General features: G+C 44.0%; 2 protein-coding genes and 1 long non-coding RNA gene across 16 annotated transcripts in view; 2 read left to right on the top strand and 1 right to left on the bottom strand.

Moving 5' to 3' along the window:
- LOC128702322 (AT-rich interactive domain-containing protein 3C) overlaps positions 1-8,504 on the top strand; it is a 385,866-nt gene extending 377,362 nt beyond the window's left edge. For 2 of the 6 annotated variants that reach the window (XM_070102108.1, XM_070102104.1), the window contains 4 exons: positions 2,138-2,352; positions 3,408-3,720; positions 5,533-7,939; positions 7,995-8,504. In XM_070102108.1, the coding sequence (XP_069958209.1) occupies positions 2,138-2,352; positions 3,408-3,720; positions 5,533-5,639 (635 nt within the window). In that variant the 3' untranslated portion in view covers positions 5,640-7,939; positions 7,995-8,504. The remainder of the gene's footprint in view (positions 1-2,137; positions 2,353-3,407; positions 3,721-5,532; positions 7,940-7,994) is intronic. The other 4 variants (XM_070102106.1, XM_070102105.1, XM_070102109.1 and 1 more) reach the window with 4 other exon arrangements.
- Positions 8,505-17,917: 9,413 nt separating this feature from the next.
- On the bottom strand, positions 17,918-64,992 carry LOC128702321 (uncharacterized). Of its 9 annotated transcripts, XR_011394222.1 has the most exons (6): positions 64,762-64,992; positions 64,048-64,226; positions 38,014-38,158; positions 29,127-29,221; positions 19,974-20,184; positions 17,918-18,709 (listed from the first exon to the last, which is right to left on the bottom strand). XR_011394222.1 is itself a non-coding variant. In XM_070102059.1 (3 exons), the coding sequence occupies exons 1-3, from the start codon at positions 46,793-46,795 to the stop codon at positions 20,128-20,130; spliced, it is 360 nt and encodes a 119-aa protein (XP_069958160.1). In that variant the 5' UTR covers positions 46,796-46,895; the 3' UTR covers positions 19,581-20,127. The 9 variants fall into 9 exon arrangements, 2 of the variants coding, with proteins under 2 accessions (XP_069958160.1, XP_069958161.1); XR_011394220.1 differs by lacking the exons at positions 64,048-64,226; positions 64,762-64,992 and adding an exon at positions 46,638-46,895; XR_011394219.1 differs by lacking the exons at positions 29,127-29,221; positions 64,048-64,226; positions 64,762-64,992 and adding an exon at positions 46,638-46,895.
- LOC138855072 (uncharacterized) lies at positions 52,177-52,548 on the top strand. The gene is made up of 2 exons (XR_011394226.1): positions 52,177-52,288; positions 52,469-52,548. It is a non-coding gene; the product is annotated as an uncharacterized lncRNA (long non-coding RNA).
- Positions 64,993-72,089: the final 7,097 nt, after the last annotated feature.

Genomic DNA, 72,089 nt, shown 5'->3' with positions numbered 1-72,089 from the left:
AGCTCTTGCACAGGCCACCGTTGGTTGTGGGGGAAAGATACTGTATTTTCTGTGTTGCGGGATGGCATAAGGATGCCACATTAGAAATGGCACCCGAGAAATACCTCTCGAGAAATACCTCTCTTCTCCGGCAAGTGCCGGAGAAGAGTTGTTACAGCGTCAGACTGAAGGATGTCAAAGTATTAGACTAAAGGCTGCTACACTTTCACAAGAAGTTGCCATAGTGCCATATGTCGCAGTTTATAGTCAAAAGCGACCCGTTTCAAGAGCTTTCCTACACCCGTAGCCTGGCTTTAAGCCAAGCATGTCTGGTTCTTCCTTGCTTTCTTGCCTAGGAGAAAAATAGCCTCTCTAAAATCTGTTCCTTTCTTGCTTCCTGCGAGTTTTTAAAACTTGTACCGTTACTTGGGAACATTACGTTGCACTAGATATAAATACAAACATTATTCAGCATGCGCAACGAGCGTGTGGAGTGGGCGTCGCCGCGCACTGTGCTGGAGATGCAAGTTTTATGGGGTTCGGGTTAATGTGATGAGTGAGGAATACTTCCCCGGGAGTGGGACACAAGGATTCTCAGACGGAGCTTGTACTGTGCCTGATTCATGACCTCCCCAAGCCACCTGTGTGTGTGTGCATCATTAATTCAGAATGTAGTAATTAAATGTTGGTGGTGGTAGTGGGCGTGTGTGGGCGGGGATGGGCGGAGGAGTGCGTCATGACCTCCCTCATGTTTCTCGCTACCCCTACCAACCCACTCCGCCCATTCCCCAATGCCGCTGCTCACCCATCTGTTTGTTGACTCCTGCTAGAGTTTGTGTGCACATGCTAAGGGGTTGTTTGTACAAGTTAGAGAGGTGTTATTAGTGTTTGTTTATGTAGATTGGAATCATATGCAGTGTGTTCTCGCCAGTTCAGCTGTGTGAGTACATGTTAGTGATGTAACCGAGGACTGTTTACATTACTGGACGCTCGCTCGCCGCTGTTTATATCCGTTGATGCCTGTATTGATAACGCAAGAAGCGTCATAATACACCACGCCCATACGAGACAATGTTTTATTCGAAATATGTTAGTTTCTTTAGACTGTTGAGAATATTGATAGTTTTGTTCCTAAGCATCTGCTAGGGGAATACTGCTGTATGCTAGCGGGAGAAGTTGCAGAACTAGGAAAGTGGAGAGATTTTTCTCTCCTCGCATAAACTCAGATACCTCAACTATTAAACCATACCATGGGCGGGGTTAGAACCCGCGATCAGTCATAAAACTCCAGACCCACTCTGATCACGGGTTCTAACCTCGCCCGTGGTATGGTATTACCTGGAGAGGGTTCCGAGGGTCAACGCCCCCGCGGCCCGGTCTGTGACCAGGCCTCCTGGTGGATCAGAGCCTGATCAACCAGGCTGTTACTGCTGGCTGCACGCAAACCAACGTACGAGCCACAGCCCGGCTAGTCAGGTACCGACTTTAGGTGCTTGTCCAGTGCCAGCTTGAAGACTGCCAGGGGTCTATTGGTTTGCAATCGTATCATTACGATTTCGTGAGTCGTCTCGCCTACTGGAAACGTTCAAGTTCCTCAAGCTGTATTCTTTGGAACGTAAGCAGGACACCATAATTTACATCTAGAAATTGCTGGAGAGACTGGTTCTAAATCTGCATACATAAATCGCTCCATATGAAAGCAAAAAGCTGGGTAGATATGAAGAGCATTTGTGAAGTGTAAGGGGACCAATATTTCAGTACATTCCCTTTGTGCATTAGGGAAATTGCAAACCCCTAGATGGGCTATGAAGCATACGATTGATCGTGTGCGGTCGGCACCAATAACCTTGTCGATCAGGACAACTTGGTCTGGTTTGGGACCGGACCTCGGAGTAGTGACGCCTAAATGAGCGCCAGGTAGGGAATGCTAGTTTCTCGATTTCTACCGACAAAGTAATGCTGAAGGTATTGTTTTTTCTGCGATAATATATATCCAAATGTACTTCCGTTTTAACCTTTTTAGGGCCAAGCTTTTGTGACTTTTGTGTATCCAATATGCTATTGCGCTACCGTCCACAAGATGGATACGAGGTGCACAACCTAACAGTTAAGACGGCAAACTTCAATCTTTGCTGACTAATTCTGTTTCGTCCCTCAGGTCGTGGTGGGTCTCCGCCAGGGTCACAAGAGGCACTGCTGGAAGCCACGAGACTCACCATGTGGAAGCTCTACAACCAGGGTCTTGGAGGTGGAGGCTTCCCCCACGAGGACGAGGGTCCCAAGCTGCCGCCTCCTCCTCCACATCACCCTATGGGCGGCGGCGTGCCGTTCCCTCCACAGAAAGAAGCACTCAATCTGGACGTTAAAGAAGATGTGAGTACTAGTGTGGTGGAAATGACTTAGAAAACCGACAAGTTGAGGAATGAGGCACTTGTGCAACATTTAGGAATCTTTATTAAGGAAATGTTTCGCCAGCCAGTGGCTTCTTCAGTTCAATACAGAGAAGACAATATAATGAGGAGTCTGAGGTGATCAGTCCCTCAGCCTGGAGTCGATGAGGGACTGATTACCTCAAACTACTAATCATCTTCCTTCTCTGTACTGGACTGAAGAAGACACTGGCTGGCGAACGTTTCCTCAATAAGGATTCCCAAACGTCCCATGAGTACTAGTGTGGTTGAACCAAGCTTCCAGGCTGGTGCCGCTGACCTGTGTGCTGTTACCTTCCAAAGTATCTGAAATACAGAGAAAATTCACCCTCATACTTTTCACTAAGACACTTCAGAGCCTCTATTATTATGTCTTGTGCTAATAGCTATTTTTTTTACACTTTTGTGTTCTAAATGAATTAAGAGTGACGTCAGTTCCCCTGTTTTCTAATATGTTATATTTCCACTATAATTTACCTTGTTCATAATTATTTTCTTAAGTTATAGTATAATTTAAGAAAATAATTATGAACAAGGTAGATTATAGTGGAAATATAAACATGGTATTAAGAGACGGGGAAACTCAGGTGCGTCTTAAAGTACACGAGTTGTTACGTCAGCCAAGATATTGAACCCCATGAAATTAAGTGAAAGAAGGGACAGCATACAGCAGTAGATTCCTTACCACAGAAACTAACCATATGACAAAAAATGACAATCTTGAAAGTCATGATACTCCAGTAACTTCACTTCACCATTTTTAGTTTGGTCAATAACAAAGATAAAAATTTCACGAAAGAATTTGTTGTATATTGCTTATTGTTGCAGTCAGAGCTATGTATATTGCTTAGAATACATTATGTAGTGAGGAGAGTTGAATGGTAATAAGGTGCTAGTATCCTCCCTGAGCTTGTCTGAGGACTGTCATGAGTATGTAGTGAGGAGCAGTGCGTGGTGTTAGTGTTTGTATCCTGCCTAAGCTTGTGTCTTATCACGTAGGAAGCGCCGCTGTTTCTTGATAACCGGGGCTATCAAGCATTCTGCTTGCAGCGGCCGGGGCGAGTAAAGGAGAGTGCAGATCTTCGCAATGATATGCGTAATGACCTGCGCAACGACCTACGCAACGACCTACGTAACGACATGCGCAACGATTTGCGTAATGACATACGCAGCCGCCTGGAGGAGAGTCCGGTACCACCCGCGGCTAAGCGACCAGCCCAGCATGAGGATGCCCACGACCCACACCTGCCCCCGCCCACCACGCCCGCGCCCCCAGGACAACCCGGTGCCAATATAAAGATCACATCAAGGGGTGAGTACAAACTTTAACACTGTCGTCTATCCCAGTAATTTAAAATATAATTAATAATAAAGTGATTGAAATAAATGCATTTAAGACTCTTCTACTAAAAATATTTCAGTTATTTGACCTTAATCACTTTAGATACTGGCAGTAGTAGGTGAAAGATTCCGTTAGTGGAGAAGAGTTTATCTTAAAGCTGTCCCCTGGAAATGTATTGTAATATATGGGCTAATTTTGTGGAAACAATCGGTTTATTGAACGATAATGCTGGAGGTGATGAGCGAAACTGGAGGACATGTTTATTGTCTTAAATCTGGTGTCCAATAGATCTGTTTAGCATCTTGCCATTGCACGAGATGTTCCTCCTGGTGTTTGTATGACAGGCGGTGCTGTCACCCTAGCTGCTGGAGATGTTCCTCCTGGTGTTTGTATGACAGGCAGTGCTGTCACCCTAGCTGCTGGAGATGTTCCTCCTGGTGTTTGTATGACAGGCGGTGCTGTCATCCTAGCTGCTGGAGATGTTCCTCTTGGTGTTTGTATGACAGGCAGTGCTGTCACCCTAGCAGCTGGAGATGTTCCTCTTGGTGTTTGTATGACAGGCAGTGCTGTCACCCTAGCTGCTGGAGATGTTCCTCCTGGTGTTTGTATGACAGGCGGTGCTGTCACCCTAGCTGCTGGAGATGTTCCTCTTGGTGTTTGTATGACAGGCAGTGCTGTCACCCTAGCTGCTGGAGATGTTCCTCTTGGTGTTTGTATGACAGGCGGTGCTGTCACCCTAGCTGCTGGAGATGTTCCTGATGCCACCCTAGTTACTGGCGGTATGTTCACAAATCATAATGGACAAGTCTCTCCAGACAGGGAATAATGTATTTAAGATTATTATGGGGAATGCTAAACCCGTGTATTTCCTTAGAGGAAACATAAAATGGAACTATTGCGTTCTTGAAAATAAGAATGTGCATAAATTTATGCACAATCTACCGTCAAAGATAACCCCCAAAAAAATTAGTGTTACGTTGTAGTGATGTAGCAAGACAAACTCTTGCCAGAAGTAACCTCCAAGTGCCCATTTAATGTTCCCGCTAAGGAGATGTGAGTATACACTTAACTATTGGCAGTGTGACAGGTTTTATGTGGTGGAACCGGGAGAAATTTATTCATGAGAATTTATAAACATAAACACCTGCAACAGGGATGACACCAGCAATGCCAAGATGGATGCTAAACTGATCTATTGGGAATGAATGTTAGAGACGACGATGTCTTGAAGCTTCACTTATGGCTGTCTCCAGCACCTTCGTTCAAAAAAGCCAACAGTTATATTTCCACCATACTAGCCATATATTACATCATACTTCTAGGAGGCTGCCAAGTGATTATCATGAGATATACTCCTCTCCACTTCCGGCGTCTTTCGCTTACTACTATCAGTTACTATTAATAATACCATCACTATTACAATTACTCTCTCCTGCATCTGTGTATATACAGTCTGTCTCCTCTCATACTCGTGTGTTTGAGGTGATCAAGGTTCAAGGACTGAAATGTTTTTATTAAAGGTGTCCAAAGTAATTTCATTCGTGTTACTTTCCCTCTGGTGCAAAATTGGTGCTTTTTATCAGTTACTACGCAACTTATGAAGATGGACATAACAGGTTTTTAACCTTGCTTCTGAACATTGTCAAGAGAACAAAGTTGCCTTCTGGTAGAGAAAGGGAAGTCAGAAGTGGCCGTGTCACAGCAGGTTCCGTTTTGATCTCGGGCATTTTCTTCCTTTTCTTATTTTGTGTATGTTGCTAACCTGCTGCCTTTGTGTTGCAGGAGATGGACGGAGCCAGGACCAGAGTCTGGTGGTTAGTATGGAGATCAATGGCATCTTGTATCAAGGAGTGTTGTTCGCCCAGGCACCCAGAGCACGCTTCAGCTAAGGTGCTGCTACTGCTGCCTTCTCGTTTCCCCTCACCCCGCCATCTTGGAGGAGTCAGCTTCACTCTAAGGGGCTGTGAGTGGTACAGGGCCGTCCCCTGTCCCTCTGAGGAGCTACTCACCCCCTAGGAGGCTGCGGGCGGTGAAGGAGCATCACGGAACGAGTGTTCGACTGTGGAAGCTCCTGCTCTTTCTCTCTCCACCTTTAGCCAAGCTCTGTTGGCCAAGTGCCCTGACATTTGGCTCTCAGCTGTTACCTTGTAATAAAGTCAATGTAGTGCTTGAAGATGCTGAACCCTGAATCAGGGTTATTTGTATTTATTTGTGTAATTATCTTGTTGTGTGTGATAGGTGTACAGTCATGTTCCGTGTGAGAGCAAGTGGCATATTCTTGTTTCTAAGTTGTCCGGTCAGTGTAGCCTAAGGCAACAAAGTGGTGATCTCATGAATGTAATACTCAAGCAGTGCAGTCGCGGTGGGCACACACATGTGGCCATGGTAGGCCATCATGTGGCCATGGCAAGCTGCTGCTGGTGCGGTCTGAGCTACGCCTCCAACACTTCGTGGCGTCCTTTACACGAAGAAACTGGAGGACTCTTGCTCCGCCCATCACTGTGGCCTCTTCCTCGGCGGACAAAATGGGACCGCCTCTCCACGACTTGAGCAGACGATACCCACCCGCCCATCCAGCCACTCAACCACCCACCTTTCCGCCATGACCGCCCACTCGGTGCAGACAATCAGCCGCCCACGAGGCAGCGACCTCTGCTGTTCCTCTTGTTAAGTTGTTGATTGTTTTTGTTTGTTGTTTTTAGGTTGACCGCTGTTGACTAGTGAGATTACAAGTGTTGGGACTAAGTAAAAGGTTCAAGGTTCCTAGTGTCCTGCCATATTGACTGAACCACATCAGCAGATATCCTGCCGAGGGACTTGCCGCATGTGGCAGGCTATATCTACCGGTCTGCCATACACTTATTTATGCATTAAACGTTTTGTTAATGAAAAAGTGTAACTAGTTCGTGAAGTGTGCAATATCACATTGATATTAAAGATCTCAAAATTCTATAATGTTCAGCGAATGTTCTTTGTACCTGAATTGTTTGACAAACAAAATTCCAGGTTTGTTGAGTTTAATGTTACTTAGTGTGGCTACAAAGAACCTGACTTCATATGCTATTTTGTTCACCTCCCAATTATTATTATAATCAAAAAGAAGCGCTAAACCACAAGGGCTATACAGCATTCACCTCCCAAACACCATAGATTTCATGTCATTATGGAATGTAATATTTTCACTAAGTGTTTATGGTCAGTTGTGTGATGCGCGGCTGGTCACAGTGACAAGTGATCATGACAGGTGTGCCAAACAGTGAGTCGCCGGCCTGGCTGCGGGCCGCTGATGCAGGTGTAGCATGTGTGCGCGTTCTACTCAGGGATCCTCATCTGTGCTCGTGGCCCGCGGCTGCCGCGACACTGCGAGGCGGACGCCGCTGCATCCGTGTGACAGACCACCCTCGCCGCAGCCGCTATCGATGTTCCCGCGGCTGCGGCTGTGTTATTAGGGCGGGCAGGCTGGCAGCTCCCTGGCCGGTCCTGAGAGAAGCCGGGGGCGTCCTCCCCCAACCCTCGTTAATCCACACCTCTAAAATCTCACTGTCACGCTCGGGCAGCCGCGGTGTCACGTTCGGGCAGCCGCGGTGTCACGCTCGGGCAGAGACTCTTGATATTTTGTCATTAACTATAATTTCACTAGAGTTAAGGTTATGTAAATTACTCGATGTACAGTGTACAGCTCTACATGACGTACATGTGTACAGATCCATGTTCTCTCCTTCCCCTGACGTATCCCCCAACACATACTGCCAGCTGACACAGGTGGCGTCCACCCACACAGCCACCTGACACAGGTGGCGTCCCCCCCACAGCCACCTGACACAGGTGGCGTCCACCCACCTGACACATGTTGCATCCCCCACACACCCACCTGACACAGGTGGCGTCCACCTACCTGACACAGGTGGTGTCCACCTACCTGACACAGGTGGTGTCCACCTACCTGACACAGGTGGCGTCCACCTACCTGACACAGGTTGCATCCCCCACACAGCCACCTGACACAGGTTGCATCCCCCACACACCCACCTGACACAGGTTGCATCCCCCACACACCCACCTGACACAGGTGGCGTCCACCTACCTGACACAGGTGGCGTCCACCTACCTGACACAGGTGGCGTCCACCTACCTGACACAGGTGGCGTCCACCTACCTGACACAGGTGGCGTCCACCTACCTGACACAGGTGGCGTCCACCTACCTGACACAGGTGGCGTCCCCCACACAGCCACCTGACACAGGTTGCATCCCCCACACACCCACCTGACACAGGTTGCATCCCCCACACACCCACCTGACACAGGTTGCATCCCCCACACACCCACCTGACACAGGTTGCATCCCCCACACACCCACCTGACACAGGTTGCATCCCCCACACACCCACCTGACACAGGTGGCGTCCACCTACCTGACACAGGTGGCGTCCACCTACCTGACACAGGTGGCGTCCACCTACCTGACACAGGTGGCGTCCACCTACCTGACACAGGTGGCGTCCACCTACCTGACACAGGTTGCATCCCCCACACAGCCACCTGACACAGGTTGCATCCCCCACACAGCCACCTGACACAGGTTGCATCCCCCACACAGCCACCTGACACAGGCAGTGTCACCCACACAGCCACCTGACACAGGTGGTGTCACCCACCTCGCCTCAGCATGGTTAACTGATAAGTTTTATGTAAGTAGTGCGGCAGAGTTACTTAAAAAAAAGTGGAACAAATGTAATAAAGTATTAAAACAAATATGTGGTGTAATTTCTCTTTACCTTAAGTGGAAGTGCTGCTGCGGGTGATCCTGGTAACTGGAAATGGTATAAAATACCGACACAGTGGAAATATAAACACAAATACAGTATAATGTGATCCTTTATTGACAACGTTTCACCCACACAGTGGGCTTTCTCAAGTCACACACGGATCTACCTGGGGTTGGAAGGTACGAGAGTATTTATAGTCAGGTTCAGAATGTTGAGGTCAGGTGGAGAATGCTGCATCTGATGATCTACCGGGTGGGGTTATACAGTCTTGGGTAGCTTGGCAGGGGTATTGGACAAGACAACAGAACACCCTGTGAGGCAGCTTCTGAAGGAACCTGGAGTTACTCTTCCCTTCTAAGAACTGTATAACCTCTATGGGTTTAGCTCTTACAACCCCCCCCCTCCCTCCGTGAAGGTAATCGATATTTCAATTTGCATATATCATCCACCACGCAATACAATATTAAACTTCGCATTCAATACGTATTTATTTTATTATTTGGAGATGATACATCGTTGTATAAAAGAAATAGTGGTTGAGTGTATATGCCAAAATCTCCTTGTATGTATTATTATTATTATAATCAAAGGTCCCCTCAAGGAAGGTTCCTTGATGTTGGTGAGGGGCTCTTGATTTAGGGAATTGGATCTGTGCTCCAGTTACACGAATTAAGCCTGAATGCCTTCCTCATCCCCCCCCAGGCGCTGTATAATCCTCCGGGTTTAGCGCTTCTCCCTTGATTATAATAATAATAATAATATAATCAAAGGGGAAGCGCTAAACCCGGAGGATTATACAGCGCCGGGGGGGGGGATGTGGAAGGCATTCAGGCTTAATTCGGGGAACTGGAGCACAGATCCAATTCCCTAAATCAAGAGCCCCTCACCAACATCAAGGACCCTTGTATGCTGATTATTATGGGCAGGATTAAAATTAATTCCCCTCATGGAAGGTTCCTTGATGTTGGTGAGGGGCTCTTGATTTAGGGAATTGGATCTGTGCTCCAGTTCCCCGAATTAAGCCTGAATGCCTTCCACATTCCCCCCACCCAGGCGCTGTATAATCCTCCGGGTTTAGCGCTTCCCCTTGATTATAATTAAAATTAATTAAGCAATGATATAATCAGTGGTAAAAATTATTGTAAATGAATTACAACAGGAAGTACAAATGAGTATTTCAGGTAAGAGGCTACATAGTTGTAATAGGTTTGGTGAGTTACTCGGCAATCAAGAGAATGGAGCATTCTATTAGGTAATGTAATTACAAAAAAAAGTTTGGAACAATGCTGGAACAAGTGTTGAAGCCTTCAAGAGGAAACTAGACATGTATCTTCACCAGGTGCCAGATCAACCAGGCTGTGATGGATATGTGGGGCAGCAGCAACAGCCTGGTTGACCAGGCAAGCACGGCCAGGCTCAGAGTAGATATACTCTCGAAATTCTTCAAAGGTAAAGGCAAGAGTCACAGGTTATACATTTGAGATACAGTTAATCAGTATTTATTTAGTTGTGGGTAAGAAGTCTTGAATTGATAAACAGTGTTTCCTTTATATTCACAAGTAATGAATTCCAGATTTTTGGGCATTGCATTTTTACATAGCGTAAGATGGACATGAGGAACATCAAAGAGTGATCCGTGTCTTGTGTTGTGGTTATTTATTCTGTTGAGGTTGATAAGGAGAAGGTTTATATCTGAGTTAAGTGTTCTATGTATGTAGTAGGTACAATAATAAGTACGGATATTTTGTACAGTAAGTTTAGAATATTGGTGGAGTATGCTGCCTGTAGTGGGAATTTACCATTTTGACTGCAGGCTTTTGTTGGGTAATTAATGGTCTGAGATGGTTTATTGTTGAGCCCCATGCACAAATTCCACAGGTGAGATGGGAGTAAATGAGTGAGTGATATAGGGCCAGGAGGGCTGACTGTGGCACATAGTACCGCTTCTTCGATAGTATGCCAACGGTCTTGGAAATGTGTTTGAAATTTGAGTCTATTATCAGGGTGGATTCCTAAAAATTTTCCCTCTGTGATAGGTGATCCGTTTATAGTTATTTTAAGAGGGACATCTGTGGTTGTTTCCAAACTGTATGAAGTAGGTTTTGTCAATATTGAGAGTAAGTTTGTTAATCATCATCCAGGTAGATATTTTCTGTAATTCGGTATTTACAGTATTGGCTAGCATGACTGGGCTTGGGTGAGAGAAAATGTATGTAGTGTCATCTGCAAATAGTGTGGGTTTGAGTAGTTGCAATGCATTTGGTAGGTCGTTTATGTAAATGAGAAAGAGAAGAGGGCCAAAGACACTTCCCTGTTTGACACCAACTGTAATTGGTAGTGTGGAAGAGTTTGCTTCATTTGTGTGCATATATTGGCTTCTGTTGCTAAGGTATGAATTTAGGTAGTGCCCTCTTATACCAGTGAGACAATTTTGTGCAACAAATCATGGTCAACTGTATCAAAAGCTTTACGGAAATCAATGAAGATCCCCAATGGGACTTTTTTTTCTAAAGTGCAGTGTATAATAGCATCATTCGTATTTTTATTAGGCCTGAATTCAAACTGACGGGGTGAGTATGTTGTGGGAGATAAGGTAGGAATAGATTTGCTTAAGAATTAATTTTTCAAAGATTTTAGAGAGGGTGTAAGTTTGATATTGGCCTAACCCTTGCTATTTTGAGAACTGTGGAGGACTCAAAGGATTTGTTAGTGTTGCAATGATTGGTGACAGCACTTGCGAAGCTTTTTTTTTTTGTATATAAAGGGTGGTAAGGTATTTAAATCTCCTGTCTTGTTTATTAGTGTGTTGATAATAAGGGAGACTTCTGTTGGGTTAGTCGGAGCTAGAAAGCGTTCGGGTAGTTGCCAGTGAGGTGGTCATTGGGTAGGGTATTTGAGTTTGGGATTTTATCGGCAAGGTTTTTTCCTATGGTGAAGAAAACATTGAGTCTGCTGTTTGTTGGGATTTATCTGGTTTTGTTAGTTTGATTGCTCTGTTTCCTGATATCTTTTGTTCCTAGAATTTCAGATAGGGTTTTCCACGTCTTTTTTTTATATCACCTTTTAAATTGGATAATCTGTTCTCATAATACAATTTTTTTTGCCCTTCTTATCAGGCTGGTTAGGAGTGATGAGTAACATTTTGTTTGGTCCCTGGTTATGTGACCCATTCTATACTTTTTTTGTATAGGTTCTTTATATTTATAGATGCTAGGACTGTTTAGTCAATTAGCTGTGATCTCTCTGGGTTTTTTTAGGGCAGTGCTTGTTATAGAGGTATTGGGTCTTTTTTAAAAAATTAATACATTCGTCAGTATCTGTATAGGTTTCTAGCTCAGCCAGTCGATGTTTGTTACTGCTGTTGTGAAGTTATTAATGGCTGCCTCATTATGAAGTGTGAAGGTTAATTTAATATTGTCTTGGGGTAATTTACCTAGATTGGTTATGAGAAAGGTAGGGTAGTGGTCTGTGAGAAACACTTCAAGCTAATTAATGTTGAGCTTGGAAAAAGTGATCACAAATTGACTTTAATATATCATATAATTACCCAAATAACTGTAATTAAGTCTGTCCCTGACTTCCACTTGGCCGATTTCATAGGACTGAGAAATTACTTGGGTGGGTTGAACTGGCTATGGGTTAGGTAGTTGGCGAGTGCCGATATGGCGTTTTTCAGAGCATAGTTCTAGCTGCACAAAAAACTTATGTTCAAATAGATAAAACCTAAAAAAATCCCCAGGCCTTGATACTGTTTGCAAGGTGGAACTTGGGAAACCTTAGTCTAGTCTTTTCAACGTATCACTACAAACTGGCATAATGGTAGATAAATGGAAAAATGAGTAATGCGATACCTATCTACAAAGCAAGTGACAGGCCCTTAACTTTGAACTATACACCAATAAACCTAACCTCTACAGTGGGGAAAATTTTATGGAATCTATAATTAGAGGCAGTTCATAGCCACCTTTAAAGGCATAAAATGATTAATGAGTCTCAGCATGGTTTTACAAAGGGGCATTCCTGCTTAACGAATTTACTGACTTTTTGCACTAAGGTATATCATAGTAATGTGTATGGACTTCAGTAAGGCTTTTGATAGTCCTACATCAGAGACTATTGAGGCACATGGAAGAGAATTTTTTTTCCTGGATTGGCAGAAAGGCAACAGTGTTTGCATAAATATGGGGAAATCACAAGCGGTGTTCCACAGGGGCCTCTTGTTCACAATTTACATAACATAGATGAGGGAATAAATACTGACATAAGCAAGTTTGCCGATGACAACAAAACAGGCTGTCGAATTTACTCTGAAGAGAACACTCCAGGAAGATGTGATGCAGTTTAATATAGACAAAGGCAAAGTTCTAAGCAGTGGAAAGGGCAATTCAAATTCAAAGTTTATTCTCTATAAGGATTACAATGTTGAATTTACAGAATTTGGTTATTGTGTGGTTTACATGTAGTTAAATAATGATTACAGAGTGTACCACTAGAACGCCTAGCATGGCTAGGCATTTCGGGCAGACTTAGTTTAATTCTTTATTTTAAAATATTACAAATTATGAGGTAAGTTGGTATTATGGCTAAGTGTCTAAATACTAGTTTGTGAGTTTAGCAATGTGAATGCTTTTGTTTTGGCACAGTACATAGTTTCAATATTGGAGTATCATAGGATTCATTATTTTAAGATTGAGATTAATATTTCTGTTTATGGTCAAATGGGTGAGTGAGTGTGTGAACCACCAGGTGGTATTCGTGTAATTAGTTGATGGGGTGTATCAGGGAGATAAGATGTTTTCTAATGATAGTTTTAAAAGGTGATGAATGTGTCTGCAGTTCTAGAGTTCTCAGGTAGGGTGTTGCAAATTTTAGGGCCTTTGACATAAATTGAATTTTTGTAAAGGTTTAGTCGGACACGGGGAATGTCGTAGAGATGTTTGTGTCTGGTGTTATGCCTGTGGGTTCTGTCACAACTATCAAGAAAGCATTTTAGGTCAAGGTTGATATTGGAGTTTAAGGTCCTGTAGATGTAGATTGCACAGTAGTAAGTGTGGATGTACTGAACAGGGAGTAAGTTTAGATCTATGAAAAGTCGGGGGGGGGGTTGCCAGGGATGGGATTTAGTTATTATTCTTACTGCAGCTTTTTGTGTGTTGCTGCAGTTGATCTCCAACCACAAATAGCATAGGTGAGGTATGGATAAATGAGTGGTATAGTGTGAGAAGGGCATGTAGTATCATATCTTGGAGAGGATCCCAACCGTTTTGGATACTTTTTTGGTTATGTGTGCTGAAATTCAGGTTATCAAGGTATAGGCCTAGGAATTTGCCCTCATTATGTCTGGTAATTAGAGTGTTGTCGATCTTAATGTTAATTTGTGCATCTACTGCCAAACATAATATAGTAGGTTTTGTCTGTGTTAAGCTCAAGTTTATTGGCTGTCATCCAAGTCGATATTTTGATCAGCTCCTCGTTAACAATGGTGTTGAGGGTGGCAAGATTAGGGTGAGAGATGACATAAGTCGTGTCGTCAGCAGAGAGAATGGGTTTCAGGTGTTGGGATACGTTTGGAAGATCATTGATGTATATGAGGAAGAGCAGGGGACCAAGTACACTTCCCTGCAGAACTCCAGTATCAAGTGGCTGTGTTGTTGATGCTGTGTCTTTAATGGTGACATACTGATACCTATTAGTAAGTTAAGATTTGAAATAAGCAAGCGCATGGCCTCTTATACCGTAATGGTCACGTTTGTGGAGTAGGATGTCGTGGTCTACCGTGTCAAAAGCTTTTCTTAGGTCAATAAAAATTCCTAGTGGATATTCCTTATTTTCCAATGCTGTGTAAAGCAGTTCTAGCATTTTTATGATTGCATCATTAGTGCTTTTATTTTTCCTGAATCCAAATTGGCAGGGGTTGAGTATGTTTTGTGCTGTTATAAATGAATATAGTCTCCTGTGCACGAGTTTCTCAAAGATTTTGGATAGCAATGGTAAGTTTGATATTGGCCTATAGTTGTTTAAGTCTGTAGGGTCACCACCTTTATGTATTGGTGTAACCCTTGCCATCTTGAGTAGTTTCGGGAAGGTGCTAGTTTCTAGTGACTTGTTAAAAAGTAATGAAATAGCATGCAAAAGGATATGGGCCACTCGCTTGTACAGTAATGGTGGGACATGAGACAGATTCCCTGAGTTATTTTTAAGTGACTTTATAATCTCGGTGACTTCCGAGGGCTCAGTTGGTGCAAGATAGAAGGAATTTGGGAAATTCCCATCTAGGTAGTCCCCAGTATGGGCATTGGTATGTGGGATTTTATTGGCGAGATTAGATCCTATGGTTGAGAAGAAGTCGTTTATCTTGTTAGCTGTGTCAGTGGGATGTAGTGGTGTTTCATTAGGACAATATTCTTGATTTTTTTCAGTTTGTGGGTCCCTAGAATCTGAGAGTGTTTTACAAGTCTTTTTCATATCTCCTCTAGTGTCTGTGAATCTACTGGAGTATTATAGTTGTTTGGCTTTCATTATTACTTTGTGTATATTGTTGTTTCTTGTCAATGGATTTCAGAATGGTGCTGGTTAGCCATGGGCAACCAAGCCATTTGTTTGTGATCTGTTTCGTTTTTATAGGACAATGTTTGTTTTATAGTCTAAGTAATTTGTTAAGAAAAATGTCTGTCCAGTCATCAATACCATTGGCCTTGGAGAATTCTGTAGGCCAGTCAACAATCTCTAGGTCAGCTGTGAACTTCCTTATTGAGGCCTCGTCATGGAGTCTAAATGAGACTTTATTGTATTCAAGTGGTGGTTTACTAATGTTTGTCAGGAGGAAGGTAGGGTAGGGGTATCTGTGATTTAAGGGGGGCTAGTATATTGGTCCATATGTGGTCTATTATGGTTGCACTTGTTTCAGTGAGCCTGGTTGGTATGAGAAATGTGTTGTTCATATTGTTGATGAAATCAGTTACAGGCTGATCATCTAGTAAGCCAAGGTTGATGTTGAAGTCTCCAGCTAAGAGAAGGTGGTGTTTATTCATTTGTCTGTTTGATATTAATGACTTTAATTTCTCAATGAAATTTGGGATGTTTGTGTGAGGTATCCGGTAAATGGCACCGATTGTTATAGGTGTCTTAAAGTTTTTTTATAGTAAAATTGGCAAAAATGTATTCCCCACTAAAGCAAGTGGTGCTAATACAAGATAATTGGTTAGAGTAATAGATTGCAATACCACCCCCAACTTGGTTTGGTCTGCAGTGTATCCTGGTAGATATCTATTGTGTCCTGCTTAAGCCATGCCACATATAAACTAATCTTAATATTACTGATTACAAAAAAGATTTAGGAGTTCTGGTTAGCAGTAATCAAAAACCAAGACAATACATAAGTTTTCACAATAAAGTGAATAGTATTCTTAGTTTCATATCAAGAAGTATAAATAACAGGAGTGCAAGTGAACAGGTAATCAAATATGGCCTCAGGCTGGATTGTATTATTATTATTATTATTACAATCAAGGGGGAAGCGCTAAACCCGGAGGATTATACAGCGCCTGGAGGGGGATGTGGAAGGCATTCAGGCTTAATTTGGGGAACTGGAGCACAGATCCAATTTCCTAAATCAAGAGCCCCTCACCAACATCAAGGAACCTTCCTTGAGGGGAGGCTGGATTGTAAAAATAGAAAACCTTTTGAAACAGGTAGCAGGTATATATGTAACGAGTAAAATTTTCAATTCAATTATTAGGAAAGTATATACTGGCTTAGCGCTTCTTTTTGATTATAATAATAATAATAGGAAAGTATATGCTATAAAGATTTATCGCACTCAAGCATGGACCAGTAGGCTTACTTCAGTTCTCCCCTCAAGGAAGGTTCCTTGATGTTGGTAAAGGGCTCTTGATTTAGGGAATTGAATCTGTGCTCCAGTTCCCCGAATGCCTTCCACATTCCCCCAGGCACTGTATAATCCTCCGGGTTTAGCGCTTCCCCTTGATTAACATATAATTACTTCAGTTCTCATCCCTTTATACTCTCCCCAAAACAGTTATAGAGAGAGGCATGTCAGGTAAATTTAGCTTCAAATTATGAATGAATCTAGTTTATAAAGTCCTGGACTTGTGTTCAGAGTGAAATCAATACATTTTTTATGTAACAAAATTATATTTCTTTAAAGCATTGATTTTCACATAACACACTCAGCCACTCGTGGTGATTAAAATATCCTAGGTAAGGTTCATCAGGAAAGAGGATAAGTGTTTCCAGATGCTGGTCTTATGATGACCTGCTGTTGGCCATCTGAGAACATTACCTAGTCAAAAAAATTTTCATTATAATCAAGGCTCAAATTGAAGTCATAGGAAACTTGAGAGAGCGTTTTTGCCTATTGAACAGGCTCTCTGAGAAAGGATATTATTTATTCAAGAGAGGTCAGGTGAAATTAATTTATTTTGACTAAGCCTCGATGAGCAACTGACATGTATAAGAATTCTCATACATTTTTCTAAATTAAATTTATCTGAAGACTCATTTACACACATTAATCACTGACAGTTAAATTCACATTGGAAAGAAACTATTTTTTTATATTCTCTCTACTATGAATTATTCTTTTCTTTATTAAACTAAATTTTTGTAAACACATTGATCATAAAATTACTGTCATGTGTTCTACTAAACAAAATTTGTGGGGAAAGATTTTAGATTCTGAACACTGAATTCTCATGAAATTCAATTATTTTCAGAAAAATATTTTAAACACTAATCACTAAAATGATTTCTCTTCAGAATGAGTTCATGCACAATTTGTTAAGGAATTCTTTTAAGATATTTTGAACACTAATATGGTTTCTCTCCAATATTAATTTTCATGAGCAATTCAAAGAAAGATTTTTGGAAAAATTCTTTCACCTTTATGAATTCTCATCAGAGGCACATTGAGATTCTTCTTTACAATTTTCTCAGTCACTGATTATTACAATTTCAGGTAATCAAGCATTGTTAACCTGGCCATAATGGGAGCAAAATGAACATTGAAATATTCTTTTAATTTTATTTTCCTTTACCAAATATTAGATATTTACAGCTATGTTGTGTATGCTTCTAAACTGCTTTATTCTGAGCACCTCTGCAAAAACAGTGATAATGTGTGAGTGAGGTGAAAGTGTTGAATGATGAAAATATTTTCTTTTTGGGTCACCCTGCCTCGGTGGGAGACGGCCGACTTGTTGAAAAAAAAATGTACACTATATACGAGAGATTGAAATATAAGTGTAAAACATAAGTCAAGAGCCTAAAGACAGTGAGGACAGCCATGATCAACCAGCAGCTGGATGAATCGGGCAAGAGTGAATCATGAGTATGTACACTCGAAAACCTCCATCAGCTTTCTTAACAAGGATGCACGGAGAAGCCCCACGGACTAGATGATTCCTCCACTAACCCATGCTCTAACAGATATTCTACTTCCTGTTGAAGCAGCCTCTTGTTTTTCCGAGTTAGATCTGTAGAGAGAGAGAGTTTAATATGTTTAGAGTTTCCAACATCTACATCATATCCTAGCGTACATTTTGTCGGCACATCCGAAAAGATATCAAGGTAAGATTGTAGGAGCACAGTTAAACTTGTTACTGGATTTTCAGACAGCCCCACCATTAAAGGGCTAGGGTCCTTGAGGACGACAGAATTGGGAAGCTTTACTTGAATGTCGGGTATAGGGTGCAAAGAGTCAGAGGACAGCCTCATTACTGGGACTTTATCTGAAGTATTAAATGCTTTAATCTGATTAATGTACTATGTTTTACTCTTGGAGGTCTTGTCAAGGGAAGCTACCAGATAATTTACTTATAATCTGCATGGGTCCTGTAAATCTAGCTTTTAAGGTATGGCCAGGTATAAGTTCCTGTACCAACACCTTGTCTTCTGGATGGAAGGAGCAAAACTGAGTTTCTGTCATACCTCTGTTTTATCATATTTTGAGCTGCTTTAAGTTAGCCTTGGCTAACTGATGTGCCACCTGTAACCTAGAAAAAGGGTTGTGGAGTGTGAAGCAGGCATCCTCTCCCATCCATCCTTCCTTGAGCACCCGAAGAGGACCTCGTACATTGTTCCCAAAGATCAGCTTAAACTGACTGTACCCTCTGGACTCCTGCACAGTTTCTCTCATTGCAAACAGCAACAGGGAAAGTGATTCATCTCAGTCTGTAGGAAAATGCATGCAAAACGTTCTCATCATGGTTTTTAATGTCTGATGGAATCTTGGGACTGAGGATAGGCAGTTGATAAGTTGTGAATTATTCCTAACCTAGTTAATGCTTCCCTAAAAGCTTTGGTCACTCTGAATAGACTTAGGAATGCCGAAGCAGGAAATAAACCTAGTTAAGGCCTTAAGGACTGCTTTAGTATTGATACTGCACACTGGGATTGCCTCTGGATATCTAATTACTTTATCCATAATAGTAAATAAATAATGGTTTCCAGACTTTTGTTGACATTCTCTTCAACAGTGGATATGATTCTTCACATCCTGCCTTAACTTTGGCCAAATGAATTCTTTTAGTATTCTACACATAGTTTTAGTAATTCCTAAATATAGCTCGTAACGAAGAGTTACGAGCTATATTTAGTATTTGTGATCTAATTTTTTTTATGAACTACAAATCTGTCTTTTGCCTTCCCTCTACCTCCTTAGCAGTCTCAGTGAAGATTAAGAAGTCCTTTTTAATTTCATATTTGACTGGGTGATCTGAGGAGGATTTACCCATTCCTGCCTGAAAAGCAAAGTTTAATGAAGGGTCTTTTTGCTGTTCTTCCTGAAAGAATAGTCCCTCAGGCAACCCTGGAATACGAAGGCTTGATCTGGGTCTGTTCACTAAATTTACAAAGCCCTGGCCAGTTTTCCTCGTAAAACAAATTGGCTACTCCAAGATCAGTCACGCAAGGATGGGTTAGCACTCTCATCAGATACCTCCTGGGATTTTGCCCAAGTTATGGCCAATATTGGAGAAAAATTAGTCATTATAGGTTATGTACACTAGTGGAATTAATGTTATTACCAAGTAATAACATGGCATCTTTCATAGGAAATCCGTCAGAAACACCTACCATCAAATATCCAGTGTAATATTTACTCTGCACACATATTTTATGTAAAGGGACAGAGAATACTGCTCCTCCAAATGCTTTTAAAAGAACTGAGGAGGATAATGAAGTTTGTTCTGAGAGGAGAAGTACTCCCTCTCGTATTATAGAGCAATATGCCCCAGTATCTCTAAATGTTCATACTTCAGTTTTCTTTGATTTCTCCTGAAGGGAGATTTGACAAGTGCTGTAATATGGGGCCATCCTGCACTAACTCTTTCTGGGTCATTTCTATAGGAATATTAGTAATTCTCCCTACTGGTTGGGGTTTAAGTGGAAAATTTGGTCTCAAATGGCTGGCTTTATGGCAAAGAAAACATGTTACCTTGGTTCCCTGCTGATGATGTGGCTTATGCCACTCTGGATATTGATGTCGGGGCTCACCATATTGAGTGGTATAATGATGCTCACCAGGTTGAGCATAAGTTGAGTAACTTGGCACACCAGGTGACTTAGTTGGCTGACATCGTCATTCACCTTCATCCTGGCACTGCCTTCCAATCAGGAACTCTTTGATGATCTCTGCTCATGTCAGGCTGTTGAGGAGAAAGATAAGACTGCTCAGACAAGGAGGGGTTAGTTACAAAAGTGTCAACGAATCTTGAAGGAAGTTGCAGACCTCTGGTTCAACAGATTCCAGCAGTTTATCCACCAAGATTAATTGTACCAGATCCCCAAAGTTAGTGACACGACTGGCCTTATACCACTTGGTATAAGGCTGTCTTACAAAGTCGACATGAGACTGACCCAACTGTCGTCTGCCTAGTTTGAACTCCTCCCTGTACTTGGCAGGAATACACTGATAAGCCCCAAGAACTGTAATTTTTACCACTCAAAACTCCCGTCTCTTACCAATGCTGTATGCACCAATGCACTTCAGGCCACCTTAAAGCTCGAGCCTGGTTCTCAAATGCCTTGAAAAACTTTTCAGATTCGGTTTCAACACAACGAGGGACTAGCTGTACTGCCTTTTGCAAACTAAAGTCACTTACAGCTTGTGTAAATTGCCTCCTCTCCATCTAACAAACTCCTCCTTAGCATATGCTCACTGTTCAAGATTGATTTTTACTAACTCAAGCGCCAATGAAGCGGATCCACCTTTGGACAACCCTGAGACACCTGTTGTTTCACGAGACTTCTGGTTTGAGTACTCAGGTGTTGCGTCTCTCCCATTATTCTGCAAGACTCTAAGCGGAGCTCTATGACTAACCACTCCTGTAGAGGGAGAAACATCAATCCTGTGTGCCATGGCTGCCTCAGCTTTCAACTTTGTATGAATGTCACGAAGCTGCACAGCAGTGTGTTTTGATAGTCAATACCAACAGAATGAGCAATTCGCCAATAACGCTGTAGAGAAAGTTTGGGCAGGTTTAGTAAAGTGAACTCAGACGCCAATTGTTTGACTCATATAGGTGGCATTAGCCCCAACATAACACACTGTTCGCAATACAGCTCAAGCAGCTATGCACAGTACAACTGCAGAATCCTCACACACAATAGCAAGGCTGACACCTAATAGCAAAGCCGACTGCAGAATACTCACACACAATAGCAAAGCGAATGCAAAGTTAACACGCAATAATCGGAAGTGTTGGCAAAGCTGATGCAATGCCAGATAGCAGGCTATCTAAATGATACAAAGATTAGCTCCTGCTTCAGTTTTGGCAATAAGCTCCAGCTCCTGGACAGGCTTCCCATATTGTGGTTTCAGGTAATCAAGGCCTGTTAACCTGGCCGTAATGGGAGCTAGGAGTGAAATAAACACTGCAGTAGTCTTTTAATATTTTCCTTCGCGATGTATGACTAGATATTTACAGCTATGTACACTATATACAAGAGACTGAAATATAAGTGTACAACATGGTAAAGAGGCAAGGCAACAGCCTAAAGACAGAGGGGATAACCATGTTCAACCAGCAGCTGGATGAATCTGGCAAGAGTAAATCGTAAGTGCTACCACATCACCTTCACAATTGTCAGACCCACAATATGATTGGCCAAATCAAGGTACTAATTTAACGATGGGACACCCCCTGAATTGTTAAACCCTTAGTACCTGGGTCGCTGGTTGTGAGACAGCCTATATGAGTGTGTGTACATATGCTGAATACATGTAATGTACTCTTTGCATACCACATTGATATACTTTAAACACTTGATTTAGCAGACCTAAGTTTAATGGAGTTTGGAAATATAAGGTAAAATCTGCTGGGTCAGTCGATTCAGAAACAGAGTTTGCTGGCTACAGAATTGTTCATTATTGTTCCAATGGCAGCACAACAATCTCATCTCTCCACCACAATCACCATTTGCTCCTTCCTATTAATCCAAAAGTTTATTATTTGTCTTTTGAGTGAATTCTAATTTGCATTGCTTGAACATATTCTTTTCCAAGCCTTGATGTCCTTACTGTATTCATCCAAGTATCACTGGAACAGTCCATACATACACTCATGAAAATCATTGGCATCTTTGAGTTATTCTTATAGCACCGGAATTTCATTTAATTGATTTGTGTAAACGCTTCAACCAGGTGCCAGATCATCCAGTTTATGATGGATATGTGGGGCAGTGTGCCTCCAGCAGCAACAGCCTGATTGACCAGGCCAGCACCAGATGAGCCTGGCCCATGGCCAGATTCATGGAGTAGAAAAACTCTCGAAACTCATCAAAGGTAACAGTAGTCTGCATATGAAGGTATTTGCCACAAACATATAACATGGTCATGGGCTGTGCTAACCAATGTCTTCGTGGAAATACATAGCAATGGAATGCATTAACATTATTCTCAATGTTATTTTGATGACATATTGATCATAACTTCCCTTCAACTTCATTAGCTACAACTTCAAGATAGTTTAAACAACTTTCAAGCACCAATCTAGTTCAGGTTAGAAAATGAGGTGGATTATAAGATCCCATTTCTTGATTTCCTCATACACAGATCTACAAATTCTTTTTCTTTTTAAGTAGCAGTTGATCCTTGACTAACTAAACAATTATGTTCCTGAAAATGGCATGTTACAAGAAATTGTGTTAAGTGAACTGAAGAACATATAAGAAAAATAGGGTTATGTTATTAATATTTTTTTTATAAGCTACAAAAGTTTCTCTTTTAATTCTTTTGATTATAAAACAAAATAATTGTAGTTGGATGCCTTGAGGTGCACATTATTAAAATACATGTAGCTAAAAAAGTTATATAAATTAATTTTTCTTGCCTAAATTCTGACTGTTGGTGCATTTTGATCTTGAAAAGTGTTGAGAAAGAGTTGATGTGGCACTACTTGGCTGAGGATGATCATGGTAGATCTTGGACTGAGGTGGATTGCTATGGTTGTTGGGTTGATGTTCATGCAGACCTGTCATTCAATGATGGTTGTACTGGAGTGCTCAGGCATTCTGTAATGAGTTTCTGGTCTGTTTTACTCTGCAGTACATTATATAGCTGACAAAGAGGAAGCATCACATGCTTCTAGATATGTCAGGATCCTTTTTTAGGGAAAATTTTTTGCAAATTTGCTAACAGCACAGATTTTTTTTTTCTTTAATTAACACATCGGCCAATTCCCATCAAGGCAGGGTGGCCCAAAAAAGAAAAACTTTCATCATTCACTCCATCACTATCTTGCCAGAGGGGTGCTTTACACTAGTTATAAAACTGCAACATTAACACCCCTCCTTCAGAGTGCAGGCACTGTACTTCCCATCTCCAGGACTCAAGTCTGGCCTGCCAGTTTCTCTGAATCCTTTCATAAATGTTACTTTGCTCACACTCTAAGAGCACGTCAAGTATTAAAACCACTTGTCTCCATTCACTCCTATCAAATACGCCCAGGCATGCTTGCTGGAAGTCCAAGCCCCTCGCACACAAAATCTCCTTTACCCCTTCCCTCCAACCCTTCCTAGGCCAACCCCTACCCCGCCTTCCCTCCATTACAGATTTATACACTCTTGAAGTCATTCTGTTTTGTTTCATTCTCTCTACATATCCGAACCACCTTAACAACCGCTCCTCAGCCCTCTGGATAACAGTTTTGGTAATCCCACACCTTCTAATTTCCAAACTATGAATTCTCTGCACTACATTCACACCACACATTGCCCTCAGACATGACATCTCCACTGCCTCCAGAACAGAATTGTTCACATAACTATTGAACAATAGTGTTAACCAGTTATCCTCAGACCCTTCTATCTCATTGTTTGTCATCTGCCTCCCTTCTACCTCATCTTCATCACATCATAAATATTAAGTGTTCTTCATAATATTCTTGAAAGCTCTGCATATTTATAGCCCAGGATTCATAAATGAGGAAATACTAAAGGTGCCTGAAATGTCCTATTATCAAAACTAACCAAAATGCCTTATTGACAAATTTTTAAACATTATTAGAAACACATTATTCAATCCTCAGAAAACAAGGAACCAAACTGAACCAAGAAATTTCTCCTTTATTAAAAAAACTTTACATCAATGTTGTACTTAAAAATCTTGATATCATAAACAAACATGTGATTAAAAATTTTCCAATGCTGATGATTGTGTCTATAGGAGTCCACGTGCAAAACGTGAAATATTTGGTTTAGGGAAACCTGGAAACTCTTGAATTAAGATTCAAAACCACAAATAAAGCATTAGAAATGGGCAAGAATCTAATACAGGCAGCCCCGATTGCATGGTTCCTAGATTCATAACCCTGTACGGTTAGCAAAAATCGTCAGCGGGTGGAAAAGGACAGTTTTTTCCTCATCAAATGCATCTAAAATGCCTGATAACATGTTTACACTATTGTATATTAAGTGCTCAGTACAGCTAGGCATTAAAAAAAAGATAATGTAAATATATACACATTACATACAATACCTTTCTTAAAATACAGTGGACCCCCGCATAACGATCACCTCCGAATGCGACCAATTATGTAAGTGTATTTATGTAAGTGCGTTTGTACGTGTATGTTTGGGGGTCTGAAATGGACTAATCTACTTCACAATATTCCTTATGGGAACAAATTCGGTCAGTACTGGCACCTGAACATACTTCTGGAGTGAAAAAATATCGTTAACCGGGGGTCCACTGTACAGCATCTCCTCACTTAACGACGGAGTTCCGTTCCTAATACCACGTTGGTAAACAAATTCGCCGCTAAACAAGCAGCATACTATAATGGTAGTGGGTTTATGTTAACCAATTTGATATTGTTTTAATGTCACCCTTGCACCATTTATAACATTTTTAGTATATTTTTAAATGTTTTAAATAGAGGAAATCAGCTCTAATATACATTATTTAGGTATGCATACTGGTCAGAGAGCCCGACGTAAGTCCGAGTTGTCAGTAAACGAGTACATCGCTAAGCGAGATGCTGTATTGTGCCAGTCGCCCTTCTCTTACACATCTGTTATATGAAAATGGCAGAGAAGTGGTAAAAGCACCAAACATAATGAACAATGATGCAACTGAAAGCCATTGAAAATGTTGAACAGCAAAAAAAAAAAAAAAAGTGTGCTGTTTATGTGGGGCCTTCCCATACTGTTTATTCATGTAAGAGATTGCAAATCAGTGGTTAAATGTATATCTAGATTTTTATAAAGTAGATTCTTTCATAAATAAAATTTGTGAAAATTTGAAGCTAAATTAACAAATCAGTTCACCATTACCTGACACAGTACTGGGTTGAGAATGAAAGGAATGAGCACTGCAGTAGGCCTACTGGTCCATGCTCCATGAGAGAGAGGTGCTATCCCTCCGAGCATGTGTGAAGAACAGTTGAATTTGGTGCAAATCTACTATATAAGACTTTCTATACTTCATTGTTTTTATTATTCTTTGTGAATGTGGCCCAGTGATCCTGAGTGCTTGGAATTCTACTATTATTCACAATGGTTGAAATGTGCATGTATGCATGCACTCATGCACACTTGAAAAAATGCATATACTCACACAAGAAATGAGTGGAACTCTAAAAGACCAATTTTTTTTTTTTTTTCAACAAGTCGGTCGTCTCCCACCGAGGCAGGGTGACCCAAAAAAAGAAAGAAAATCCCCAAAAAGAAAATACTTTCATCATCATTCAACACTTTCACCACACTCACACATTATCACTGCTTTTGCAGAGGTGCTCAGAATATAACAGTTTAGAAGCATATACTTATAGAGATACACAACATATCCCTCCAAACTGCCAATATCCCAAACCCCTCCTTTAAAGTGCAGGCATTGTACTTCCCATTTCCAGGACTCAAGTCCGACTATATGAAAATAACCGGTTTCCCTGAATCCCTTCACTAAATATTACCCTGCTCACACTCCAACAGATCGTCAGGTCCCAAGTACCATTCGTCTCCATTCACTCCTATCTAACACGCTCATGCACGCTTGCTGGAAGTCCAAGCCCCTCACCCACAAAACCTCCTTTACCTCCTCTTTCCAACCCTTTCGAGGACGACCCCTACCCCTCTTTCCTTCCCCTATAGATTTATATATAATGAATCAATATTCAGGAACCCACTAAATAAAAGCAGGGAGGAGGATGCAATTTTTTTTTCAGTCCACATGAAGGTCATGCAGACCAACTAACTGACATCAGTAATAGTCCCACAGAATATAAAAAAGAAATAGGAAACATGCCTGCTCACTCGGCACTTGGACCAGATTCATGGAATTGCTTATTTATAAAAAAAAAAAAGTACAAAGTAGTGGTAGCATACCTCCTCAATATTCTTTGGAAAAAGATCCTAGATCTAGGTGAAATACCAGAGACTCTGAACAGTGCAGACATAGTTACTTTGAATAAGGGAGGTAGTAGAGTGCTAACTAAAAATTACAAACCAGTAGCCCTAACTTTCCACATCATAAAAATCTTTAAAAGAGAGATGTCAAATTTCAAGCTTTATGGAACAGAATAAGCTGCAGAGCCCAAACCAATATAGTTTTAGAACTGGAAGATCATACTTGCTGCAACTGTTGAACCACTATGACAAAATTGCGGAGGCACTGGAAGACAACACAAATGCAAATGTGATATACAGGCATACCTCACTAACATGGTGCTTCACTTCCGAGCACTTCACTCTTTAATTATATTCATGTTCACTTTTGGCAATGACGTGCACATTAGGTGACCAGCACCATTATTTTTTTTTTTTTTTTTTTTTTTTTTTTTTTTTTTTTTTTTTTTTTTTTTTACTTTTGCATAGTTTTTTAGACCTACTGCTATTGCACACTTAATAAATGATGGTATAAACATGCTTTTAGGCTTTTATATGCACTGGCAAGTGAAAAAATGGCTGTAATTAACTTTAAGGTGATATTTGCTTTATGTTTGTGTTCTGAAACCTAACACGCCATATTAGCAATGTATGCCTGCACACGGATTTTGAAAAAGGCACTTGATAAATGCGATCCTGGGGCAATTTCACACAAAATTAGGGCTATAACAACATACTAGAGTGAGAAACATTGAACGAAGTACAAAATAAACCCAATGAAAAGCAGGGGCACAGTGAACACAATAAGAGAACACTATATCAGCATCCATGGCCCCAGATTATTCAACTTATCACAAAATATCAGAGTCTTCAAGAGGAAACTGGACAAGTATCTTCACCAAGTACGAGATCAACCAGGCTGTGATGGATATGTGGGCCAATGGGCTACTATTAGCAACAGCCTTGTTGACCAAACTAGCACCAGATGAGCCTGGACCAGGGCTGGGCTGCAGGAGTATAAAGACAAACTAATCAAAGGTATCACACAGCTGTGGTTCAACCCCCTTCAACCACATATAGGCTGACTACTCTAAGGCTGAAGAAATACTTCCTAACATCCCTTTGACTCATCTGAGTCTTCAGCTTCCATTTGTGACCCCTTGTTTCTTTGTCCCATCTCTGGGACATCCTGTCTTTCTCCACCTTGTTAATTCCTTGGAGCATTTTATATGTCGTTATCATGTCTCCCTTAACCCTCCTGTCCTCCAGTGTCATCAGGGCGATTTCCCTTAACCTTTCTTCGTAGGACATTTCCCTTAGCTCTGGGACTAGTCTTGTTACAAACCTTTACACTTTCTCTAATTTCTTTACGTGCTTGACCAGATGTATCACATGGACATGTTGGTGTATGCGATGCATAAACCAACATGTATACGCCAACATTGGAGTATTCTAATACTCTTATTGTCTGAAAATACAACTTTTTTCAACATCCCAATGGAATAATACCATTCCTGAAACCAACACTGCTGCTGACTTACGATACCACTAACTTACAATACCACCAACTTGCTATACCACTGACTTGCAATAGCAGTTATTTTGAAGGCTATTAGTTTATGTTGCCTCTGATTCATACCCTTCAAGGAGTATTTCCTGGCCGGAAGTCCTACCCCTCTCCTTGCAAAGGACACAGGTTTACCTTACGTCAATTCCGGGGATCACCGCCCCCGAGGTCAGGTCCCTGACCAGGTCTCCAGGTTGTTGGTCTGATCGACCAGCAGAGGTGTTCGTGAGGACAACGTTCAAGTTTTAGAGCGAAAGATGACCTGATAAGCTCTTTTTAGATTTAGATTTTTTATTTTGACAAATTGCATGGTTGTACAGAGGTATATAATAGTTGAGTATACATGCCAAAAGCCCCTCTGTATGCTGAGCATTTCGGGCAAACTTAAAGGTTAACTTAAGAATATTAAGGCAATAATACATAGTTAATATGATCATTAGATGAATAGTGAAACATGACGTGAAAAAGCTCTATTCTGAATAAAAAACATGACAATGAAACTCTATACAGAATGAGACATGATAAAGCTCTACCCAGGGCGAAACGTTGTCCTCTAAAATCTTGCTATTTATACTAGTAGGATATGCTGTTTCATCAGTTTCATGGTAACCTCCTAGACTCGTGCACTCTATTATATCCCTTCCTAAAACTGTGTATAAATACTACTCCTCTCACTTCTTCGTCCAGATCATACCACTTCCTGACCACCCTCAGGTTGAAGAAATGCTTATGGAAATCCTTGCGACTCACCCGTGTCTTTAACTTCCAAATGTGCCCTTGAGTACCCGTTTTCCACCTCTTTTAAAGTCTATTAATGTCCACCATACCAAGTCCTCTGAGTATACTCCGTATGTGGGGGGAAGGGAGGGGAGGACGAAGTATAGGTGTGCCTGTGTATAGTGGGGGAGGTGGGGGGAGGTGGGGGAGGTGGGGGGAGGTGGGGGGAGGTGGGGGGAGGTGGGGGGAGGTGGGGGGGAGGTGGGGGGAGGTGGGGGGAGGTGCAATATTTGTGTTGTGGTGTGGGGGGGGGGTCTGGCAGATGGAGTCCTTTGTATCGTTAGGTGTCTCTTCGTTATATATGTGTACAATATTTTATTAAGTAAACAATGGAGCATTAGGTGTGTCCTGCTGTTTTTACTGTGTCGTTAGTTTTGAGACATAATGGACTTCAGGAAGTTACTTTCTGACTGTACTTACCTGAATGTGCTTGTAGGTGTCAAGTCTATCCTCCAGTTTGTGCGATTGTTTTCCTACGGCATTTGTTTCTCTGTTATCCTTTCCCCAACACACACCTAGGAAAAAAAAAGTGGACAATAATTAAAAGTTAGAATCACGAAGTATGTGCAGAGAACATTTACTGCGGCGCATATAAGTTCCATCAAACACCTTAACTACTGGGAACACTTGGAAGCACTTGACTTGTACTCACTGGAGCGCAGGCGAGAGGGAGATATCATAATCTACACCTGGAAGATCCAAGAAAGACTGGTCCATAATCTGCACACAGAAATCACTCCTTACGAAAGCAAAAGACTTGGCAGGCGTTGCAACATCCCCCCAGTGAAAAGTAGGGGCTCCCTTAGTATACTAAGAGCACACAATAAGTGTCCGGGGCCCCAAGACTGTTCAACAGCCTCCCACCAGCCATAAGGGGCATTACCAATAGACCCCTGGTTGTTTCAAGAGAGCTGGACAGATACCTAAAGTCAGTACCGGATCAGCCGGGCTGTGGTTCCTACGTTAGACTACGTGCGGCCAGCAGTAACAGCTTCGTTGATCAGGCTCTGATCCATCAGGCGGCCTGGTCATGGACCGAGCCGCGGGGGCGTTGATCCCCGGAATACCTTCCAGGTTGTACAATGCTAAAGTATGGACAGGCAGATGTCACGTCAGCCCAGACACACAGACCCTGCTACAACCATGTCAGACAAGACACACAAACCCTGCTACAACCCCATGTCAGACCAGACACAGACCCTGCTACAACCCTATGTCAGACCAGACACACAGACCCTGCTACAACCCCATGTCAGACCAGACACACAGACGCTGCTACAACCATGTCAGACCAGACACACAGACCCTGCTACAACCCCATGTCAGAAGAGAGACACAGACCCTGCTACAACTCCATGTCAGATCAGACACACAGACCCTGCTACAACCCCATGTCAGACCAGACACACAGACCCTGCTACAACCCCATGTCAGACCAGACACACAGACCCTGCTACAACCCCATGTCAGACCAGACACACAGACCCTGCTACAACCCCATATCAGACCAGACACACAGACCCTGCTACAACCCCATGTCAGACCAGACACACAGACCCTGCTACAACCCCATGTCAGACCAGACACACAGACCCTGCTACAACCCCATCTCAGACCAGACACACAGACCCTGCTACAACCCCATGTCAGACCAGACACACAGACCCTGCTTCAACCCCATGTCAGACCAGACACACAGACCCTGCTACAACCATGTCAGACCAGACACACAGACCCTGCTACAACCCCATGTCAGACCAGACACACAGACCCTGCTACAACCCCATATCAGACCAGACACACACACCCTGCTACAACCCCATGTCAGACCAGACACACAAACCCTGCTACAACCCCATGTCAGACCAGACACACAGACCCTGCTACAACCCTATGTCAGACCAGACACACAAACCCTGCTACAACCCCATGTCAGACCAGACACACAAACCCTGCTACAACCCCATGTCAGACCAGACACACAAACCCTGCTACAACCCCATGTCAGACCAGACACACAAACCCTGCTACAACCCCATGTCAGACCAGACACACAGACCCTGCTACAACCCTATGTCAGACCAGACACACAAACCCTGCTACAACCCCATGTCAGACCAGACACACAAACCCTGCTACAACCCCATGTCAGACCAGACACACAAACCCTGCTACAACCCCATGTCAGACCAGACACACAAACCCTGCTACAACCCCATGTCAGACCAGACACACAAACCCTGCTACAACCCCATGTCAGACCAGACACACAAACCCTGCTACAACCCCATGTCAGACCAGACACACAAACCCTGCTACAACCCCATGTCAGACCAGACACACAAACCCTGCTACAACCCCATGTCAGACCAGACACACACACCCTGCTACAACCCCATGTCAGACCAGACACACAAACCCTGCTACAACCCCATGTCAGACCAGACACACAAACCCTGCTACAACCCCATGTCAGACCAGACACACACACCCTCCTATAAACACTAACTCGGCAAAGATGGAAGCAAGAGAAACACATTATTATTATAATCAAAAAGAAGCGCTAAGCCATAAGGACTATACAAAGAGAAACACAACACAAAGTGCAACAGAGGCAACAGATGCAACACACAAACAAGAAAAAAAAGTAAAGACGAAGAATATTCCAACGGGTAATGGATCAAGCCTACAACACAAAGTTTGAAGCCTATCGGAAAATAAATTCTCGAGATATTCTACCTGGAGTTTGTTACATTCTACCTGGAGTTTGTTCAGGAGGTCAACGTCTCCGGGGCACCGCCCGCGACCAGGCCTCCCGGTGGATGAGGGCCTGATCGACCAGGCTGTGACGGCTGGCCACAAGCTGTCCAACCTTTATTGGTAGAAATACAACGATTCCATTTTTTGTTAGCAATGTTGGCACTTGCAGGGTGTTAGTCAGCAGCTGTAGTGAGTGCATCAATGTTAACATTCTGAAGATCAGAAGAGCTCTTTACTTACTGAATGGATATCAATATCAATATTTTACAATAATCAGTAAATTAGAAATTATGCAACACTAGGCAATCAGAGGCAGTCTCCAGGTATACAACATCAACCAATCAGAGGTGGCAGTCTCCAGGTATACAACATCAACCAATCAGAGGTGGCAGTCTCCAGGTATGCAACATCAACCAATCAGAGGTGGCAGTCTCCAGGTATACAACATCAACCAATCAGAGATGGCAGTCTCCAGGTATGCAACATCAACCAATCAGAGGTGGCAATCAGAGGTGGCAGTCTCCAGGTATGCAACATCAACCAATCAGAGGTGGCAATCAGAGGTGGTAGTCAGTCTCCAGGTATGCAACATCATCCAATCAGAGGTGGCAGTCTCCAGGTATACATCATCATCCAATCAGAGGTGGCAGTCTCCAGGTATACAACATCAACCAATCAGAGGTGGCAGTCTCCAGGTATGCAACATCAACCAATCAGAGGTGGCAGTCTCCAGGTATGCAACATCAACCAATCAGAGGTGGCAGTCTCCAGGTATGCAACATCAACCAATCAGAGGTGGCAGTCTCCAGGTATACATCAACCAATCAGAGGTGGCAGTCTCCAGGTATGCAACATCAACCAATCAGAGGTGGCAGTCTCCAGGTATGCAACATCAGCCAATCAGAGGTGGCAGTCTCCAGCTATAGCAAGGATTCCAACGAGTTAGTCTAAGTAGGTGTGGCCTGGTGGCAAAAAGTGTCGCTTCACACGGTGAGGGTCCGGGTTCGATTCCCGGCGAAGGGGTGCAAACATCGGACGTATTTCCTTACACCGGTTGTCTATGTTCACCCATCAGTAAAATGGGTACCTGGGTGTTAGTCGACTGGTTGTGGGTCGCATTCTGGGACAAAACTGACCTAATTTGCCTGAAATGCTCTGCCTAACAAGCGGCTTTCTATATAGTAGTATGTCATTGATGTCAGCTATGGTTACCTGGAGGTTACCTGGAGGTTATTCCGGGGATCAACGCCCCCGCGGCCCGGTCCATGACCAGGCCTCCCGATGGATCAGGGCCTGATCAACTAGGCTGTTACTGCTGGCCGCACGCAGTCCAACATACGAGCCACAGCCCGGCTGATCCGGCACTGACTTTAGGTATCTGTCCAGCTCTCTCTTGAAGGCAGCCAGGGGTTTATTGGCAATTCCCCTAATGCTTGATGGGAGGCTGTTGAACAGTCTTGGGCCCCGGACACTTATGGTGTTTTCTCTTAGTGTACCAATGGTCTGTATACCTTGTACATGTACTTGTACTAAATAATTATAATGATAAATTTGCCAGCACACAAATTAAACTCAACATCAGCCAATAAATGACCAAGTCGATCAAGAGATATATGCAAAAATAAATAACAAAGGCACAATACCGTGACTGGAACGATACACAAATAACCCGCACATAAAAGAGAGAAGCTTACGACGACGTTTCGGTCCGACTTGGACCATTGACAAAGTCATTGACTTTGTCAATGGTCCAAGTTGGACCGAAACGTCGTCGTAAGCTTCTCTCTTTTATGTGCGGGTTATTTGTGTATGCAAAAATACATGTAGCGTCATATATAGGGACTAAAACTCGCACATTTTTACACACAAAATGGGCAGATGTGGACCAACACGACTGAATTTCACTCCAACATTGCTGCATGAGGACGCACCTTGTTTATGAAAATTCGAAGCCAAGCAGCCGAGAGTTTTGGAAGTTATCTAAGCAGTTCTGGAAATCTTGGAATGGATTCGACGACTTTGTCAATAGTTCCAAGAATTTTACCCAATTGATCGTATGAGGGTGTTGAAAATTTGGACGATACCTTCATGTTATGAGAAAAATAAAAACCAATCTTAGCAAAATAAAAATTCAGGCCAAAAAAAACATTCCTGATGCCATATTAAATTACAGTTTCAGGCTGAAAGATTTAACTCTCTAAAATCCAGCTTAGATGATGGAATATGACAGAGAAACACTGTTAGCTTTTGTTTCTTCTGTACTATGTAATGTGTCCTCCACAGAGACTCCACGGGGCATTTGATGAACTGGAATGAGGCACAACTCGTTCTCACCGAACCAGACCTCAGACGCCGACGGTGCCTAGAAGCCTCACTAATCGCCGTCACCGACACTATAGAACGCAACACTGGAAACTACAAAATTTCAAAAACATTGGCATACATGATACTTAAGCAGCACCAACCCAACAACACAGGAGTCACATGATTTCATCGTCTACCCGTCCTCATCATAGGCAGAGGTTGTTTTGATAAGGACCTGCCTCGCATGGGCCAATAGGCCTTCTGCAGTGTTCCTCCATTCTTTTCTTATGACATTCCTCAGGTCACGTGCGTCACACCTCACTCTCCGCCTATATATATAATGTCTTTCTACCTCTGTATGTTAGAAGTGATCAAGGTCCCAGGACCGAAACGTTTTCTAATAAATATGTTACAGTGTTTGCTTACGTGTCTTTCTAAACCAACTTGTCGGTATTTATTACCAAGGTTTATACCACTATGTAATGTCATATTGAACACATTATCGGAATATTGCTAATATAACCAATTCTGCTAAATAAGAAATAAAAAGATGAAATCCAGCTCCCTACAGCACCTTCCCAATCCTCCATCTTCACCCCTTGTTGCAAGAGGGAAATATTCTGTCATTTATAGCACTTCTACCCAATTCGTCCCCCTCCATATTGACAATAATAAAAAATGTAAAGCAACCATGGCATAAACCTTGGTAATAAATACCGATAAGTTGGTCTAGAAAGACACATAAGCGAACATTACGAATATTTATTAGAAAACGTTTCGGTCCTGGGATCTTGATCACTTCTAGCATACAGAGGTAGAAAGACATTATATATAGGGGGGAGAGTGAGGTGTGAGTGACACATGGTCAGCATACGTCACTCAAGGTCCCAGGACCGAAACGTTTTCTAGTAAATATGTCCTAGTGTTTGCTTACGTGTCTTTCTAAATCAAAGCAACCATTACTTCTTCCTATTAAGAACAAAGATGTCACACAACTAACACCTGCTTCAGCATTCCCTAGTGTCCTCACCTCTATAGTTAACCAACTAAACACAGAAACTGAACTACCACAATCTTCTTCTCCCTCACGAGCCAACCCACTCAACACGCACCACAATCTTCTTCTCCCTCTCCAAGCAACCCTCCCCAGCCAACCCACTCAACACGCACCACAATCTTCTTCTCCCTCTCCAAGCATCCCTCCCCAGCCAACCCACTCAACACGCACCACAATCTTCTCCCTCTCCAAGCAACCCTCCCCAGCCAACCCACTCAACACGCACAAAACACCCCCACCTTCTATCTTCCCCCTCCCCCCGTTTTCTATCCTCAAACATCCAACTCACCTGCCACACACCACCACCTCATCCTTCCCCTCTTCCTCTCTTCCACATCCTCCCCAAAACACCCAACCTATCCACCACAAACAAACCACCACTACTACCCTTTCTCCCAACCACAATTTCTTTACATCAGACATCAGGCTTTGCCTCTCCTTCTCTGTCATTTACAACACGTAAATTTATCAACTTTCTGCCTGATTAGTTCATCACAAAACAAAATTATCTTTCTGTGTCTATCAGCAAACCTCCCCATTATAGATAACCATTTTTTCCGTGGAAATTTAGTTAAAGTTTTTCATTAAATTATAACACTTATTAAATAAAGTTAACAAATCCTAAAAATATTCAACCAGCAAGATTGTTATACCAGATTCTGAATAATATGCAGCCATTATCAAATAGTTTGACTATTTTTTACGTTATAATTTACATAGTAATTCGTTCCTGAGATTAACACACACACACAGGGCCAGGAGCTGAGACATGACCCCTGCAACCACAACTAGGTGAGTACACACACAGGCACCGAGGCAGGGTGGCCCGAAAGGAAAACCGAAAGTTTCTCCTTTTAAATTTAGTCGCCTCTTACAACACGCATGACTTATGGGGAAGAATTCTGTTCCACTCACCCATGGAGATAAGCGGAAGTAAACAAGAACTATTAAAAATATAGATGAGAACTCAGAGGGGTGTGTATAACTCTGCTTGTACATGTATGTGTAGTGTGATCTAAGTGTAAGTAGAAGTAGCAAGACGTACCTGAAATCTCGCATGTTTATGAGACAAAGATAATAGCAATCCTACCATCATGTAAAACAATTACAGGCTTCCGTTTTACACTCACTTGGCAGGACGGTAGTACCTCCCTGGGCGGTTCTTGTCTACCAACCTACTACCTAGGATATAATATATATATTATATATATATAGCACCGATTAGCCAAGGATTCGAGCCCATGTTTTGGCCCACCTCATGGTGAGCGAAAACCACATAACCCACCGGACCACCAAATCCTACAAGAATCAAGCACTCAGCAGAGCTAGGTGCATTACCTTGATCCGAGGATATACGGTGGTGTGGACCCCTCTGAGCTAATTTCATTCTACTCCTCATCTGGTGTACTAGCCTCAACAAGCAATAGAATCTAAGATAAAATTAGATTTTAGAAAAAAAAGCAAATGTTACACTAAATTAATGGCAAAAATGTTCAAGCAAGCCAATAAAAGACATTATTATTGTCTGTACAAAATATACCATTATGGAGCAATGTGAAAACTTAAAAAATTCAATTTCTGTGCTTGTCTTGTTTGTGATCTAAGGTCATAGATCCTGGTGTTTACTTCTTGCATACTCTTCTAACACGTCTATGATTACATTGTGGCTTTCCACTGAGTTTTAGACTAAGTCACTCTAAAGGAGAATTAATGATATGGTTTAACAGGTACGGTGCAGCAACATCAACTATCTTCACTTATCATGAATTCCTAATATTTTGCTATACACCGTGTTGCAAAATATTTTGCAACACGGTGTATAACAACCCGTCACACTGGGTGTCGGAATGTTACTGTGTCAGTAACTTACCTTAATTATGCAGGACAGAAATGTATGCAAACACTCGACAGGACATATGTGTTGTTGCTGATTTTTAAGGGCCAATACGATGTGTGTGTATAAGGGCAGGTGAGTGTGGTGTCCACCTGTGCTGGCCTTGATGGTTGGAATAGATGGGTTCATGGGGTTTCAACCCTATCGGCTAAACGAGGGTTATTAAGGTTACGTGTAACCTGTATACTACCAGTTAAGAGTTATTTAAAACCTAAAATAGGGATTAATCTTTCAACGTCTTTAGATTAAGAGACTTACATCTCTCTAGTATGAGCAAGGTAACATTTATGAATGGATTCAGGGAAGCCAGTTAGCCGGACTTGAGTCCTGGAAGTGGCAAGTACAGTGCCTTCACCCTGAAGGAATCCTGGAGGTGGCAAGTACAGTGCCTGCACTCTGAAGGAGTCCTGGAAGTGGCAAGTACAGTGCCTTCACCCTGAAGGAATCCTGGAGGTGGCAAGTACAGTGCCTGCACTCTGAAGGAGTCCTGGAAGTGGCAAGTACAGTGCCTTCACCCTGAAGAAATCCTGGAGGTGGCAAGTACAGTGCCTGCACTCTGAAGGAGTCCTGGAAGTGGCAAGTACAGTGCCTTCACCCTGAAGGAATCCTGGAGGTGGGAAGTACAGTACCTGCGCTCTGAAGGAATCCTGGAGGTGGGAAGTACAGTACCTGCGCTCTGAAGGAATCCTGGAGGTGTACAGTACAGTACCTGCACTCTGGAAGAGTCCTGGAGGTGTACAGTACAGTACCTGCACTCTGGAAGAGTCCTGGAGGTGTACAGTACAGTACCTGCACTCTGGAAGAGTCCTGGAGGTGGCAAGTACAGCGCCCCTGAAGGAATCAGGTGGCAAGTACAGTGCCTGCACCCTGAAGGAGAGGTGGATATATAGTCCAGTTTTTGAACTGTATTATCGGCACGCCTCTGGCAAGTAAGACACACAGAAACACAGTTTTAAGAACAAGTATAATAAGGTCCAGGAGGCTAAGAGTGTGAATCTGAAGAGTAACAATAGGCAGGGTCAGGATCGGAGAACCGACCCCTGCAGCCACAAAAAGGCGAGTACACAAATAGAACCGTTTCCCACAGACATGAACACAACAAAGATTGAGACATTATGGGGGAATCTTTATTCAGGAAACGTTTCGCCACACAGTGGCTTCATCAGTCCAATACAAAGAGGAAGGCGTAAGGAGAGGAGGAGTATGAGGTAATCAGTCCCTCAACCTGGAGTCGATGTGTTCAGTCCATCAATCTTGATGGACTGAACACATTTGAGAGTCGAATCACTTACCTCATCACAGGTCGACTGATTCTCATTGTTTTTCTCTGCCGGCATCAGTCGACTCTGCAGGTCGACTCGCTGCAGGACGACTCTCGGCAGGTCGACTCGCGGCAGGTCGACTCGCTGCAGGTCGACATACACTCCCCACCACAACCTGAAACAGCCGCACCATCAATCACTTAATATTCATAATATCATTTGCATATGAAAAACATATGATTTGCATATATAAGATGGTACTACCTTTTTTTCTTATTACATAAACGCGGCGTCGTTTCAATCAATATAATTGAAAAGAATATTAAACAGAATACACAGAAGAGGAAGTGATAAGAGAGAAATTAGTAAGTTCTTGTGGAAACTGTGGTAAATACTACACACACACACACACACACACACACACACACACACACACACACACACACACACACGCGGAAGTGGAATAGCCTAGCAAGTGAGGTAGAGGCAGAAACCATACATAGCTTTAAGATGAGGTATGATAAAGCTCATGGAGCAGGGAGAGAAAGGACCTAGTAGCACTCGGTGAAGAGGCGGGGACAGGAGCTGAGTCTCGATCCCTGCAACCACAATTAGGTGAGTACACACACACACACACACACACACACACACACACACACACACACACACACACACACACAAGTGGAATAACCTAGCAAGTGAGGTAGAGGCAGAAACCATACATAGCTTTAAGATGAGGTATGATAAAGCTCATGGAGCAGGGAGAGAAAGGACCTAGTAGCACTCGGTGAAGAGGCGGGGACAGGAGCTGAGTCTCGATCCCTGCAACCACAATTAGGTGAGTATCTTAGGAAGTATTTCTTCAGTCAGAGTTGTCAGGAAGTGGAACAGCCTAGAAGTGACGTAGTGAAGGCAGAAACCATACATAGCTTTAAGATGAAGTATGATAAAGCTCATGGAGCAGGGTGAGAAAGGACCCAGTAACAATCAGTGAAGAGGCGGGGCCAGGAGGTGCGACTCGATCCCTGCAACCACACATAGGCGAGTACACACACAGGAGAGAATACTAAACCCCTTAAAACACAAATTGGTAAGTATAGACACACACACACACACACACACACACACACACACACACACACACACACACACACACACACACACACACACTACTGAGAGGAATCGACAAGGTGGACAGAGACAGGATGTTACAGAGGGGTCACAATTGGAGGTTGAAGATTCAGATGAGTCATAGAGAAGTTAGGAAGTATTTCTTCAATCAAAGAGTTGTCAGGAAGTGCAATAGTCGGGGGAGCGATGTAGTGGAGGCAGGATCCATACATAGTTTTAAGAAGACGTATGACATAGCTTACGGAGCATGGAAGGAGTGGACCTAGTAGCAATCAGAAGCTATGAATCGACTCATGCAACCAAAATTAGGTGAGTACAATTAGATGAGTGTACACACACACACACACACACACACACACTCACACACACACACACACACACACACACACACACACACACACACACACACATCTGAAGGAGTCCTGGAGGAATACAGTGCACTGAAGGAGTCCTGGAGGTGGAGTGCCTGCACGAGGAGTCGGAGGTGGCCAGGCCGCACGAGAGAGGTGGGATATATAGTCCAGCTTTGAACTGACTTACGGCACGCCTGGCATCAAACACAGAAACAGTTAAGAACAGAGTATAATAGGTCTGGAGGCTAGAGTGAATCTGAAGAGTAACAATAGGCAGGGTCCAGGATCGGAGAATCGACCCTCATGCCAAAAGGCGAGTACACAAAGAACGTTTCCTACAGACATGAACACTAACAACATATAATCTTATTCAGAAACGTTTCACAGTGCTTCACAGTCAATACAAGGAGAGGCTAGAGGAGGAGTAGAGGTAATCAGTCCTCAACCTGAGTCGATGTGTCAGTCCATCAATCTTGATGGATGAAACAGAGAGTCGAATCACTACCTCATCAAAGCTCGACGATTCTCATTGTTTCTCTCGGATCAGTCGATCGCAGATCACTCGCGCAGGACGATTTGCAGGTCAGACTCGCGCAGGTCGACCCTAGAAAGGAACACTACACTACAACCTTGCAGCCGACCATCAATCCTTAATATTCATAATATCCTTGCATATGAAAACATATGATTTGCTATATAGAGTTTTTTCTATTACATAAACGCGGCGTCGTTTCAATCAATATAATTGAAAAGAATATTAAACAGAATACACAGAAGAGGAAGTGATAAGAGAGAAATTAGTAAGTTCTTGTGGAAACTGTGGTAAATACTACACACACACACACACACACACACACACACACACACACACACACACACACACACACACGCGGAAGTGGAATAGCCTAGCAAGTGATGTAGAGGCAGAAACCATACATAGCTTTAAGATGAGGTATGATAAAGCTCATGGAGCAGGGAGAGAAAGGACCTAGTAGCACTCGGTGAAGAGGCGGGGCCAGGAGCTGAGTCTCGATCCCTGCAACCACAATTAGGTGAGTACACACACACACACACACACACACACACACACACACACACACACACACACACACACACACACAAGTGGAATAGCCTAGCAAGTGAAGTAGAGGCAGAAACCATACATAGCTTTAAGATGAGGTATGATAAAGCTCATGGAGCAGGGAGAGAAAGGACCTAGTAGCACTCGGTGAAGAGGCGGGGACAGGAGCTGAGTCTCGATCCCTGCAACCACAATTAGGTGAGTATACACACACACACACACACACACACACACACACACACACACACGGACGTTAGGAAATATTTCTTCAGAGTTGTCAGGAAGTGGAACAGCCTAGAAGTGACGTAGTGGAGGCAGAAACCATACATAGCTTTAAGATGAAGTATGATAAAGCTCATGGAGCAGGGTGAGAAAGGACCCAGTAACAATCAGTGAAGAGGCGGGGCCAGGAGGTGCGACTCGATCCCTGCAACCACAAATAGGCAAGTACACACACAGGAGCTACGACTTAACCCCTGCAACCACAAATTGGTAAGTATACACACACACACACACACACACACACACACACACACACACACACACACACACACACACACACACACACACACACACACACACACACACACACACACGCGCACACACGCGCACACACGCGCACACACGCGCACACACGCGCACACACGCGCACACACGCGCACACACGCGCACACACACGCACACACACGCACACACACGCACACACACGCACACACACGCACACACACGCACACACACGCACACACACGCACACACACGCACACACACGCACACACACGCACACACACGCACACACACGCACACACACGCACACACACGCACACGCACACACACGCACACACACGCACACACACGCACACACACGCACACACACGCACACACACGCACACACACGCACACACACGCACACACACGCACACACACGCACACACACGCACGCACACACACACACACACACACACACACACACACACACACACACACACACACACACACACACACACACACACACACACACACACACTACTGAGAGGAATCGACAAGGTGGACAGAGACAGGATGTTACAGAGAGGGGTCACAATTGGAGGTTGAAGATTCAGATGAGTCATAGAGAAGTTAGGAAGTATTTCTTCAATCAAAGAGTTGTCAGGAAGTGCAATAGTCGGGGGAGCGATGTAGTGGAGGCAGGATCCATACATAGTTTTAAGAAGACGTATGACATAGCTTACGGAGCATGGAAGGAGTGGACCGAGTAGCAATCAGAAGCTATGAATCGACTCGTGCAACCAAAATTAGGTGAGTACAATTAGATGAGTGTATACACACACACACACACACACACACACACACACACACACACACACACACACACACACACACACACACACACACACACACACACACACACAGCGTACGTACGTACGTCCTCGACTCGATACCTGCAACTACAAATGGGTGGGTACACACACACAGGAGCTGCAAATCGATCCCTGCAACCACAAACTGGTGAGTGTACACACACACACTAACCACAGAAAACAGTGAGACAAGTTAGAGAGGTAGAGGTACCACACTGCCAGAAGTACTTGTAACTCAGCCTAAGTCTGGCTACTAAAACATCAGTACTCTTACACTGCAAGTGCTCAGTATATATGCTTAACTAGATTCATCTTATCGTCGTGGGTTATAGATCTGTTCATTTACCTGTATTTCTATTTCATTCCTGTTTTAATATTATTTAACTTTCCTAATATTTTTAATGCTCGTCTCGCAAAGATTACAGTTATAAATCTATTTCGTCTTTCTAATTAAAAATCTTCTGCTTCTTTCTAAGCACATCCATTTAAGAGACCTTGCCAAAGTACTTTTCAACTCAGTAGTTATTAATTCATAACTTCCTGGCATAAATTACCAAGCTGGAACATATGCAAAAGGATAAAAATGTACACTGGAACAAAACTCTGGTAATGCAGCTGTGCTGATGTCATCTTTTTTGACGTTTACAACTTCAAGTGTAATTTAAACTTCACAGACTCCAAACATGGGAACATAAATGAAGAGAAATGTTATCGCAAATTTCCTGACGCATTTACGCGTTTCAAACTGCTTCAGATTTCACATACTTCAGCGAGTCGTAGAGACTACAGGAAAGTGGAAGTAATCACATGCACTCCTACAGGAAGAGCTTTCACACATTTATGAAGACGTCTATGAGCAACTGGAGGAGACGTCAGTAACGTAAGTGGTGGATAATGTAAGGTTGAGGGTGCAAACTCTACCCTTACCTTTGTCAGGTTAAGTGCCAGAGACCACAACCTCACTTTTGTCAGGCAGGTCAGAATTGGAGACCATAACCTCACTTTCGTCAGACAGGTCCAAGATGGGAACTATAACCTAACCTTCATCAGGCAGGTTTCAGATGGAGACTAACCTCGTTATGTATAGCAGCTAATGCTAATGGCGGTGATGACGAGGGAGTAAGGGAGACCAGAGACTGGCATCACTAACAAGAATATCACGACACACACACACCATTCATAACAGACCAAATATCTATCAACAAGTGCCTTTCATAACCGGTAACTAACAAACACATACCGATCGGGTTTACGTTACTGAAATTAGGTGTGTGAAATCAATGGCCCAGGAGATTATACTCGGGAGAAATGATACCACCCTGTTAGAAATTATTTAATACAGTACAACACCAAAGGCTGATATATCAGACTGGAAGAACAGGCAGGAGTAGAAGAGACGGGCTCAAGTTGACAGGAATACCTGGAGAATGGAGAAGTAATGATATTTAACGAAATATTGGAAGAGGCAAATATAAGCAACCTTACTTTGGATCTTTGCTGTTCCTGATACACATAGGTGACTTGTTGAAGGATATTTAATCCTATTTATCAATGGATAACTAAAGTATAATGAACACTCGTCAATGTTCAGTAATAACCTACATAGAGACAAACTCAAAAGATTAATTGGTCTGTATATTTCGATCCCCTTCTGGGATCTTCTTCAACGTTTGCAAAAGGTGTGGAAATGAGAAGAATAACATACGGAGAGGACACGAGGTTCCAAGATGATTGGAACAGTGTACTGATTGGTCAGATAAGTAACTATTAGAATGTGGATAAATGGTTCAGAGAACCGGAATGTTGATAAATTACACACACATGCAACACGTGTCTAATTTATCAGCTTTCAGAATTCACTCCTGATAAAAATAATAGTGATAATCCACAGCAATATTCGTAAATACTTTTTTTAGTCTCAGGACAATAAGTGAACTCAATTATATCAAAATACGAACAAAGCAAACAACTAAAACAATTTTAAGAGTAAATATGATCGGATTATGGAGGCTATGAATGAATATACCCGGTCGATTATAGCTAAGAGGAGGGGCCATGAGCTATGAATCGACCCCTGCAAACACACCTAGAAAATTACAAACACAAAGTCATTAAACAAACAAAATACTCGCATAAGATGACAAGTGGACGTTCTTGAGGCAAACATACACAGCTTCACGAATAAATATGATTGGGACTTGAAGGCCATAAATCATTAAAAAAAAAAAAAACAGGCGCGGTCAAGAGCCATGATTCGACCCAAGTGGAGACATCTAGGCGAGAACAGTTCTTCTCCAGGATTCAATACCAACGGTTATTACTGGACCACCAGTCTCTCTCTTCCAGGTAAAAAGCGAGCACCTAATGGAATGATTTGGACCTGTCATTCCACGGGTATTTATGCAGAACAGCGGAAGTGCAACATTACTACCCTGGTGAGAGGGCGAGTCGGGAGGTCCAACACCAGGAGTGTGCACCTGACCAGATCACACAACCACAGTCACTGCCTCTCTGTCTACTTATAAACCAGTGTCTCATGTGTCCTCTGTGTTCCAGTGCCACTGTATCAGTCTCTCACGGAACCCACATCCAACAGTGCAGCCAGAATTTCATTCTGGGGGCGGGGGCATCGAGTCAGAACTTCATTCTGGGGGCGGGGATAAGATACTGAAAAAATAAAGAAATCAAACCATACCACGGGCGGGGATAGAACCCGCGATCAGAGAGTCAAAACTCCAGACCGTCGCGTTAGCCACTGGACGACGGTCTGGAGTTTCGAGACTCTCTGATCGCGGATTCTATCCCCACCCGTGGTATGGTTTGTTTGCAATCGTGTCATTACGATTTCGTGAATCAAAGAAATAGTTTAAAAAAAACATGATTTTCAGCATGCATGTGAAATTTCTTAAACTATGAGATAGAGTGGGAGGGACAGAGAATGGGAGGGAGGTTGGCAGGGGGTCAGGGAGGCAGGAGGTCCGGGAGTCAGGGAGGGAGTGGTAATGAGAAGACGTTAAGTAAGCGCCCTGGGCACGCCAGATGTAACAATTATCTCACAGTAATAAGCCTCATTAAAATCAACAAACGACACTTGACGACCCTCATAAAGCAGGGATACGTCTGTTCCTGTCCCGTTCCACCACCTGATAGCTACATTACCCTTCTCTCTCTTAACCTTTCCCTCTCCCCTTTACTCTCTTCTCTCGCCCCTTACCTTACCTTTGAAGAGTTTCGAGTTTATCTACTCTCTGAGCCCGGCCATGGGCCAGGCTCGTCTGGTGCTTGCCTGGTCACTCAGGCTGTTGCTGCTGGAGGCCCGCTGCCCCACATGTCCATCACAGCCTAGTTGATCTGGCACCTCCCTTGACCAGGACTGGGTTGAGCTGGGCTGGTTTCAGCAGCGTTAGGCTGGGCTGTACTAGCATGATTTGGGTTGGGTTAGGCTGGGATAAGTTGAGAAAGGCTGGACTGGGCTTGCATACTTTGGCTAGTATAAGATGGGCTTCGCTGGGCTGGCATGGGTTGGGTTAGGCTGGCATGAGCTGTGCTAGGCTGGTATAAACTGGACTAGCATGGTCTGGATTGGTCTGTGCTGGGCTGAGGCTGTGTAGAACTAAATTATGCTGTCAGTGGACTGGGCTTGAATGCTCTGGTCTGGGCTGGGGTTGTGCTGGGCTAACACAGTGATGGCTGGGTTGGGCTCACGTTAGCATGGGATCTTATATATTTCGTGTATTTAAAATATTTAGAGTGAACTTTTAAAATTGTGGTTATTGGTAAAATCCCCAATAGTAGTGAATCTAGCATATTTCTTGAATTCTATAAGTGCAGGTTCAAAATTAAGTTCTCGAGATGTTTCTCACTTCTGGCACTCGCATGATGAATTATAGATACATGATCACATTTCTTATTCTCCTGAGAATTGATCCCCAGATTTCTCAGGACGGAGCCGCTACTGCAACCACTCAGCTCCATTTACTGTACATATGAATATAAGAACATAAGAACGAAGGAACACTGCAGCAGGCCTACTGGCCCATGCGAGGCAGGTCCAAGTCTCCTACCGGCTTAAGCCAATGCACCCAACCTAGTCAGGTCAGGTCACATTGACTTAAGGGAGGAACACGGCAACCGACCTGGTAGCACAAGCTATCAGGTCCAACTCACACCCACCCACATCCACTCATGTATTTATCCAACCTATAATATAAGAATGGAAGAGCATAGATAAACGGTTCAGAGAACCAACAAGTTGATAAATTAGACACATGTGTAAAGTTTCTATAATAAAGATACCCAAGTGTTGCATATCTGACTAATTCACTACTGGAAAAACACTTCAGCAGGCCTACTGGCCCATACATGGAAGTTGCTTCTCGAATTCAACCTGTGACACATTGCAAATGTGCCTCACTAATCTACTCTTCTCACCTACATATTTGTCACCTGTTAAAGTTGCACATTCTCACCTGCATAACTTGCACATTTCTATCTCTTGTTATCCCCAAGTAACACATTCCTGGGGCATCAGGTGGTATCGTGAGTGGAGTCGTGCGTACTCACTCTAATGCCCTGTCAACAACAGTAAGGAACTCTGACCTAGTCCTGAATATACGAAAAAAAAAGTTACGTAGAAAGTGCGAGCGACTCCAGCGACTTGTATTATGTTCAGGGAGTGGACAGAGAACACATTCACTCTGGCACCAGCAATACACCTTGAACTTGACCTACCGGGGAGGAGGTGGTGGTAAAAAGAGAAGCAACAGACGTGTAGACGAGTGGAATAATAGAGCCAAGTAGAGTCGTAGAGGGACATCTTGTAGCGACCCTCCAGCCACTACTGTATCGACTGTGTTGCAACATACAGCGACCTTATAGCCGTCTTCCATGGTCTTTGCAAAGATCTTTCTGTGTCTGTTTTATTTTTCCAAGGACATCGTATGATGACCTTCCAACGGCACTTTGTGACGACTTTCCAACCACTTTCATAACCTTACTGTAACCTTACAGCCATCTTCTAGCGACCTTGTAGAGGCCTTGCAGCGACCTTGCTGTAACAAGATGCATGCAAAACGCTGTCAGCATCAGCCATGCTTAAAACACAGCAAATTAGTTAATAACTTTCTCACACGGTTCCCCGTTGAAACAATGGTTAGTTAGGTAATTACCTCATCCATGTTTATATATGCAAGACTTCTACATTATATATATATATATATATATATATATATATATATATATATATATATATATATATATATATATATATATATATATATATATATATATATATGCAAAACAACCACTGAAAGAATAGTGAAATTCCAACCGCTTTCGTGACCTCACAATATCCTTGATAATGTGAGAGGTCACGAAAGCGCTTGGAATTTCACTATTCTTTCACAGTGGCTGTTTTGCATGTTCTGAAATCACCTGTTTACTGTGATCTTATTGCCAATATATATATATATATATATATATATATATATATATATATATATATATATATATATATATATATATATATATATATATATATATATATATATATACATACAATAGGATGAGGACCCTCATTCTCAGAGAAAAGAATAAACTTTCTTCTTACTACTTACACAAGACAAGAACTGAGGGGAACCTTCAAGAGAGAGCTGGACAGATATCTAAAATCAGTTCCGGATCAGCCAGGCTGTGGTTCGCACGTTGAACTACGAGCGACCAGCAGTAACAGCCTCGTGGATCAGGCCCTGATCCACCAGTAGGCCTGGTCATGGACCGGGCCGCGGGGAGGTTGATCCCCGGGACACACTCCAGGTAGACCCCTCGAGCCACTACCTACAGTTCCTCTAGAAAAGGATAATCATCACAGCTACTAACAAGAGTCACAGATTGCATCTCCCAGCAGCAGTAACAGGAAAACCAGCATTATCAGGAGCAGCACGAGGATGCGGCTCCCAGAACTAGCAGATTGCAGCTTCCAGCACTAGTAAAAGAAACAGATCGCAACTCCATGCATAAACACCACCACCACTAGCAGCAGCAGCAGCAGCAGCAGCAGCAACAACAATAACAGCAGTGGGAGGAGAGGTAGTGGGGTTGTAGCCATCTGTCGGTGTGGATGTGGATGTGTGTTGGGGGAGGGGGGGAGCATCACGCAGGCGGACCACCGCCACTCAACACAACACCTCAATTTGCATATCGTCCGGTATAACTGCCACCGACAACGATGCAATTAACTGCGAGCACCACTCTAGCCAGCCCGTGTACTTGCTCTCTTGAAGTAAAGCTTTCGGTTGAGCACTGAGCAGCCATTGTGCTTCCCCTGTTTAGAAGCAGACGCTTTCTGTTCAGCAATGTGTAGCTGTTGTACTTCCCCTGTTTGTGGAAGAACCCTCTGTTGAGGTATTGCTCAACTGCCAGTGTTCTTGCTCTGTTGATGTATTAACCTTCTGTTAAGTGTTGAGCCTCTATTGTATTTCCTCTTTTGACGTAATAACCTCCCGTTGAGGATTTCCTATGAAACCTTATTTCTTAATTAAATACTAGAACACTGACTTGCTCTCAGAGGTGAGGCAGGTTTATGGTAGCTAGGGGCGAGATTGGGGTCATCTTGACGGAAACACACATTATGCAAATGGCATCCCGGAAATATTTGTCAAACCACGCCATTTAGTAAGTCATTTGACCAGGAAGACTTGCTCCTCACTACACTGTGGTCGCCCTTTTTGGAGGTATAACTTATACAAACGAAGAGGCGCTTTTCCACGTTACTAAAACTTGGCAAAACTCTGTAGCACAGTGGTAGAGGGTTAGACTGGAAATCTGAGGACCACCAAAGGGGTTCCAGGCTCAGAAATGTATTAAACTGCCAACATTGCAGGGGCCTCACCAGCCACAGTTTTATAGCATCGGTCATTTTAGTGGACATGTTTGAACACAACATTGAGAGAAAGTGCTCTAACACACGTAGTCTCTCGTCCTGCTGACTCGCGTCATTGAATATCCACTCAGAGGTGTACTGTATATACAGTACAGTTTATATAATGAGTGTGTGTAACTGTGGTTCTTATACTGTAATAACACTTGCTTACTGTGATCTCGGACAACTGACCAGTTATCGGTGTTAGGTTCTTTTCTGATAACTACACTGCAACTCCTTTAAAAATCATCACCTCTGACCAGATTTTCACAGAGCCCACAGCCTGGCTGATCAGAAACTATTACGAGACCTTTTAAATTTATTTCATTGAGTTTACTTAAGTACAGTTTGCAGTTGCCTTTATATCTGCAGGTGTGTTTAAAACCCTTACACCCTTCATACCTTTCCACACACAGTTTGAAGAACGTGATGTTTTCGTCGCTTACACCGCCATTACAGAGTTGGGTCAATGGATAAGTGCATCCATCTGTCGTCGTTTTGTTTTTTGCCTGCAAAGAGAAGCATGATGGGTTTCAGTTGAGGCAATAATAATTACAAAGGAAACAGCAACAGTCATCTTCTCAGATAAATGACTTTATTGTGAGCCCCTTCCGCGCGCCATTCTCCTCTGGTACAGTTAGTGAGCTGAAGAATCCAACTGACTTGCTCACATAATTGCTCGCTGTAAGAAGGCCGGTCCTCAAGGTGTTAATTGAGAGCAATAACGACGATGTTTACAACGCCAGCTGAAGACCATATCTACTTTCAATCTTGTCTTCCATTGTTGTCACACGAGGCCCTCAGACACGAGCATGATCCCCTCCTAACTTCTCTTGCTTGTCTCTCAACCTGATTTCTAAGTGTCAGAAGAGATATTAATATAAAGCCTTTGTCCTTGCAATGGGAAATTACGTCTATAGTGAAAGGGGGTAAACCCGTTTTTCATTGTATCGGGGCACTGAACATGGAAAAAATGTTCAATCTGTTACAAATAATCTTTTGTAAGGAACCAGCATGGCAGCTTCCCAAGAAACTCTTACATCCATGTGGTTATTACGTTAAATCCGCCTGTGCGTTCTTCCCTTTCACTTTCTGCATTTCTATGTAGTATCAAAATCCCGACTTGACAGGCAGTCCACTAGGCGGCGTGGCCAGACTGAGTTGCTGGGGGGTGATGATACTTAGATCTAACGCAAAGTAGATAAACAGATATTCCAACACCCTAATTCCCACTTCACAAGCCCAAGATGGACACATCTCGCCATGTTTCTTCTGTTTACGCAGCCAAGTCAAAGTCGGTTCAGTATTAGTTCTGCAGTGATAGATCATGCAGTAAGCCTATTCAAATAGGCAGGTCTTCCTTAATCCCTACCATGTCAATGCCCTTCATTAAACAGGGTCAGATCCCGTCAAGAATATAATTAACCCGATTTGAAGATGCTAAGCATCAAAATAATAGTATTTTTTTAGACTAGTGTTTAATAAGACTTCAGAAATGTCAGGTGCAAAGAAAGTCTAGTTACAAATTAGTTTTTCAGTGTCTTCCAGTCCACAAAGTGTTGAACTCCTTTCTTGCTAAATTAATATACAGCACGACTTGACTCACGAAATCGTAATGACACGATTGCAAACAAACCATACCCCGGCCGGGATTGAACCCGCGGTCAGAGTGTCTCAAAACTCCAGACCGTCGCGTTAGCCACTAGTGGCTAACGCGACGGTCTGGAGTTTTGAGACACTCTGACCGCGGGTTCAATCCCGGCCTGGGTATGGTTTAATATACAGCACCTAGGAAATGGGAGGCTTTCAGATTTAATCCAAGGGGAAGGTAAGTCCCGTTCTTTGGACTATATTATCATATTCGTTGTTTTTTTTTTTTTTTTTATTATCACACCGGCCGATTCCCACCAAGGCAGGGTGGCCCGAAAAAGAAAAACTTTCACCATCATTCACTCCATCACTGTCTTGCCAGAAGGGTGCTTTACACTACAGTTTTTAAACTGCAACATTAACACCCCTCCTTCAGAGTGCAGGCACTGTACTTCCCATCTCCAGGACTCAAGTCCGGCCTGCCGGTTTCCCTGAATCCCTTCATAAATGTTACTTTGCTCACACTCCAACAGCACGTCAAGTATTAAAAACCATTTGTCTCCATTCACTCCTATCAAACACGCTCACGCATGCCTGCTGGAAGTCCAAGCCCCTCGCACACAAAACCTCCTTTACCCCCTCCCTCCAACCCTTCCTAGGCCGACCCCTACCCCGCCTTCCTTCCACTACAGACTGATACACTCTTGAAGTCATTCTGTTTCGCTCCATTCTCTCTACATGTCCGAACCACCTCAACAACCCTTCCTCAGCCCTCTGGACAACAGTTTTGGTAATCCCGCACCTCCTCCTAACTTCCAAACTACGAATTCTCTGCATTATATTCACACCACACATTGCCCTCAGACATGACATCTCCACTGCCTCCAGCCTTCTCCTCGCTGCAACATTCATCACCCACGCTTCACACCCATATAAGAGCGTTGGTAAAACTATACTCTCATACATTCCCCTCTTTGCCTCCAAGGACAAAGTTCTTTGTCTCCACAGACTCCTAAGTGCACCACTCACTCTTTTTCCCTCATCAATTCTATGATTCACCTCATCTTTCATAGACCCATCTGCTGACACGTCCACTCCCAAATATCTGAATACGTTCACCTCCTCCATACTCTCTCCCTCCAATCTGATATTCAATCTTTCATCACCTAATCTTTTTGTTATCCTCATAACCTTACTCTTTCCTGTATTCACCTTTAATTTTCTTCTTTTGCACACCCTACCAAATTCATCCACCAATCTCTGCAACTTCTCTTCAGAATCTCCCAAGAGCACAGTGTCATCAGCAAAGAGCAGCTGTGACAACTCCCACTTTGTGTGTGATTCTTTATCTTTTAACTCCACGCCTCTTGCCAAGACCCTCGCATTTACTTCTCTTACAACCCCATCTATAAATATATTAAACAGATGGGGTTGTAAGAGAAGTAAATGCGAGGGTCTTGGCAAGAGGCGTGGAGTTAAAAGATAAAGAATCACACACAAAGGGACATACAGTGCCTGGGGAGTTGGAAGTAATTCGGTTTCATCCAAGGAAGGGGAAGTTAGCTCAAATTTCTTAGATCAAGAGCTTTTAAACTGCATGAAGGCATTCCCAAGTGACAACCATCCCCCTACCCCCCTCTCACCCCCCTACCAGTAACAACTAACTACTCACCCACCCCATCAGTAGCCAACCCCCGACTCTTCCCCTAACGAACTTCCCCTCCCCACAAACAACCACTGACGTCATCACCCCCTCCGCCAGGTCAATGGCGCCATTTAGCCATGGAGGTCAAGAATAGTGGCGCCACTAGTCACTCCTCTGCCATCCACCACACCATCAACACCTCCAGCTCTTCCAGTTCATCAACGTGTGGTAATTTAAACTTTCATTACTCCAATTTCATGATAATTTTTGATAGATCAGCTGAGAGAATATTTTAGGAATTTTTCTTTCTACAGAAAGTTGACGGAAGTATTTTAAATAGTCTTTTCAAACTATTACTTACTGCAGTTCATGAATAATCTAGTAATGTCCATACTTTTTATCTTGCAGACATTGTTTTGGGGTGTTGCTGCCGGTGATGACATCTTTGAAAATTTGCAGCTGCCCACAACACGGACTTCACCACACAGCAGCTGCCCACAACACGGACTTCACCACACAGCAGCTGCCCACAACACGGACTTCACCACACAGCAGCTGCCCACAACACGGACTTCACCACACAGCAGCTGCCCACAACACGGACTTCACCACACAGCAGCTGCCCACAACACGGACTTCACCACACAGCAGCTGCCCACAACACGGACTTCACCACACAGCAGCTGCCCACAACACGGACTTCACCACACAGCAGCTGCCCACAACACGGACTTCACCACACAGCAGCTGCCCACAACACGGAGAATATCTTCAACCTACAAGACTCGATAAACTTAAGATCATTAATTAAACGTAATAAATAAATTATCTTTCTTTATCACAGCAAAGATATGTTCATGGAACACACACACAAAGGTGTTCAAGGAACACAAAGGTGTTCAAGGAACACAAAAGAAATAGAAAAAGGAAATAACCGAGATAGCCTCAACTGTTGTATTTGTCAGCAGTACAACATTCACACAATTCGGGAGCTTTAAGCTCGGGGGAAAAAAAAAAATATACACCTACCCCAACCCTACTAACAATAGTAGTAATGAGGCGGACAGCCTCAATACTGCCATTAGTAGTAGTTTGAGGTATGATACATTTTTAAATTTCATGACCTTGTGTTTTTGTCAGGAAGGTAAGTGTTGCAACACTCGTGCACGCGGAAGTGTTGTACATGACTGCCCAGTCTTCTAACACAGGCTAATGATCACATGATCACCTCTTGTCTCCAGTGTTGTCTTGTCATGAGGATTCTGCGGCAATTAAAAGTTTGTAATGGAGGGTAAACTCCGTAACATATCTACCCAAACCTACTCCTAATATCCCTTAGACGCCTACATTTGACTGCCAAATTTTTTTTTCCAGTTAACTTGCACTACTCCCCTCATCGGCCTATCAGGTTTGATTCAAAGTCAGTCCCCCAAAAATTCACCGCTCCTCTCCCCTTCCTTTCAAACAATTTGACATAAGTGCACATTTACCTAAATAAAATTTCCCATAACTATAATATCCATGGGGAATGTGTATAACCCCTAAGTTGTTAGACAATCAGGTTTGATCCAAGGAAGGGGAGGGTACTTGCAACTGCTTATCTCGATAACTACCTTCAAGGAGTGTCTTTGTACTAGCGAAAGTAAGATCATTAAGACAACATTGTATTAACCCTACACTTCCACGTCCCTCGTAACACACTAGGCTAACACCCAACACTTATCTAACCAGTTGGAGCTCTGCCGTATACCCGTTTCCTAACACACTACTTTGCTATCCTTAATTCATAACCTACCTTACCTGCCAGTTATGGCTGGCATCCTAGGCATAACCTGAGGACCACTACATTCACCCCCCCCTCTCCCTATTTTTCTGGGTTTCTAACCCAGTAGGGTTAATAATCCTATTCTCACTAATACCACACTAAAATACCCCCTCCCCCAACTATACTCATCAGCATCAGATGTTAGCGAATCCTTTCTACCGACTAACACTTCACTTCCGATCACAGAGGTTTTCATTAATGTCATCATTAACGTCTGCTGCCAGAAGCGTTACACCAACTGTAATTCTGAACGCTAATACTTTTATATTCATAGGAACCTGAACGCCGATTAAATTTTCCAAAATGATGAAATTATGTAAACTCAATGAATCGATATTTTATGGCCAAAGGCATAAAATACGTAGAACACCCACCACAACCACTACCCAAAGCCCGAAACCCACCAACATCCCCACAGAAACCACGTGCAATACAGATTTCACACAGCTTCTGAAGGTCGTTGGTGGGTTCCAAGGCCCACAGTTCTACGTAATCTATGCCTTCAGGGGAGATTACTCTCCCCTGCTATATGCACTCATAATGCATATAGCAGATTCTCCAGTTCTATACCTTACCTATCCTACTTAACACCACCTTATTCTGCAAGTTATTTTGTTAGTTGAAACTAAATAATTGTAGACCTACAAAGTGTTATATATATATAACACCACGACTATGAAGCATACTCCAGGTATAGGCCTTAGTAATTTGCAGAGCAGTGGCGGCGAAAGGTGGGGATGAAGGGAGGTGAATGAAAGATCAAGGGGGTTTAGGTAAGATCAAGGGGGCCTAGGTAAGATCAAGGGGGGTCTAGGTAAGATCAAGGGGGGGTCTAGGTAAGATCAAGGGGGGGTCTAGGTAAGATCAATCACATCTACAAAATCTCTCTAAAAATATACTGTATAACAATTTCAAAAATGCTCCCCCCCCCAAGACGCTCTAATTCAGACTCTGGAATCGTAAGCTCTAAACCTACAAGGCTATACTACTGAAAATATATTTGGGACTTCAAAGCATAAAATTACTTGGCGAGGCCCTCTACAACCCTACTGAAAATATGTTGATGTGGGTAATTCCACATTTCTAAGGAATTGTTATTGATTTTTCCGGCTACAATATATTCTGCCCAAGGAAAATTTATCCCGTCATGTGCGACGAACTCTGGCTGTGTAGTTTTAAAAATATGTTAGACAAATGAGTGGTTGAGAGCTGGCCCTGCCTAACATGGGCCAATAGGCCTGCTTTAGTGCTTCTGTCTTATGGCTTTATAGTGCCTATGCCTGATTTAATAGGCTTTCCTTACACCCAGCATCAAGATCTCTACCAGTACCCTCACCACACCCAGCATCAAGACCTCTACCATTACCCTCACTACACCCAGCATCAAGACCTCTACCATTACCCTCACTACACCCAGCATCAAGACCTCTACCATTACCCTCACCACACCCAGCATCAAGATCTCTACCATTACTCTCACCACACCCAGCATCAAGACCTCTACCATTACCCTCACCACACCCAGCATCAAGACCTCTACCATTACCCTCACCACACCCAGCATCAAGACCTCTACCATTACCCTCACCACACCCAGCATCAAGATCTCTACCATTACCCTCACCACACCCAGCATCAAGACCTCTACCATTACCCTCACCACACCCAGCATCAAGACCTCTACCATTACCCTCACCACACCCAGCATCAAGACCTCTACCATTACCCTCACCACACCCAGCATCAACACCTCTACCATTACCCTCACCACACCCAGCATCAAAACCTCTACCATTACCCTCACCACACCCAGCATCAAAACCTCTACCATTACCCTCACCACACCCAGCATCAAGACCTCTACCATTACCCTCACCACACCCAGCATCAAAACCTCTACCATTACCCTCACCACACCCAGCATCAAGACCTCTACCATTACCCTCACCACACCCAGCATCAAGACCTCTACCATTACCCTCACCACACCCAGCATCAAGACCTCTACCATTACCCTCACCACACCCAGCATCAAAACCTCTACCATTACCCTCACCACACCCAGCATCAATACCTCTACCATTACCCTCACCACACCCAGCATCAAGACCTCTACCATTACCCTCACCACACCCAGCATCAAAACCTCTACCATTACCCTCACCACACCCAGCATCAAAACCTCTACCATTACCCTCACCACACCCAGCATCAAGACCTCTACCATTACCCTCACCACACCCAGCATCAAGACCTCTACCATTACCCTCACCACACCCAGCATCAAGACCTCTACCATTACCCTCACCACACCCAGCATCAAGACCACTACCATTACCCTCACCACACCCAGCATCAAAACCTCTACCATTACCCTCACCACACCCAGCATCAAGACCTCTACCATTACCCTCACCACACCCAGCATCAAGACCTCTACCATTACCCTCACCACACCCAGCATCAAAACCTCCACCATTACCCTCACCACACCCAGCATCAAGACCTCTACCATTACCCTCACCACACCCAGCATCAAGACCTCTACCATTACCCTCACCACACCCAGCATCAAAACCTCCACCATTACCCTCACCACACCCAGCATCAAGACCTCCACCATTACCCTCACCACACCCAGCATCAACACCTCTACCATTACCCTCACCACACCCAGCATCAACACCTCTACCATTACCCTCACCACACCCAGCATCAAGACCTCTACCATTACCCTCACCACACCCAGCATCAACACCTCTACCATTACCCTCACCACACCCAGCATCAAGACCTCTACCATTACCCTCACCACACCCAGCATCAAAACCTCTACCATTACCCTCACCACACCCAGCATCAAAACCTCTACCATTACCCTCACCACACCCAGCATCAAAACCTCTACCATTACCCTCACCACACCCAGCATCAAGACCTCTACCATTACCCTCACCACACCCAGCATCAAGACCTCTACCATTACCCTCACCACACCCAGCATCAAAACCTCTACCATTACCCTCACCACACCCAGCATCAACACCTCTACCATTACCCTCACCACACCCAGCATCAACACCTCTACCATTACCCTCACCACACCCAGCATCAACACCTCTACCATTACCCTCACCACACCCAGCATCAACACCTCTACCATTACCCTCACCACACCCAGCATCAACACCTCTACCATTACCCTCACCACACCCAGCATCAACACCTCTACCATTACCCTCACCACACCCAGCATCAAGATCTCTACCATTACCCTCACCACACCCAGCATCAACACCTCTACCATTACCCTCACCACACCCAGCATCAACACCTCTACCATTACCCTCACCACACCCAGCATCAAGATCTCTACCATTACCCTCACTACACCCAGCATCAACACCTCTACCATTACCCTCACCACACCCAGCATCAACACCTCTACCATTACCCTCACCACACCCAGCATCAAGATCTCTACCATTACCCTCACCACACCCAGCATCAACACCTCTACCATTACCCTCACCACACCCAGCATCAAGATCTCTACCATTACCCTCACCACACCCAGCATCAAGACCTCTACCATTACCCTCACCACACCCAGCATCAAGACCACTACCATTACCCTCACCACACCCAGCATCAACACCTCTACCATTACCCTCACCACACCCAGCATCAACACCTCTACCATTACCCTCACCACACCCAGCATCAAGATCTCTACCATTACCCTCACCACACCCAGCATCAAGACCTCTACCATTACCCTCACCACACCCAGCATCAACACCTCTACCATTACCCTCACTACACCCAGCATCAAGACCTCTACCATTACCCTCACCACACCCAGCATCAAGACCTCTACCATTACCCTCACCACACCCAGCATCAACACCTCTACCATTACCCTCACCACACCCAGCATCAACACCTCTACCATTACCCTCACCACACCCAGCATCAACACCTCTACCATTACCCTCACCACACCCAGCATCAAGACCTCTACCATTACCCTCACCACACCCAGCATCAAAACCTCTACCATTACCCTCACCACACCCAGCATCAACACCTCTACCATTACCCTCACCACACCCAGCATCAAGATCTCTACCATTACCCTCACCACACCCAGCATCAAGACCTCTACCATTACCCTCACCACACCCAGCATCAAGACCTCTACCATTACCCTCACCACACCCAGCATCAACACCTCTACCATTACCCTCACCACACCCAGCATCAAAACCTCTACCATTACCCTCACCACACCCAGCATCAACACCTCTACCATTACCCTCACCACACCCAGCATCAAGATCTCTACCATTACCCTCACCACACCCAGCATCAAGACCTCTACCATTACCCTCACCACACCCAGCATCAAGACCTCTACCATTACCCTCACCACACCCAGCATCAAGACCTCTACCATTACCCTCACCACACCCAGCATCAACACCTCTACCATTACCCTCACCACACCCAGCATCAACACCTCTACCATTACCCTCACCACACCCAGCATCAAGACCTCTACCATTACCCTCACCACACCCAGCATCAACACCTCTACCATTACCCTCACTACACCCAGCATCAAGACCTCTACCATTACCCTCACCACACCCAGCATCAAGACCTCTACCATTACCCTCACCACACCCAGCATCAAGACCTCTACCATTACCCTCACCACACCCAGCATCAAGACCTCTACCATTACCCTCACCACACCCAGCATCAAGACCTCTACCATTACCCTCACCACACCCAGCATCAAGACCTCTACCATTACCCTCACCACACCCAGCATCAAGACCTCTACCATTACCCTCACCACACCCAGCATCAAGACCTCTACCATTACCCTCACTACACCCAGCATCAACACCTCTACCATTACCCTCACCACACCCAGCATCAACACCTCTACCATTAACCTCACCACACCCAGCATCAAGACCTCTACCATTACCCTCACTACACCCAGCATCAACACCTCTACCATTACCCTCACCACACCCAGCATCAACACCTCTACCATTACCCTCACCACACCCAGCATCAACACCTCTACCATTACCCTCACCACACCCAGCATCAAGACCTCTACCATTACCCTCACCACACCCAGCATCAACACCTCTACCATTACCCTCACCACACCCAGCATCAAGACCTCTACCATTACCCTCACCACACCCAGCATCAACACCTCTACCATTACCCTCACCACACCCAGCATCAACACCTCTACCATTACCCTCACCACACCCAGCATCAAGACCTCTACCATTACCCTCACCACACCCAGCATCAACACCTCTACCATTACCCTCACCACACCCAGCATCAAGACCTCTACCATTACCCTCACCACACCCAGCATCAACACCTCTACCATTACCCTCACCACACCCAGCATCAAGACCTCTACCATTACCCTCACCACACCCAGCATCAACACCTCTACCATTACCCTCACCACACCCAGCATCAAGACCTCTACCATTACCCTCACCACACCCAGCATCAAGATCTCTACCATTACCCTCACCACACCCAGCATCAAGACCTCTACCATTACCCTCACCACACCCAGCATCAAGACCTCTACCATTACCCTCACCACACCCAGCATCAACACCTCTACCATTACCCTCACCACACCCAGCATCAACACCTCTACCATTACCCTCACCACACCCAGCATCAAGACCTCTACCATTACCCTCACCACACCCAGCATCAAGACCTCTACCATTACCCTCACCACACCCAGCATCAACACCTCTACCATTACCCTCACCACACCCAGCATCAAGACCTCTACCATTACCCTCACCACACCCAGCATCAAGATCTCTACCATTACCCTCACCACACCCAGCATCAACACCTCTACCATTACCCTCACCACACCCAGCATCAAGATCTCTACCATTACCCTCACCACACCCAGCATCAAGATCTCTACCATTACCCTCACCACACCCAGCATCAACACCTCTACCATTACCCTCACCACACCCAGCATCAAGACCTCTACCATTACCCTCACCACACCCAGCATCAAGACCTCTACCATTACCCTCACCACACCCAGCATCAAGACCTCTACCATTACCCTCACCACACCCAGCATCAAGACCTCTACCATTACCCTCACCACACCCAGCATCAACACCTCTACCATTACCCTCACCACACCCAGCATCAAGATCTCTACCATTACCCTCACCACACCCAGCATCAACACCTCTACCATTACCCTCACCACACCCAGCATCAAGACCTCTACCATTACCCTCACCACACCCAGCATCAAGACCTCTACCATTACCCTCACCACACCCAGCATCAACACCTCTACCATTACCCTCACCACACCCAGCATCAAGATCTCTACCATTACCCTCACCACACCCAGCATCAAGACCTCTACCATTACCCTCACCACACCCAGCATCAACACCTCTACCATTACCCTCACCACACCCAGCATCAAGATCTCTACCATTACCCTCACCACACCCAGCATCAACACCTCTACCATTACCCTCACCACACCCAGCATCAAGACCTCTACCATTACCCTCACCACACCCAGCATCAAGACCTCTACCATTACCCTCACCACACCCAGCATCAACACCTCTACCATTACCCTCACCACACCCAGCATCAAGACCTCTACCATTACTCTCACCACACCCAGCATCAACACCTCTACCATTACCCTCACCACACCCAGCATCAAGACCTCTACCATTACCCTCACCACACCCAGCATCAACACCTCTACCATTACCCTCACCACACCCAGCATCAAGACCTCTACCATTACCCTCACCACACCCAGCATCAAGACCTCTACCATTACCCTCACCACACCCAGCATCAACACCTCTACCATTACCCTCACCACACCCAGCATCAACACCTCTACCATTACCCTCACCACACCCAGCATCAAAACCTCTACCATTACCCTCACCACACCCAGCATCAAAACCTCTACCATTACCCTCACCACACCCAGCATCAAGACCTCTACCATTACCCTCACCACACCCAGCATCAAAACCTCTACCATTACCCTCACCACACCCAGCATCAACACCTCTACCATTACCCTCACCACACCCAGCATCAAGACCTCTACCATTACCCTCACCACACCCAGCATCAAAACCTCTACCATTACCCTCACCACACCCAGCATCAAAACCTCTACCATTACCCTCACCACACCCAGCATCAAGACCTCTACCATTACCCTCACCACACCCAGCATCAACACCTCTACCATTACCCTCACCACACCCAGCATCAAGACCTCTACCATTACCCTCACCACACCCAGCATCAACACCTCTACCATTACCCTCACCACACCCAGCATCAACACCTCTACCATTACCCTCACCACACCCAGCATCAAAACCTCTACCATTACCCTCACCACACCCAGCATCAACACCTCTACCATTACCCTCACCACACCCAGCATCAAGACCTCTACCATTACCCTCACCACACCCAGCATCAAGACCTCTACCATTACCCTCACCACACCCAGCATCAAGACCTCTACCATTACCCTCACCACACCCAGCATCAACACCTCTACCATTACCCTCACCACACCCAGCATCAAGACCTCTACCATTACCCTCACCACACCCAGCATCAAGACCTCTACCATTACCCTCACCACACCCAGCATCAAGACCTCTACCATTACCCTCACCACACCCAGCATCAAGACCTCTACCATTACCCTCACCACACCCAGCATCAAGACCTCTACCATTACCCTCACCACACCCAGCATCAAGACCTCTACCATTACCCTCACCACACCCAGCATCAAGACCTCTACCATTACACTCACCACACCCAGCATCAAGACCTCTACCATTACCCTCACCACACCCAGCATCAAGACCTCTACCATTACACTCACCACACCCGGCATCAAGACCTCTACCATTACACTCACCACACCCGGCATCAAGACCTCTACCATTACTCTCACCACACCCAGCATCAAGACCTCTACCATTACCCTCACCACACCCAGCATCAAGACCTCTACCATTACCCTCACCACACCCAGCATCAAGACCTCTACCATTACCCTCACCACACCCAGCATCAAGATCTCTACCATTACCCTCACCACACCCAGCATCAACACCTCTACCATTACCCTCACCACACCCAGCATCAAGACCTCTAACATTACCCTCACCACACCCAGCATCAAGACCTCTACCATTACCCTCACCACACCCAGCATCAAGACCTCTACCATTACCCTCACCACACCCAGCATCAAGACCTCTACCATTACCCTCACCACACCCAGCATCAAGACCTCTACCATTACCCTCACCACACCCAGCATCAACACCTCTACCATTACCCTCACCACACCCAGCATCAAGATCTCTACCATTACCCTCACCACACCCAGCATCAACACCTCTACCATTACCCTCACCACACCCAGCATCAAGACCTCTACCATTACCCTCACCACACCCAGCATCAAGACCTCTACCATTACCCTCACCACACCCAGCATCAACACCTCTACCATTACCCTCACCACACCCAGCATCAAGATCTCTACCATTACCCTCACCACACCCAGCATCAAGACCTCTACCATTACCCTCACCACACCCAGCATCAACACCTCTACCATTACCCTCACCACACCCAGCATCAAGATCTCTACCATTACCCTCACCACACCCAGCATCAACACCTCTACCATTACCCTCACCACACCCAGCATCAAGACCTCTACCATTACCCTCACCACACCCAGCATCAACACCTCTACCATTACCCTCACCACACCCAGCATCAACACCTCTACCATTACCCTCACCACACCCAGCATCAAGACCTCTACCATTACCCTCACCACACCCAGCATCAACACCTCTACCATTACCCTCACCACACCCAGCATCAAGACCTCTACCATTACCCTCACCACACCCAGCATCAAGACCTCTACCATTACCCTCACCACACCCAGCATCAAGACCTCTACCATTACCCTCACCACACCCAGCATCAAGACCTCTACCATTACCCTCACCACACCCAGCATCAAGACCTCTACCATTACCCTCACCACACCCAGCATCAACACCTCTACCATTACCCTCACCACACCCAGCATCAAGATCTCTACCATTACCCTCACCACACCCAGCATCAAGACCTCTACCATTACCCTCACCACACCCAGCATCAAGATCTCTACCATTACCCTCACCACACCCAGCATCAAGATCTCTACCATTACCCTCACCACACCCAGCATCAAGATCTCTACCATTACCCTCACCACACCCAGCATCAAGATCTCTACCATTACCCTCACCACACCCAGCATCAAGACCTCTACCATTACCCTCACCACACCCAGCATCAACACCTCTACCATTACCCTCACCACACTAAACTATCTCAGTATAATTATTAACACGGTAGATTAACACAATTACACAATCAAGTCAGAATATTATGTCATTTTTATTAGGGTATTTATACTGTCCCAGGATGCGACCCCTCCCAGTAGGCCTGCTGCAGTGTTCCTCCTTTCTTATGTGAACAGTGCCAATGGATATAAAGGAACATGCCCACTTGTGCCCGGGATCGAATCTCGGTTCTTCAGTTGACGCCCTTACAACCGGGATCGAATCTCGGTTCTTCAGTTGACGCCCTTACCAACTGAGCCATGATATATCACTTACACATTTCATCTCTGCTTCCTACAATCTTGCAGGATGGGTATAGACTACATAATGAAAATATTACACTAACTAAAACTTCCTAAAATCTCTAATCGGTCTTCAATTCTAAGCTTTACAACTCATTTCTCCAATTTTAATTTCCACCCCATTCAAGGTAACCTATAGAATACATTCCCCATTATTTCCTGGCCAGAGATTTCATCTCTGGTCGGGAGATAAGCTAATACTTCCCACTAAGCTAATTATGACATCAATTGCTTATAATCTTTCCTATACTCTCCCCACCACCTTCCCACCTAATACAATTACTGATTAAATAACCAAACTTCAGCAGATTTATAACCTGGAAATACCTTACAAGTGGGCCCTGCCCACCTCTAAAGACGTCTCCAACTGCTGCATCTCCATATAACACTAAATGCTATGGGTCAGACCATTTACTTGTATGATTGTCTCCACCCCTCAGACTGGTGCTGTGTTGATCAATGTTGCAGCAGACACAGCCAGGCACAGCACTCCTCAGTTACCACACCTGAAACAAAACAGTCGCATTAAAACCATGAACATTACACACATTTATAGGCAAACATTACCATGTAATATAAACTAGTAACATTACTGCCTGACTGATACAACCATTAATGTTTAACAGTACAGCTATCTTTTCTTTTAATAAATATTTCTTTCACGTAAACCTGGTGACTAACAATTTGTTAACATGGAAGTCTATATCTGGATCACAAGACAAGTTCCTTGGATCAAGAGACCTTCGCTAAGTTATCTTTCAATAATGGAAAAAATAGCCCAGAACTGGAAAAACCATTATGGGTTTTGTAACGCCTAGTGTGAGAGTTATTGTTTGATCAGAGGAAGGGGAGTAGCTCCAGTTCCTCGCATCAAAACCCCTCCACTAAGGTCAGTCACCCCCGCCCCCCTCTAAGACATTAGACCCCATAGAAAATTAAGACTTAAAATAATAATTTGGTGACCAAACTGGTGATAAGGACCAGGAGCTGCAGCTCAACTCTGCTGTTGCACTGACAAATACGTCACCAGACAATACTTACGTTATTTAGGTGTATTAAAAGGATGAGAAAGCGGTAAAGCCGGCGGGGCGGCAGGAGGAGGAGCAACACACCTCTCCTGTACTACCATTAAAGTTCAACTGACCTTCAGTGCCCTTGAGGTTGGTCACTGTCCTGACCTTCACTATAACACTATCACTGATAACCTGACTAACTCTGACTACCACCACTAGATGGCAGTACTACACCATAACTATCAGTACTACTCATGGTGGGGCGCTCAACCCGTGGGGGGTCATGGACCACCTAGGACGATAAGTTCACTCCCAGGTGCCATAGATCACTTTCTTTGGATGTGATCTATGCCATCACCACTCTCAAGGAACCTCTCTCAAGGCCACCACTCTCACCACCAGAGGCGCTGAACTCCACAACTATTGTACCACTAGTACCAGGGCCGGATTTATAAAGGGGTAACTGCCCAGGGCCGGATTTATAAGAGGGCAACTGCCCAGGGCCTCCCTGCCAGAGGGGCCCCCAGACGAAGGACTTCCTTTATAACAAAATGTAACAATAAAAAATTAGTTTAATTAATAAAATGAATTAAGAACATAAGAAAGGAGGAACATTGCAGTAGGCCTGTTGGCCCATACTAGGCAGGTCCTTCACAATCCATCCCACTAACAGAATATTTGCCCAACTCAATTTTCAATGGTACCCAAGCAATAAGTTTTGATGATTCTATTTACTCATGAAGAACGAACACCACTACCAGATGATGTTTCTTCTGAGGATCCACCCGCATTCCCAAGTACATCTGCAGAAAATAAAAAGAACATAACAGATCAAGATAGTAGAGGCGATGAATCAACCACATTATACAGATACTTCGGTAGACATGAACAGTGAAGCGTCACCATGTGATTCAGACCCAGCCATGTGATTTCCTGTCAGATTGTTGTTGTTCCTGATTCGCCGGTAATTCTCCCGGCCCGGGTCTTTTCCTGATGGTGACCCGCCCTTGGCTCCATGTCTTGGGAGTGTCTTGAGATCTATGTCTCCCACAGGAGGAGGTACAAGTACCTCCTCAGCTTCGGAACCAACTGTCCCCAGGCCTAGCCCCATTCCCTGCCCTCACGGGACTTGTAGGGAGAAGCTAGGCCTCTGGTCTGCCATCTGCCCCACCCCAGGGAGGCTCATGGGAGCGGCAGTCGTGTGAGCTGCACGTGGTAGTAAGCTCTGGCTCTGGTACCATCCCCGCCCTTGGAGGGCTCGTGGGAGTAGTGTCCTTCCTGTCAGAAAAGCATCTGTCCGTTTGGTCAACTGCCACCATATATATAGATACCGAAAGCATGATAACAAAGATATAAATAAATACACATCGGTAATTATTATATAGTGTAGACGAAATACATTACAAACTGAAAATTATAGTCGGTCATTCTTAAAATCAATAATATTGATCAGACGTCTTCTTCGAAACCTGCCTGGAGTCTACCTGGAGGGCATTCCGGGGATCAATGCCCCCGCGGCCCGGTCCACGACCAAGCCTCCCGGAGGACCAGGGCCTGATCAACGAGGCTGTTACTGCTGGCCGCACGCAATCCAACGTACGAACCACAGCCCGGCTGATCCGGCACCGTCTTTAGGTATCTGACCAGCTCCCTCTTGAAAACAACCAAGGGTCTTCCCGTAATGCTCGTTATTGCTGGTGGGAGGCTGTTGAACAGTCTTGGGCCCCGGACACTTATTGTGTTTTCTCTTAGTGTACCAGTGACGCCCCTACTTTTCACTGGGGGTATGTTGCATCGCCTGCCAAGTCTTTTGCTTTCGTATGGAGTAATTGCTGTGTGCATATTAGGGACCAGTCCCTCCAGAATCTTCCAGGTGTAGATTATGGTATATCTCTCTTGCCTGCGCTCTAGTGAGTACAAGTCAAGTGCTTCCAGGCGCTCCCAGTAGTTAAGGTGTTTGATGGAACTTATACGTGCAGTAAAGGTTCTCTGTACATTCTCTAATTCTGCAATTTCACCTGCCTTGAATGGGGATGTTAATGTACAGCAGTATTCCAGTCTTGAAAGAATAAGTAATTTAAAAAGGATCATCATTGACTTGAATGTTCTCATTATCCATCCTATCAGTTTCCTAGCAGATATGATAGTGGCATTGTTGTGGTCCTTGAAGGTGAGATCTTCGGACATTACCACACCCAGGTCCTTCACATTACTTTTCCGCTCTATTGTGTGATTAGAGTTTGTAGTATACTCAGTTCTAGTTATTATTTCCTCCAGTTTTCCATAACGGAGTAGTTGGAATTTGTCTTCATTTAACATCATATTGTTCTCTGTTGCCCATTGGAAAACTTGGTTTATATCTTCTTGGAGCTTTGCCGTGTCCTCAGTGGATGACACTCTCATGCAGATCCTAGTATCGTCTGCAAAAGATGATACAGTGCTGTGGTTTGCATCTCTGTCTATGTCTGATATGAGAATAAGGAACAGGATAGGTGCGAGTACTGTGCCTTGTGGGACAGAGCTCTTCACTATGGCAGCATCTGATTTAACTCTGTTTACCACTACTCTTTGTGTGCGATTGGTTAGAAAGTTGAAGATCCATCTGCCTACTTTGCCGGTTATCCCTTTAACACGCATTTTGTGTGCTATTACACCATGGTCGCACTTGTCAAAGGCTTTTGCAAAGTCTGTGTATACTACATCTGCATTCTGTTTGTTTTCCAGTGCATCTAGGACCATATCATAGTGGTCAAGCAGTTGCGAAAGGCAGGAGCGACCTGCTCTGAAACCATGTTGCATTGTTGTTTATCATTCATTTTAGCTCATTTCTTATTTGTTATTCAATTAAATTTCCATGTTGAGGGCCCCCAAACCTAAAGTGCCCTGCCCCCCCCCCCCAAGGTCTAAATCCGGCCCTGGTTAAACATGTATTTGATTGATTTAAGATATCCAATATATTTTATTATTAACTAATGTTAAATATTATTTTTATGATAATACTAAATAATTTAAAATATAAATGTTATACATAAAATTTTATTTATAATACTAGTTTAAAAGTATTTAATCTAATTTTACATAATAATATAATTTATTTTCTGCAGACAGACTGATAATACTTACTCTAATCCCAAGGATATATACAACACATCCATCGACACCATGCCTAACCCTTCTAGGGTAGGGTAGGTGCCTGAGCCCGAGCCTTTAGCTCACAAGACTGTCATTCCTATTTGCCCCCTTGGGGCGGGGATGGCAGACCAGAGAGGCCTAGCTTGTGGCTAGGCCTGGGGACAGTTGGTCCCAAAGATGAGGAGGTACTTGTGCCTCCTCCCATGGGAGACTTAGGTCTCAGACACTCCCTAAAGAGGGAGCCAAGGCCGGGCCACCACTTGGAAAAGGCCTGGGCCGGGAGAATACCGGCGAATCTTTAATAATAATAATAATAATAATACAACACATCGACACCATGCCTAACCCTTCTAGGGTAGGGTAGGTGCCTGAGCCCGAGCCTTTAGCTCATAAGACTGTCATTCCCATTTGCCCCCTTGGGGCGGGGATGGCAGACCAGAGAGGCCTAGCTTGTGGCTAGGCCTGGGGACAGTTGGTCTAAAAGATGAGGAGGTACTTGTGCCTTCTCCCATGGGAGACTTAGGTCTCAGACACTCCCTAAAGAGGGAGCCAAGGCCGGGCCACCACTTGGAAAAGGCCCGGGCCGGGAGAATACCGGCGAATCTTTAATAATAATAATAATATGTACAACAATATACAAGGATATATACTCCTGGAGGTGTATGCCTTTGCGTATATTCATGCTGAAAGTTTATTTTAATCTCTATTAAAGGAAGTAAAGTATTTTTGGCTGGAGGTGAGTCCCCTCAAGGAAGGTTCCTTGATGTTGGTGAGGGGCTCTTGATTTAGGGAATTGAATCTGTGCTCCAGTTCCCCGAATTAAGCCTGAATGCCTTCCACATCCCCCTCCAGGCGCTGTATAATCCTCCGGGTTTAGCGCTTCCCCTTGATTAACATAACATAACATGGCTGGAGGTGAAGCGGTTACATGCAGCCTTAATGACCCTCGTGTACTCCACAGGCTATAAACTCAATTAATTAACCAGCCAGTCATCCACAGGGTGTATATACCGAGAAGTGTGTATCTCTTAGTGCATATACACTGAAAGTTTACTATAATTCCTGTTTTTAATTGATGATGTACAGGAGAAATGCAACCTTAAATGATCCTGTGTTGTAGGAGAGCTTTATACTTAGCAAATAAAGATGCCAGGACATGTTAACGCTCTGGAGCCCCATAATTTTATTTCCTTGTTACAGGAGAAGGGTGAACATGTGATTGATGAAGGAGACATACTAGGTCCATAATGGACCTATATTCTTTTTGTTAATATTCATGCCCTTTTATACTTGAGTCCCCCATAGTCACTAATATACCATTCCAACACTGAAAGTTTACTCTTTAAAAAGGTTAGTACATGTATACATATTTTTTTAATATTTGGTGTTGTACTAGGCTAAGGGCATATTTAATTAAGGTACTAGGCTGTTTTTAAATTATGAATAACCTGAAACGAGTTATAATAAGTGTGAAATGGTGATAAATATTGGAAATATCAACTCCGAGAGCCAATCAGAAATCATTCAAGGTATAGTAGCCAATCAGAAGTGTTCCCTCCTTGTTGGAAGGTGAGACCCTGACAGAGACACTGCTGCTGCATTTGAGGACGTACGTACACTCAGGAGCTCCCCATATATCTTCCTTATTCTGCTAATTCCATGGCCTTTCTCGCATGCTGAGAGACCCCATCACTGTGTGAAAGATGTCCGACACAGAGGAATCAGTGACAAATGAGCTGCAATTCTTGTTATACCGTCCCGGAGAGACATTACTGCCAACACTAGTGACCAGCCCTGCATGGCTGGTCAGTCTACATATCTCTGACCACTAGTTGATTATTATAATCAAAAACAATCTCTAAACCCACAAGGGAGAGCACCAACTGAACACAGGATGGAAGCACAGCACCGTTCTCTTACTGCTGCCGAACAAGTAACCAACACCACCGCCACTACCATCATGGCGAGGCTGTATTCTATAATTTGAAATTTGTGAACTGCTCAGGCATGTATGGCGCCGAAAACCAAGATTTGCTATTTTTTATCGCTGAGAATAACGCCAGGTCGACGTGGAAGAAGGATGAAGTGTTATGCAGTGACCACCCCGTCAAGACTGACCACCCTGTCAAGACTGACCACCCTGTCAAGACTGACCACCCTGTCAAGACTGACCACCCTGTCAAGGCTGACCACCCTGTCAAGACTGACCACCCTGTCAAGGCTGACCACCCTGTCAAGACAAACCACCCTGTCAAGACTGACCACTGTCAAGGCTGACCACTGTCAAGACTGACCACTGTCAAGACTGACCACTGTCAAGGCTGACCACTCTGTCAAGACTGACCACTGTCAAGACTGACCACCCTGTCAAGGCTGACCACCCTGTCAAGGCTGACCACCCTGTCAAGGCTGACCACCCTGTCAAGACAAACCACCCTGTCAAGGCTGACCACCCTGTCAAGACAAACCACCCTGTCAAGGCTGACCACCCTGTCAAGACAAACCACCCTGTCAAGGCTGACCACCCTGTCAAGACAAACCACCCTGTCAAGAATGACCACCCTGTCAAGACTGACCCAAATCAGGGAGGAAATATATGCAGAATTTCTTGGTATGTTGATAATTTTATTCGTAATGTATGACCCCTTCCTGTTTAGTGCTTTCCTATGAATAATATTTATTGATGGTTTTACCTTGGATGATGTGGTAATAGCGTTTAGTTTTGATTATAATATGGTAATTAGGGACGACTTCTCATCAGATTTCGGCCGTTAGCTATTGTTTAAATTTTACAATATTGAAATTAAGATGGTTTCCTCTGATTATTTTTTTTGTTGTGCAACTGAGAAAAATAACCTAATCTAACGAAACTACCTAATTTAGGCTAGAATAATATAGCCTTGCTCCGCCATCGGTACTGGTGCGCCTTTATGTTCAGCCTGGTGAGTATCACAACTCGGTACTAATCATAGCCATGATTTCTAAAGAGGTGGACCGGTAAGCCAGCTGAAGGTCTCGGTCAGATGACCAAAAGCTCCATCAATGGGTCATCATATGACTAAGACCCGCGTCAGGAAACGCTTGTCCTGTTTCCTGACAAACCTTACCAACCATCGGTACTAATAGTTGACTGGATCAGACGCCCTGCGCAACCAGAATAAATCTATTTTCGCTAATATCTTCCAAAATAACAATTTGTGGAAATATTATACATTGTACTTATTGTAAACGGTAAGTTAATGCCCGATTTTCGCCTAGTAATAGCTTTGAACAGTAGCCAATATTAAGTACCTAATTTTATAGCTTTTAACACTATATGACCCTTGTAGGTTTAGCGCTTTTTTTAATAATATAGCTTTTACTATATAATTAAGATAATTTAGCCTAGTATGTGTGTACGTCACGTACACCTAGCTTTTCTTTAGGGATTTAACCCCTCATGGAAGGTTCCTTGATGTTGGTGAGGGGCTCTTGATTTAGGGAATTGGATCTGTGCTCCAGTTCCCCGAATTAAGCCTGAATGCCTTCCACATCCCTCCCAGGCGCTGTGTAATCCTACGGGTTTAGCGCTTCCCCTTGATTATAATAATAATAATTTAGGGATTTAAGCATAATTTGCACGTAAATGTATGAAAAGGTGAGAAACTTTGAAAATTGCAACACGCTTAGAAAGGGAAATGTTTATTTCAGTCTCAAGAGATGCTCTTCGAGAGACCAAATGGTTTTGAGTGAAGCCGAAATATACATCTCTTGTTTTAAGTGCTGTATAGTCATTGTGGCTTAGCGCTTCTTTTTGATTATAATAATAATCTTGTTTTAAGTTCCGTTTTATTTCTCAGAGGTTTCTCGCGTTCTCACTAAAAAAGTAATATATTTTACATTTGCTTTATAATTATAGATATACTAAATAAAGAAATAAAGTTTAGGATTACAGCTGTGACAAAATTTGAAAGTCAATGTTTCTGTATGATGGAGATTAATTAAAGTGCAAGGAAAATTACTCACTGTACACACCGTAATATTAATATTTAGCACTAAAACGTAATGTTAGTTAATTTTGCATGGAGTTATTAAATTATCTAAGTTAATTAATACAGCGCAATACTCGACTGGAAGAGTTTACATGATTGCTGAGGTAACTGTTAGTCTGTGTGGAAAATACTGTATATATTTTCCAGAAATTCAGTATTTATATGTAAATAGATGGCCATACTGTATTTAATA

The sequence above is a fragment of the Cherax quadricarinatus genome, chromosome 80 (genome assembly GCF_038502225.1).
Source record: "Cherax quadricarinatus isolate ZL_2023a chromosome 80, ASM3850222v1, whole genome shotgun sequence".
Lineage (NCBI taxonomy): Eukaryota > Metazoa > Arthropoda > Malacostraca > Decapoda > Parastacidae > Cherax > Cherax quadricarinatus.
The sequence above is the reverse complement of the archived record's forward strand: the minus strand, read 5'-3'. Positions and strand labels throughout refer to the sequence as shown.

Excerpts from the sequence above, each read along its gene's own strand:
- LOC128702321 (XM_070102059.1), bottom strand. The coding sequence starts at position 46,795 with ATGGAAGACGGCTATAAGGTCGCTGTATGTTGCAACACAGTCGATACA. Across the intron at positions 38,159-46,637 it reads TTACCACCACCTCCTCCCCG|GTTGTGGTGGGGAGTGTATG; the intron begins GTAGGTCAAGTT and ends CGGCTGTTTCAG. Across the intron at positions 20,185-38,013 it reads ATCAGTCGACCTGTGATGAG|CCTGACATGAGCAGAGATCA; the intron begins GTAAGTGATTCG and ends TCTCCTCAACAG.